This window comes from Microcaecilia unicolor, chromosome 7 (genome assembly GCF_901765095.1).
Source record: "Microcaecilia unicolor chromosome 7, aMicUni1.1, whole genome shotgun sequence".
Taxonomy (NCBI): domain Eukaryota; kingdom Metazoa; phylum Chordata; class Amphibia; order Gymnophiona; family Siphonopidae; genus Microcaecilia; species Microcaecilia unicolor.
In genome coordinates this window covers 13,527,331-13,597,103 of record NC_044037.1, presented here as the reverse complement: position 1 = coordinate 13,597,103, position 69,773 = coordinate 13,527,331, and the positions used below count along the sequence as shown (strand labels likewise).

At 43.6% G+C, this 69,773-nt stretch overlaps 1 protein-coding gene across 1 annotated transcript; it reads left to right on the top strand.

Moving 5' to 3' along the window:
- The first annotated feature begins 10,936 nt into the window (after positions 1 to 10,936).
- LOC115474516 (wiskott-Aldrich syndrome protein family member 3-like) lies at positions 10,937 to 47,118 on the top strand. The gene is made up of 8 exons (XM_030210006.1): positions 10,937 to 11,073; positions 15,532 to 15,662; positions 32,109 to 32,262; positions 37,258 to 37,375; positions 37,705 to 37,880; positions 38,879 to 39,136; positions 43,476 to 43,864; positions 46,961 to 47,118. Exons 1-8 carry the CDS (start codon positions 10,937 to 10,939, stop codon positions 47,116 to 47,118), a joined length of 1,521 nt encoding a protein of 506 aa, XP_030065866.1.
- Positions 47,119 to 69,773: the final 22,655 nt, after the last annotated feature.

The following is a 69,773-nucleotide window of genomic DNA, read 5'->3' as shown; positions in this document are numbered from 1 at the left end:
TGGTTTAGGTATCGGTGGAAAGTCCCATCTGAGGAGGTTCAAGATTACTTCTTTCATTTCTGTTTGAAAGTGATAAGATTCAGTTATAACATATAGTAAATGGCGGCAGATAAAGACCTGTACGGTCCATCCAGTCTTCCTAACGAGATACTTTATATGTATACCGAAGTTTGATTTGGCCTTGCCTTTCTTGGGGCACAGACCGTAGAAGTCTGCCCAGTACTGTTCTTGTACTAAGTTCTGAAGCTAACATCGAAGCCCCTTAAAGTGTACACTCCAGCCCATCCCTATCTATTCAGTCACGATCAGGGCGTAGACCGTAGAACTCTGCCCAGCTTCCGTTTTGTTTCCAATTACCAGTGTTGCCACCCAAACTCCGCTAAGATTCCACGGAACCATTCCTTGTAAACAGGATTCCTGTGTGTTTATCCCACGCATGTTTGAATTCCATTATCGTTTTCATCTCCACCACCTCCCGCAGGAGGGCATTCCACATATCCACCATCCTCTCCGTGAAAAAATACTTCCTGACATTACTCTTGAGTCTGCCCCCCCTTCAACCTCATTCAGTCCTCTAGTTCTACCTCCTTCCCGTCTCTGGAAAAGGTTCGTTTGCGGATTAATACCTTTCAAATATTTGAACGTCTGTATCATATCACCCCTGTTTCTTCTTATACATGTTCAGGTCAGCAAGTCTCTCCTCGTACGGTTTGCAACGCAAATCCCATACCATTTTTGTAGCTTTTCTTTGCACCGCTTCCAGTCTTTTTACATCTTTAGCAAGATATGGCCTCCAAAACTGAACACAATACTCCGATGGTTACCTGTTCATGTTAGGGTGCACTTTAAAAATTCCCTGCTTGGCTTATAAAGCCTACTGTCAAGACACTCCATCTTATCTTTCTGCTCACATGATATCTTATACCCCTACTCGTTCTCTTTGATTTCCGGATTCACATCATAAAGTTATACTTCCCCCCCCCCCCCCCCCACCCCCCCCCCACCCCCACCCCCACCCCCTGTTTGGCCTGTTACAAATCTACCAGACGCTCAGCATTTTTTGTTGACCCTGAACTTTGTAATGGTTTGCCATCTGATGTAAGATGGAAACAATCTCATTCCAACTTTCAAAAGCATTTTAAAACTTACTATTTTAAGAACTTTTGGGCATTTGCTGTGAGTCTTCTGTGTTCCGGCTTATCTCTGGGAAGCATCTTTGTTTCCCTCCTTGTACGTTTATATTTTTAACTATCCTATTGTAAGTGGTGTTTCTTTTCGCTCTTATTGGGGTTTTTTTTAAATATTTTGTTTTGTAAACCGTATTGGTCTGCTGGACAATTAATTGTGGTATATGAAGTTTGCGTAATAAATATATTCAACCAATGAATGTTCCAAGCCTCAGTCTGTTTGGCTGCCTCATTGGGCATTCCAAGCCTCATTCTGGCACTCCAGTTGCCTCTCTGTGCATTCCAAGCCTCACTTTGGAGTCACCAGAAATCTTTTAACTACATCCTCACAGGAATCCTGCAGCAACTGCTTCCATCCCTATGGGAATTCCGCAGGATTCCTGTGATACCCATTCCTACAGCTCTGTACTGTTTAACTTTGGGATTGGTAGCATGAAATCTAGCCGCATTTTCAGATCCTGCCAGGTACTTGTGACCTAGATTGGCTACTGTTGGAAACAGGATTCTGGGCTAAATGGATCTTTGGTCTGACCCAGTATGACCGTTCTTAAGACTGGGGTACACTGTAGGGGGTGAGGTTCTGCAAGCAGTAGCAGAATTGGACCTGGCAGTGATCGTATCTGATTATCTTGGCACAGCCAAGCATGTAAGTAAGATGAAGGCAAAAGCCAGAAGGATGCTTGGATGCATAGGGAGAGGAATAACCAGCAGGAAAAGGGAAGTAATATTCTTTTGTATGAATCGTTGAGATTTTGCTGTACAGTTCTGGAGACCACATTTTCAAATGGATATAAACTGGATGGATTTGATCCAGGCAGTGACTATAAAAATGGTCAGCCATCTTCATTACAAAGCATATGTGGGCAAACTTAAAGTACATAAGTATTGCCACACTGGGACAGACCAAAGGTCCATCAAGCCCAGCATCCTGTTTCCAACAGTGGCCGATCCAGGTCACAAATACCTGTCAAGATCCTGAAAAAGTTCAATACATTTTATGCTGCTTTCCCAGAAATAAGCAGTAGATTTTCCTCAAATCATTTTAATTATGGTCTATGGACTTTTCCTTTAGAAAGCCATCCAAACCTTTTAAAACACTGCTACCCTAACAGCCTTTACCACATTCTCTGGCAACGAATTCCAGAGTTTAATTACACGTTGAGTGAAGAAGGACTTTCTCCGTTTTGTTTTAAATTTACTACTTTGTAGCTTCATCGCATGCCCCCTAGTCCTAGTATTTTTGGAAAGAGTAAACAAACGATTCACATCTACTCGTTCCATTCCACTCATTATTTTATAGACCTCTATCATATCTCCCCTCAGCCATCTTTTCTACAAGCCGAAGAGCCCTAACTGCTTCAGCCTTTCCTCATAGGGAAGTCGTCCCATCCCCTTTATCATTTTTGTCGCTGTTCTCTGTACCTTTTCTGATTCCACTATATCTTTTTGAGGTATAAATGTGTATCTCTCGGAGGAGAAGCAGGATAGGGAGGTTAAAGCTGTCCAAGTGATAGTCACATGACTGAGGCCGTGTACATCTAGTAGCGCTATAGAAATTATTAGTAGAGAGATTTTTCGGTTGAAAGGAAACTGGGGAAAAAAGGATCATAGGCTGGGATTGAAAAGGGTTTGACTCGGGAGTAGTATTGGGAAATTGTTTCTGTAAAGAAGTATGGTGAATATGTGGAACAGCCTCCCAAGTGAAGGTGGTGGAGGCGAGAAGAGTATCGGAATTCAAGAAATCATGGGAAATTGTAGAGACTAAGCTGTTGGTTTGGATAGGCAGACTAGATAAGTCATGCCATGGTCATTTTCTGCTATCCTGTTCTCTGTGTTTTATGTAAATGGATTATAATCTTCAGCATAAATTGCCCTCCTTGTTACAGAATATGTTTGGAGTAGTTTTCAAATGATTTTCAGATTTTCATCAAGCTTGCTTGTCCTACCAGACTCTTCCCTATTTCAAAGAGCCTAAGACTTCTAGGTGTTGAGCTGGACCCTTACCTGCAACTGGATTTGCAAGTGCGAGCGGTCACCAAGCGGATGTTCTACGCAATGTGGAGACTGCGGCGCATTAGGTTTTGTCTCACCAGAGAGCTCTTCCGCACACACGTTCACTGGTTAGTTCTTTCTCACCTTGACTACTGCAGCGGGAGTTACGTGGGCTGCCAGGAGCAACTACTGCGAAAGTTCCAGACTGCCCAGAACACTGCTGCAAGACTCATTCCGGCAAATCGCGCATGGTTCCCGCGCAACCTCTACGTCTCAATCTACACTGGCTCCCAGTAAGAGAGCGAATCGCTTTCAAGCTCTGCACCTTAACGCATAAAATTATCTACGGTCTAGCTCCGGAATACATGATTCCTCTAATATACCTCCCACCTAGAAATGCCATCAACACAGCCCGCACCTATCTCCAACTTCATTATCCGTCTTGCCGGGGTGTCAAATACAAGCTTCTTTTTGCCTCTACTTTTTCACTACTCCAGCCCGAAGACTTGGAATGCTTTACCTCTGAACCTAAAATCTCAATCTGATCATCACCTTTTCAAGACGATGTTGAAAACGTTCCTTTTTGAAAAAACTTACTCCATTAGTAATTCTGCTTATTAGTCACCCTAATTGTTGTTAGTGTTCTCTCCTTATTCTGCTGTAAAATTCATGTGTTGTACTTCTCTACTTTTGTAATTCATGTAAGCCACATTGTGCCTGCATTTGTGGGAAACTGTGGGGTATAAATGAACCATTAATAAATACATTACGAAAAAGCTGAACCAAAGAAAGGGTAGGAGTGTAGCACTCGGTGTTTCAAGAGAGATGGAGGCATGCACGGACTACTTGCTGTCCTCCTCCGGATACTAGCTTTCCAGTAACCATGGCTAATATCCGTCTAGCCGGCTGTTGAAAATCCTTGCCTGTGCTCTACACAAGGATTGGCAATGCATAAGTCGTCCCCTTTGCTCATAGTATCTCTTCTCACTTCAGTGTGATATATTGTGTTAGGGATGGTCAGCCATTGCTGATGAAACAGTTTTTATCACTGAATCCTTGGGCAGAGGCTGCAACAGCAAAAATAAGCCAGCCTGAGGTTCCGGGTCCCTGGATTTTGGAGGCTATGGAGGGGGGTGGGGAGAGGGAAATATTAACATTTTACGAATGTGAGACTCCCGTAGAGCTTAATTACCGTGACAGGGCATCTTGAAATGAGCTCTAACTGGATTTCAGGGCAGTGCTTTCCTCGTTTCTTGTCCCTCTGCAGCGGGAGCCCAGTTAAAGTTCACTCACAGCTCATGCATTAACTGGGAGTTCCCTGTATGCACAGCTGAGCTTTATCATCCTCAATTAAAGGCAGCAGACTGACATGACTGACGATAAGCTCAAGAGAAGGCAGCATGGTATTTGCAGAAGAATTGAACGGTTCTGATTAGCTCTTGTTGGCGAGGTTAATCCACTGACATTTTCTCCCTTCCTCTAGTTAGAGATCAGAAGGGAGACCTGGTCTCTCTGAATGTAATCTTTATGGCAGTCTTGAATTTGCGGAAATAGCTGTTAGATAAGGACCCTCGGTCCCTAAACAACAGTATTAAGAGAAAATTGCCGAGTAGTGTGCGAGAAGCAAACATGATATATAGTACCACTTTCATTTACATATCTCGTATGTGTCTGTTTAATATGTGTGCCTATTAACTTGGTCAATACTAATACTGCAAGGCCAGTGCAGGCAGCCACTGCAGTTCCGGATGCCTACTGTTAGAAAGCATGAGTGACAAAATGCCTGACGGGCGATGACAGATTTGCAGATGATGCAAAAATATTAAGAGCAGCGAGAACACAAGACTTGTTACTTTTTGGGATTCCGGAATCTTGGTATTCTTTGGGATTCTGCATGGAATCTTGCTACTCTTTGTCCTTATCCCTTATTTGTCCTGTTTGTCCTAATTAGATTGTAAGCTGTGTGGCGCAGGGACTGTCTCTTCATGTCCAGTGTACAGCGCTATAGAAATGATAATTACTAGTCTTTGGGATTCCGGAATTTTGCTACTCTTTGGGATTCCACACGGAATCTTGCTACTCTTTGGGATTCCGGAATCTTGCTATTCTTTAGGATTCCACACAGCATCTTGCTACTCTTTGTCCTTATTGCTTATTTGTCCTGTTTTTCTGTCCTAATTATATTGTAAGCTCTGTCGAGCAGGGACTGTAACATAGTAACATAGTAGATGACGACAGAAAAAGACCTGCATGGTCCATCCAGTCTGCCCAACAAGATAAACTCTTATGTGTATACCTTACCTTGATTTGTACCTGCCTTTTTCAGGGCACAGACCGTACAAGTCTGCCCAGCAGTATTTCCCCGCCTCCCATCACTGGCTCTGGCACAGACCGTATAAGTCTGCCCTCCACTATCCTCGCCTCCCAACCACCAACCTCTCTTCCCCCACCTGCTCCGCCACCCAATTTCGGCTAAGCTTCTGAGGATCCATTCCTACGCACAGGATTCCTTTATGCATATCCCACGCATGTTTGAATTCTGTTACCGTTTTCATCTCCACTGCCTCCACCATTTCTCTTCAGTATACAGCGCTGCATACTCATAGTAGCGCTATAGAAATAAGTAGTAGTAGTAACAGTTTATTGTATAGATTAAATTTTACTTGAATTTATGTGTGCTGATGCTATATATATATATTTTTTACAAATTGTATAATCTGAACATTGTGTATTTTTGTATCCTGCGGTGAACTGTGTTGGTATTTGCAGGCTATAAGTCCTGTATAAAATAAAATAAACATTTCCATGCTAACAATCCCATGGCAAGCAGTAGCTTCCCCAATGGACTTCCGTTTTAATGCAGTATTATCCTTTTGTAATTCCATTTAGTGTGTGATTCCCTGCAGTACATATTCATAAAAACACAATTTCATTCAGCACATTATCCCCCCCCCCCCAAGGGTCCAGAACACTGTACCTGGTTTCTCCCAATTTTTCTGAGCTGCTCTGATTCAAAACGCTTCAATCCTAGCTGTGATGCTTGTCTTCGGCAGATAGCCAGGAGGAGTGGGTCTCATGCCACTGCTTCTCTTAAGTTTTACTTTGGTGGGGTTAATGTCAGAAACATAAGGGGGAGGCCTTGAAATTGGCAAGAAACCAAAAACCGGTGAGGGGCCATATGCACCCTGACTAGGTTGAGGTTGCAGCAGAGTTGGCATGGGTTTTGACAGAGCCAACTGGGAGCTGGACTAAAGAGCCCTTAAAGCGTAACCCTTGTTTTTGGTTTATTTTTTAATCGAGCTGTATCTGTGGGACAGCCTCTAGGGGAACCACTTGCAGCTGACTTCCCAAGACCTCAGAGAGGGAGAAAACTCCACCAGTTGCTCTTCTCACCTTGCGGGGGCGTGACAATCAATGGACAGAGCAGTCCAAATGCCCCCCCCCCCCCCGGAGCTTTCTGATGGAGACAAATACTGGACGGCTTCCCTGCTTCACCATCCATTGTAGGCCACCAAGTACTTATGGCTTTCTTTGCCTGCTAGACTTTTCTGGACTGGTCAAACAAGGACGAAGAGGAAGCAATAAATAACAGGGCAACCACTCTCTTTTGTTTCTGATGATGCAGAGCCACTCCATTATCTCTTTCCTTCTCTACCTCGGAATCTACCCCAGTTTTTCTTTCATCTTCTCTAATAGCTCTCTTGCTTTTTCCCCCTTGCCTCGTCGCTCCCTCTTTCTTGACCTATGTTTAATTTAGTGTTATTAAAATGTGATAAACCAGTTTTTGATGTAGCATCAGAGCGGTTAACAATAAAACAAATAACGCACATTACACACAACATAAGCAACAGTCATGTGATACATGTGTAATCACAAATTGCAATGCATAGTCCTATAACACAGACATACAGTATGAAACACAGAAATTGTGATCCACAAATCCACAGCCCAATAAAGGGACAGGGAATGGCATCTGGTATACCTGCTTTCTGTGGTTACAATCAGTGGATTAAGTATTATATATTAGGTGCTTATTTTGTACCAGCTGCCGTGGGAACTAAACCCAATTCCCTTGATTCTCAAGCCACCGTACTATTAGGTTACTCCTCTACTCCAGACACAAATACCAGCACAACAACACATAAACAACATAGAGCTTATACCCCAATGCTGCCCCCGCCCTACTCCAAATCATCACCCATCACTAAAACAACGCAACCCTAGTAACTCAATAATATAACTGGCTTCAAATAAGTCTGGAAAGGCCTATTTTTGCTACTGGATTTGGACTTTGAGATGTAATTGCTTGTATTTCCAAATCTGAGTCTTAGGTGAAGTATACGAGTTATTTTGTGTCCATGTAGGCTTACAATCTAAACTGTACTTGAGACAGTGGAGGGTGAGGTGACTTACCCAAGGTCACAAGGAGCATCAGTGGGAGAAGTACGTCTAGCCCGTCTTTGGCTGCTTTCAAGTCCAAACTTAAAGCCCACCTCTTTACCACTGCTTTTGACTCCTAACCACTGCTCACTTGCCCTGTCCTTTTATCCTCACCTCTTTATTCCCTTACCCTTAATTGTTCTGTTTGTTTACCTGTCTTATCTAGATTGTAAGCTCTTTGAGCAGGGACTGTCTTCTGTGTATGGTGTACAGCGCTGCGTATGCCTTGTAGCGCTATAGAAATGATAAATAGTAGTAGTAGAAGCCTGCCCTTGCAGATCAGCAACGCGGCCGCGCAGGCTTCTGTTTCTGTGAGTCTGACATCCTGCACGTACGTGCAGGACATCAGACTCACAGAAACAGAAGCCTGCGCGGCCGCGTTGCTGATCTGCAAGGGCAGGCTTCTACATGGAATGTTGCTAGTGGAATAGCAACATTAACATTCCATGTAGAATCTCTAGTAGCAACATTCCATGTAGAATCTCAAATAGGCAATAGTCGTCTGGAATAGACTTCCCGAGCCTGTACGTCTAGCCCCGTCTTTGGCCGCTTTCAAGTCCAAACTTAAAGCCCACCTCTTTACCACTGCTTTTGACTCCTAACCACTGCTCACTTGCCCTGTCCTTTTATCCTCACCTCTTTATTCCCTTACCCTTAATTGTTCTGTTTGTTTACCTGTCTTATCTAGATTGTAAGCTCTTTGAGCAGGGACTGTCTTCTGTGTATGGTGTACAGCGCTGCATATGCCTTGTAGCGCTATAGAAATGATAAATAGTAGTAGTAGAAGCCTGCCCTTGCAGATCAGCAACGCGGCCGCGCAGGCTTCTGTTTCTGTGAGTCTGACATCCTGCACGTACGTGCAGGACATCAGACTCGCAGAAACAGAAGCCTGCGCGGCCGCGTTGCTGATCTGCAAGGGCAGGCTTCTACATGGAATGTTGCTAGTGGAATAGCAACATTAACATTCCATGTAGAATCTCAAATAGTAGCAACATTCCATGTAGAATCTCAAATAGGCAATAGTCGTCTGGAATAGACTTCCCGAGCCTGTACGTCTAGCCCCGTCTTTGGCCGCTTTCAAGTCCAAACTTAAAGCCCACCTCTTTACCACTGCTTTTGACTCCTAACCACTGCTCACTTGCCCTGTCCTTTTATCCACACCTCTTTATTCCCTTACCCTTAATTGTTCTGTCTGTCTGCCTGTCTTATCTAGATTGTAAGCTCTTTGAGCAGGGACTGTCTTTTTTTGTGTATGGTGTACAGCGCTGCGTATGCCTTGTAGCGCTATAGAAATGATAAATAGTAGTAGTAGAAGCCTGCCCTTGCAGATCAGCAACGCGGCCGCGCAGGCTTCTGTTTCTGTGAGTCTGACGTCCTGCACGTACGTGCAGGATGTCAGACTCACAGAAACAGAAGCCTGCGCGACTGCGTTGCTGATCTGCAAGGGCAGGCTTCTAGATGGAATGTGGTTAGTGCAGTGGAACATGGGAAGTTGTTACTATTTGAGATTCTGGAATGTTGCTATTACTTGAGATTCTACATGGAATGTTGCTACTATTGGAGATTCTGTTGCTACTATTTGAGGTTCTACATGGAATGTTGCTATTCCACTAGCAACATTCCATTTTTAGATTCTGAACTCTTTGAGCAGGACTGTCTTTTCATGTATGGTGTACAGCGCAGTGTATGCCTTGTAGCGCTATAGAAGTGATAAGTATTAGTAGTAGTAATGTAGAAGCCTGCCCTTGCAGGTCAGCAATGCGTGCAGGACGTCAGACTCACAGAAACAGAAGCCTGCGCAGCCGCGTTGCTGATCTGCAAGGGCAGGCTTCTACATGGAATGTTACTAGTTGAATAGCAACATTTTATTTTTATTTTATTTTGTTGCATTTGTATCCCACATTTTCCCACCTATTTGCGGGCTCAGTGTGGCTTACAATACATTGTAAATGATGGAAATACGATTTGTTACAACTCAGTTATGGATTACATTATGAGAAGTTATGCGGAGACAAAGTCAAAGTATCATTAAGGGAATAGGACCGAGGAAAAGAACAATGGAACAGTGGAAAGAGACAGCGGGAAACTGATAGGGTAAATAGAACATTAGCAAAAGAACATTTGGTATAACATTTCCTGTGAGTAACAGTATAAATGTGATAAAATTATGGGGAATGAGAATTCAGAAGAGAATGTATTGGTGTATTTCTGAAACATTGAGTGTGGACTTCATGTGTTTTAATCCTTACAATAAATTTTGTCAAAGAGATGGGTCTTCAATAGTTTGCGGAAATTGGTTAGTTCGTGGATCGTTTTCAAGTTGCGTGGTAGTATATTCCAGAATTGCGTGCTCATGTAGGAAAAGGTTGATGCGTGCAGCGCCATGTACTTTATGCCTTTGCAATTAGGGAAGTGGAGGTTGAGGAAAGTTCGAGATGATCTTTTAGCGTTTCTGGGTGGTAGGTCTATTAAGTCAGACATGTAGGCTGGGGCTTCACCGTGAATAATTTTGTGGACTAGTGTGCATACTTTAAAAGTGATGCGTTCCTTAAGTGGGAGCCAGTGTAGCTTCTCTCGTAAGGGTTTTGCACTTTCGTATTTTGGTTTTCCATGTAGAATCTCAAATAGTAGCAACAGAATCTCAATAGTAGCAACATTCCATGTAGAATCTCAAATAGGCAATAGTCGCCTGGAATAGACTTCCCGAGCCTGTATGTCTAGCCCCCTCTTTGGCCGTTTTCAAGTCCAAACTTAAAGCCCACCTCTTTACCACTGCTTTTGACTCCTAACCACTGCTCACTTGCCCTGTCCTTTTATCCTCACCTCTTTATTCCCTTACCCTTATTGTTCTGTCTGTTTACCTGTCTTATCTAGATTGTAAGCTGTTTGAGCAGGGACTGTCTTTTTTGTGTATGGTGTACAGCGCTGCGTATGCCTTGTAGCGCTATAGAAATAAGTAGTAGTAGTAGAAGTAAGGTTTGAACCCAGGCTTCCTTGCTTTGCAGCTTTTTTGCTGAAATTACTAGGCTACCCTTTTTACCTGTATTTCTGTGGCTTTCTTGACTTCTACATGCCTCTTTGCTACTCTTGTTTTCTTTTTACCCTCTCTGTAGCTTTGACTTTTTTGTTTTTGTTTCTTTGCCCTTCTGCTAGTCTCTTCTATTTTTCCAACTCAGATTTCCCTTGTTGAGTTTTTTTTCTTTCCGTCTCCCTTAATATCTCTTTCCCTGTTTTTGCCTTTTGTCTTATGTCTTTTCGGTCTTGAACTTCATTTTTCTTGCTGTCTTCTTTTGCAGATGTGAAGTGTTGCCAATAAGATGCCGCTGGTAAAGAGGAGCATTGAGCCACGCCACCTGTGCCGTGGGACGGTCCCTGATGTGGTCACTAGTGAGTTGGAGTGTGTCACTAACAGTACCCTGGCCGCCATCATCAAACAGCTTGGGAGTCTCAGTAAGTTGCACCTTATTAATGGGGGGGGGGGGGGGGGGGGGGGGAGCAGACTCCATTTGAAGACTCATATGTAGACTTGCTGAATCCCGTTGAGAAGGGACAGAATGGCCCGAGTAGTCAGCACCCTATACAGGGTTTGTGGCTTAAGCATGATCTTATCTTCTGGATTCTTGAATGATTACAATTAATCACATTGGGAAAATTCCAGAATATTTAAATTAGTTGTAAATGATTAATATGCATGACAGCGGTTAGGGTGATTAAGGGGCCCTTTTATAAAGCCATGGTAGGGCTATCATGGCAATGGTACTTGAACGCGGCGCCGTTCACAGCCGCTGCCTTGATTTTCTCTCCTCTCATGCCATCCTCGATCCGCTTCAATCCGGCTTTCGCCCCCTACACTCTACAGAAACGGCACTATCTAAAGTCTGCAATGACCTGTTCCTCGCCAAATCCAAAGGTCACTACTCCATCCTCATCCTCCTAGACCTATCCGCCGCTTTTGACACTGTCAATCACAACTTACTTCTTGACACACTGTCCTCTTTTGGGTTCCAGGGCTCTGTCCTCTCCTGGTTCTTCTCTTATCTCTCCCATCGTACCTTCAGAGTACACTCTCATGGTTCGTCCTCCACCCCTATCCCGCTCTCTGTTGGAGTTCCTCAGGGATCTGTCCTTGGACCCCTTCGTTTTTCAATCTACACCTCTTCCCTGGGCTCCCTGATCTCATCTCATGGCTTCCACTATCATCTTTATGCTGACGACACCCAGCTCTATCTCGCCACACCAGACATCACTGCGGAAACCCAGGCCAAAATATCGGCCTGCTTATCCGACATTGCTGCCTGGATGTCCAACTGCCACCTGAAACTGAGCATGGCCAAGACCGAACTTATTGTCTTCCCACCCAAGCCCACTTCTCCTCTCCCTTCACTCTCTATCTCAGTCGATAACACCCTCATTGTCCCCATCTCATCTGCCCGCAACCTCGGTGTCATCTTCGACTCCTCCCTCTCCTTCTCTGCGCATATCCAGCAGATAGCCAAGACCTGTCGCTTCTTCCTCTATAACATTAGCATAATTTGCCCCTTCCTCTCTGAGCACACCACCCAAACTCTCATCCACTCTCTCATTACCTCTCGCCTTGACTACTGCAACCTACTCCTCACTGGCCTACCACTTAGCCATCTATCCCCCCCTTCAGTCAGTTCAGAACTCTGCTGCACGTCTTACCTTCTGCCTTGACCGATATACTCATATCACCCCTCTCCTCAAGTCACTTCACTGGCTTCCGATCAGATACTGCATAGAGTTCAAGCTTCTCCTACTAACCTACAAATGCAGCCCCTCCTTACCTCTCTACCCTCATCTCCCCTTACGTTCCTACCCGTAACCTCCGCTTTCAAGACAAATCCCTCCTTTCAGTACCCTTCTCCACCACCGCCAACTCCAGGCTCTGCTCTTTCTGCCTCGCCTCACCCCATGCTTGGAACAAAACCTCCCTGAGCCCATTCGCCAGGCCCCCTCCCTGCCCATCTTCAAATCATTGCTCAAAGCCCACCTCTTCAATGTCGCCTTCGGCACCTAACCACTACACCTCTACTCAGGAAATCTAGACTGCCCCAACTTGACATTTCGTTCTTTCGATTGTAAGCTCCTTTCAGCAGGGACCGTCCTTCTTTGTTAATTTGTACAGCGCTGCGTAACCCTAGTAGCGCTCTAGAAATGTTAAGTAGTAGTAGTGGTGCGTGGCAAATTGACCTTACCACCGGGCTACCGCGGTAGTGCTGTTGTGTGCCGCACGCCATTTCTGGCACTCAAAAAAAATAGTATTTTTAGCGCCGTGGGCTTACCAGGAAATGGCCGTTCTGTGGTAAAAGGGGGCCTCGGCGCATGGCAAAACCTGTAAGTCAACTCAAAAGGACCCCTAAGAAAGGAAGTTTTCCCAATCTCTGCGTATTGAAAAAGTGACTTAAATTTATTTTAAACTTATTTATGATTTTTAGCTCACATTTTTTTTCAGTAGTTTTATGGCATATTTCATTGGAGTACAGCAGATATTTCCATGACCCTAGAAGACTTAAAATATAAGTTTATGCTTAAGGCAGTGGAGGATTAAGTGACTTGCCTTCAGTCATAATGTATATCAGGGTTCAAGTTGAATACTGACGTCCCTGGTTCTCAAGAAAAGAATCACATTTGACAGAGTTTTATTGTCAAAATAGTAAACCATCCACTTTAAGAATGAAATATTGTGTATTTATGGTTGGGTTTTCTGCATATGTATTTAGTTATTTGAGTATTTTATTAGTAGTTTAATTGTTTGTAGTTTTATTTCTATGTGTGTGTTCATCTTGTTTTAATTTTTTGTAGCGTTTTAGTGACCCCCCCCCCCCTCCTTCTCTTCCCCGATTAAGGCACGTGCTGGGTTATTTAACTCCTTCAAGTGGACAGTTTACTACTTAGCTAATAAGGGGGCCTTTTACTAAAGATTAATGTATGTTATTTGCAGTAAGGCCTGTAGGAATAAAATGGATCCTGTGTCAGATAACGTGCTAAACTTCAGTAAGAGACCCCCCCCCCCCCCCCAATCTTCCATGTAGTAGATGCACTGTTCTTTTCTTGACTGTATTTGTGTACTTCTTGGCCTCTCTATCCTTTTGCCTTTTTCCTGGTTCTCGGCCTGCAGTTCTAAGCACTAGGGGCCCTGTTTACTAAGCTGTGCTGTAGGCGCGCTAGTGTTCTTAGCGAGCGCTAAAAATAGAGACACCCATATATTCCAATGGGTGTCTCTAGCTTTAGTGCACGCTAATTTTTAGTGCATGCTAAAAAAGCTAGTGCACTTTAGTAAACAGGGTCCTTGCTTCTTCTCATTGTATTGAACGAGGCCGTTATTGTGTGTGAGAGGGAAATTTCTTACCTTGCTATGAGAAGGCTGAGGGAGAGATATGATAGAGGTCTATAAAATGAGTGGAATGAAATGGGAGGATGTGAATCTCTTGTTTACTCTTTCCAAAAATACTTGGACTAGAGGTCATGCAGTGCAGTTATTAAATAGTAAATTTAAAAAAAAAATTGGAGAAAATATTTCACTCGGCAAGTAATTAAATTCTGAAATTCGTTGCCCGAGAGAGAGAGGTAAAAGCAGTTAGCTTAGCAGGGTTTAAAAAAGATTTAGATAGCTTCCCAAAAGAAAAGTCCATAAGCCATTATTAAGATGGACTTGGGGAAAATCCACAGCTTATTTCTAGGATAAGTAGTATAAAATGTATTGTACTGTTTTGGGATTTTGCCAGGTACTTGTAACCTGGATTGGCCACTATTGGAAACAGGATACAGGGCTTGATGGACCTTCAGTCTGTTCCAGTATGGCAACACTTATGTTCTTATGCTCTTGAGTAAACTTTAAGATGGAGTGGAAGGAGATGCAATGCCTATGATTCTCTTTTATGGCAAAAAAACTTTAATGAGGGATTTTTCTTCTAGTTGATGCGGATTTTCCGGTTTGGACTTCTGGTATGCAGTAGGTTCCTGTAAATGCAGGTTTATTCCATTGTGGATTAGACATTTTATATTGATCATATGTACCCCTTACAGTTTAATTTAACACAGTATTTGATATTTTCGAGCAGATAAAATTGTGTTTTGTGGAATGAAGGCTGCCCAGCCGAAACACAGCCTGTGTTGAGTTTCTCTGTCTGGGACTTGTATCTACCTACTCTTTACCCATTAAAGGAACTGTTTTGCAACATTTGGTCATCTTGACATTTGTCATCTTCCACTCTGGTTTGCTTTTCATTTTTGTGTGGAAGTTTGTTGGTTTTCTCTTATCTTTGGACTTCAAGGATTTAGTTACAGGCATTCAGTTTAGTGCGCCTTAAATTTAGTGCTTGTTGGATTGATTTAATGTGCATTAACCTACAAATTAAGATATGTGCGATTGATTTGCATGCATTAAAAAATCTAATGTGTGTTACTTTTTTTGTTTGTTTTTTGTTAAATTGTATATCTAAAATGAACAGGAAACAAATGCGCCAGAATCGGGGAGAAAAATCTAAAAACAAACTGCAATTTTTTTTCACCTGTGTGCGTGACTAAATTTTAGGAAGGACTTGAATATGACCAGAGGGGGGAGTATATTGCACCAAGTCAGAAGTCTGTTCCAAATACAGCAAAGTGGAATGTGAGGGGTTAGGAGTTGGTTATAGGGGAGAAGGACAAGCATAAGGACAGCTTACCTAAAAAATGGGGTGTAGGATGAGATAAAAGCAGAGGCAGCAAGGATCTGCAGAGTGAAGGCACGGCTGACCAGTGGCTTTCACAAAATTTCACAAAGGCCAACGTGTTTTCATCATGGGATGCTATGTAAGTCTCTAATCTTCAGAGGGGATTTTTAGCTTTTGCATGTGATGAATGTTAAGAGAGAGCCCTTTGTGACTTGTGTTTCTGGCTGTTTAGGCAGACATGCTGAGGACATATTTGGAGAATTGTTCAATGAAGCCAACAGTTTCTACCTAAGGATGAACTCCCTACAGGAGAGAGTTGACCTCCTGGTAATCAAAGTCACACAATTGGACTCCACTGTTGAGGAAGGTAACGCAAGCAATCACTTGTTTGTTCAAAGTTAGAAATACACTCTGTGAGTTCAGGTTGGTGATAGAACAAGCAGAATCTTCCTGTTTTAAGGCCTTGTTGAGTTTTTACAGTGAATGCTTTGTACCCAGTGATTTTCGAAGGGAAACTACATGGGTGGCTTCCTTTAGAAAATTGATGCAAGACGTACATTAAGTCAAATTGTTTGCGATGTAAGTGTTCAGACTTGCAGCCTGTAAGGCTAATGAGCATTTCAAAATGAAGGGTTTCTTTCTCAGGCTAGTTCTTTGTATGGTGAGGAGTTGTGAAGCAGAATGAGTACGGGATAGAAGACGACAAAGGATCTATATCCCACTGTGCAGATACCAATTTATTTTAATTCCTGTTCATGAGCAATTTATATCTCTCTTTCTTATTGTTTGCTATGCATAGTACTGTACAACTACCCAGCTTAGGGCCCGATGCACAAAGGCAGCAGTAAAATACACTTCCTGGGTAAAGCTTACCGTGTCAAACAGCAACCATGCAAATGTCATGCACGGATCTCCTTTTGTGCATCGGTCGCTTTTTGTGACTGGCTGTCAAATGTATTTTGACAGCTTGCACACAAATCCTTGTTGTTCCAGTGGGGGGATGGGATTTGATATACCGCCTTTATGTGGGTTACTATCAAAGCAGTTTACATATTACAGAAATAGGTGCCTGTATATATCTGGGGCAATGGAGGGTTAAGTGACTTGGCCCAGAGTCGCAAGGAGCTGCAGTGGGAATTGAACCCACTCCTTGTCATCTATACCAGACCAGTCCAGACTAATGGTTATGTCCATCTACCAGCGGAAGGAGACAGAGAAAATAGTTCCAAGTAAACCGCCCCTTAAGGGTATCGTGCAGCCTGGAATGTTCAGTATTTCGAATAGCCAAGCATTGGTGCTCTGAAGTCTAGAAGAAAACACACGTAATACCAAACAGGCAAACTCTTGGCGCCAGTATGCAGAACCTCACTGTTCCTGCTTGGCCAAAGGCAACTGCAACCTCCCCTCATAGTAAAGTAAGCGGGAGGGAATGGTCCATACTGAGCTTGCCCAAGCACACAGAGATCTGCCCCTGAATCCGGGGAAAGAACTCCGTGATGCCAAGTGACAGGAGTCATACAGAGCTGGCACAGCAACAAGTGGCAGGAGATTGAATAGAGAAGATGAAGTAGACAGTGCTCTAGGACATCCCAGTGTATTGAAGCGTCGTGGAACAGCCAGGGATACCTAAAGGAAACAACACTCTGACTGACAGACTTTAGCCAGGGAGGGCATCTGGACTGGTCTGGTATGACTAAAGGAAAGAAAATTATCAGGTAAGAACATAATTTTTCCGTTCGCCAGGATCAAAGCCCACTGCACAAACCTCTAGGCTACCCCTCCCAGTGGGCTGCCTCCCAACCTTCCCCCGGACACAATTCCTTGGTGGTCCCGTGGACTCAGGCTGCCCCTCTGCACCCCTACCTCCCAAGCAAAGATTTAACCTGGTGGTCTAGTGACCCCCCTGCCTTGTCCTTTCCTTCCCATACCTTAGAAAAGGTGGAGGCAGAAGCAACATCTCTTCCCTAGTACCTTGGGCGCAACCTTTTCCAAAATGGCGGCATCCAGCCCCTGCCTGGTGTATTCTGGTCTCCTCCTTCCATTCTCCCCATTATGCTTTATTATTGAATTCTTTATATATTTATGATTCTTTCCTTAATGATATGTGTGGGTTTATGCATTTTGTTTCATATTTTGTAATGAGTTCTTTTTAGATTGTTTAACCACATTGAACTCGAAATTGTACTGGAAAATGTGGGATTTATTTGTAACATTTGTATCCCACATTTTTCCACCCATTAGCAGGCTCAATGTGGCTTTCATAATACTGTAAAGGCGATCGCCAGGTCCGGTAGATGTTAAATACAGTATAAAATAAGGGTCAGGTAAGGTTAGGGTATACAAGTACAATAAGATTCAAGGAAATAAGGAATATATAATGTCCAATACGATGTAATGTTTTGATGCATTGCAGAGTTGAGGCATTTAAGTTGGGTCAGTAGGGTAGACATTGCAAAAAACAGATAGGTCTTTAATGATCGCTTGATGTTTAGATGGTCATGGATCGTTTTCACACTCTTTGGTAGTGCATTCCACATTTGTGTACCTAAGTAGGAGAAATTGGATGCATAGGTTGATTTGTATCTGAGTCCAATGCAGCTTGGATAGTGGAGGTTCAAATAGGTACGTGACACTCTGGTTCTGTTTGTGGTCGGAAGATCTGTCAAGTCAACCATGTATCCTGGAGTTTCACCGTAGATAATCTTGTGGACTAAAGAGCAAATTTGAAAGGTAATGCGTTCCTTGATTGGGAGCCAGTGCAGTTTTAATCAGAGAGGTTTAGCGCTATCGAATCGTGTTTTGCCAAATATCAGTCTGGCAGCTGTGTTTTGGGCTGTCTGGAGTTGCTTCATAAGCTGTACTTTACATCCCGCATATATTCCATTGCAGTAATCTGCGTGGCTCAGAGCCATTGATTGTATCAAGTTACGGAATATTTCCCTCGGGGAAATAAGATCTAAGACGTTTAAGTTTCTACATAGAATGAAACATCTTTATAATGGAGTTAACTTGGCTCTCAAGTGTAAGATGTCTATCAATAGTAACACCTAAGATTTTGAGGCTATCAGAAATAGGAAGAGAATAAACAGGAGTGTTTAGGGTTGTGGGTTTATAATTATTGTATGGGGATGAGAGGATAAGTCAATGTGTTTTTTCGGTGTTTAGCTTCAGTTGAAATGAGTTAGCCCATGAATCCATGATGTTCAGACAGCATGTGATTTCATTGGAGATTTCAGAAAGGTCATGTCTGAAAGGGATATAAATTGTGACATCGTCTGTGTAAATGAACGGGTGAAGGCTTTGATTGGATAAGAAGTTGGCCAAAGGGGACATCATTATATTGAAGAGTATCGGTGATAATGGGGAACCTTGAGGTACTCCGCAATGTGCATTCCATGGTGATGAAATGTTTGTTTTTGATTTAACTTGGTATGTTCTGGTGATTAAGAAACCCTTGATCCAATTAAGTATATTTCCTCCAATCCCGAGGTGATCAAGTAAACGCAAAAGTATGTTGTGGTTTATCATGTCGAATGTGCTCGACATGTCGATTTGGAGGAGGAATATACTTTTAACTATGGCAATTTCATGTTTGAATTTAGCTAGAAGAGTGACTAGTACAGTTTCAGTGGTTTCTAGGGACACTGGGAACCAGAATCCTGGGTCCCACAGTTCCCAGAAAAAACACTCACGGACTGAAAACACAAACTGCCAAAATTCTTAGGCAGTCCAGGACAACAGAGCTAATAAACCAATAGGTTTATCATAAAAAAGTAGAACAGTGAACGGTAAAAGTGGTAAACAGCAAACAGAAAGAGGTAAAATAACAAGGACTCAATATTAAAGTTAACTAAACACCTTTTTACTACCTAAGTTGTACCTGGGAAAATCAGGAAAAGAAACTTCTCACAGGAGTTGAATAGGGTCTCGACTCAGAGGCCTATTCCCTCCACACTCCCAACTCTGAGACTGAGGAGTTTTAGCACTTTCTGGGCTAGGTCTTTGGCTTCAGGGCCAATCAGGGCATAGAGCATTAGCACTAAGGGTGTTTGGTCAGTGGCATTGCAGGTTACTTTTCTCCTCACAGGTTTCCTCTGTTCCTTTGGGGAAGGTAAGCTAAAAAAGAAAACAGATTTCTGCTACAGCTAAATCGAAGAGGTCAAACGCCACCTATTGGACAATCAAAGGAAATGCACTGAGGGGAAGAAAAGTGTCATGGGGCAGCATTACAAATCACAAAGCATGGAAGTTCCCAGTTTCACCACGGTAGGTCAGTTTCGCTGGTACCCTTTAGCCTAACCCAGGGGTTCTCAACCCATAAGAACATAAGAATAGCTATAGTGGATCAGACCACTCATCTAGCCAAGTATCCTGCTTCCACCAGTGGCCAATCCAGGTCACAAAAATCTGGCAGAAACTGAAATAGTGTACTAAGGAAAAAGGGAAACACATATATGTGCACCCTCCCTTATCTAGAAATCATAAAAAAAATAGGGAGAAATGTGAGCATTGTAGCAGTCTCTCAAATGTATTACAAATAGCTTGAGACTAAATGTTTAGAGAGAGCGCAATATGGCATTAGACATAAGTGAGGGCAGGCTATAAGCCTTATCTCTTGTTTGTCTGTCCTAATTAGATTGTAAGCTCTGTTGAGCAGGGACTGTCTCTTCATGTTCAAGTGTACAGCGCTGCGTACGTCTAGTAGCGCTTTAGAAATAAGTAGTAGTAGTAGTAGTAGTCTTTGGGATTCCAGAATCTTGCTACTCCCTGGGATTCTGCACAGAATGTTGCTACTCTTTGGGATTCCGGAACCTTGCTACTCTTTGGGATTCCGGAATCTTGAAACTCTTTGTCCTTATTCCTTATTTGTCCTGTTTGTCTGTCCTAATTAGATTGTAAGCTCTGTTGAGCAGGGACGGTCTCTTCATGTTCAAGTGTACAGCGCTGCGTATGTCTAGTAGCGCTTTAGAAATGATAAGTAGTAGTAGTAGTAGTAGTCTTTGGGATTCCGGAATCTTGCTACTCTTTGTCATCCTTTATTTGTCCTGTTTGTCTAATTAGATTGTAAGCTCTGTTGAGCATGGACTGTCTCTTCATGTTCAAGTGTACTGCGCTGCGTACGTCTAGTAGCGCTATAGAAATGATAAGTAGTAATAGGAGTCTTTGGGATTCCGGAATCTTGCTACTCCTTGGGATTCTGCACAGAATGTTGCTACTCTTTGGGATTCCGGAACCTTGTTATTCTTTGGGATTCCGGAATCTTGAAACTCTTTGTCCATATCCCTTATTTGTCCTGTTTGTCTGTCCTAATTAGATTGTAAGCTCTGTCGAGCAGGGACTGTCTCTTCACGTTCAAGTGTACAGCGCTGCGTACGTCTAGTAGCGCTTTAAAAATGCTAAGTAATAGTAAGCCCTCTTATAGCACTCAGCTATTTCAGGATATATAACAGCGTCAATCATTTGCCAGCATGCCTCTCCCATTCATTTTATTATTTTTTCATTTAAGGCAAAAGTCGAGAGAGAATCTCAAAATATAAGTAATTCAAAACAGCAGCCACTTATCTTTCATTGTGTCTGACGCACATTGTGTCAGCAACTGAGTATAGATCACCTGACGCCCTCATAAAATACTGGCTTTTCGGTCACGCAAAGACCTGCATCCGGGGTTAACTGCAAGCAGCCGCAGTAATTTTCAAACTCGCTGAAAAGCGAAAACCGTTCTGGCTTTCACTTTCAAGATGAAATAGTAGCAACATTCCATGCTTTTAACCCTAGGGTTAAATGGTTTCTTGCTTGTCTAGCTCAATAACAGACTTATGAACTTTTCTTCCAGGAATTTGTCCAAACCTTTTTTTAAACCCAGATACTCTAACCGCTGTTACCACATCCTCCAGCAACAAGTTTCAGAGCTTAACTATTCGTTGAGTGAAAAAATATTTCACGACAAATGTAAGCCACATTCAGCCTGCAAATTGGTGGGAAAATGTGGGATACAAATGCTACAAATAAATAATCAAATAAATAAAATTTCCAGTTCTCGGGACACACCTAACAGGTTTTCAGGATACCTATAATAAATAAGCATGAGAGAAATTTGCATGTGCCACCTCCATCCTAGAAACAGAAAAAAAGCAACACCGGGCCTTCAGGGTAGAGATAATGGTCGTCCTTTAATCTGAAAATGACCCGTAACGGGCCGTGTTTCGGCGTACAAATGCCTGCCTCAGGGGTCAGAATGGTTCTTATGTGTATGATATGGAATAATGGAAATGAACCACAAAGTTAGGGCATATTGCCCACTACGTCGTGATTGTCTGTTTAATAAACCAGAACGCAGTCTGTGGAAAAAACCCACCAATGGATATTTATTGTGGGTGTCCTGAAAACCTGACTGGTTAGATGTGTCCGAGGACCGGGTTGAGAATTTCTGCTTTAACTCTAGATCTGGCCTAGTCTGTGGCATGGAAAGACTTAATCAGAATTTGATCTCACACCTCAAAATTGGGTAAACACCAAACATTCAGAGGAAGGAGTTATCAACGTGGGCTACTGTTAAGATGTATTAAACCCAGGTCTCTCTGTATAAAATGGGACCTGTGCTAAAATAACATGTCTTAACCCATGTTGATAAATCCACCCCTTAATCTGTTGCAGCAGGAATACAAACTGTACAGTGTTTGTTTTTGGATTTTTTCATAACCCTCATGGTCTTTTTTTTTTTTTGGAAGAGAGGCATCCCAATATCTGACATTTGAGCTAACTATAAAGCTTTTTCTGTGCATGAAGCCTGTGTTTCTTGTAGAAAAGAGTTTTACCAGATTGTGTGATCACATACGTACATAGTTGGAATGGTGTCTGCACAATACGCATTTATACCTTTGTTTTGTGTGCTGTTGGGGCTGGATCTGAGGACCCTATTTTATAACCCCTAAGAGAAAAACTACATTGGCTCCCACTGAAGGAACGAATTGCGTTCAAAATCTGTACCTTGGCTCATAAAATCATTCATGGCGAAGCTCCGACATATATGTCAGACCTCATAGACTTAACCAACCAGGAACACAAAAAGATCGGCACGCACATTCTTGTACCTCCACTACCCCAGTGCAAAGGACTTAAATATAAATCAATATATGCATCTGGCTTCTCCTACGTCAGCTCGCAATTGTGGAATGCACTACCAAAGGCCTTAAAAACAATTCACGACTTGATGGTTTAAAGGATTCCTAACCACACGCTCATATCAAGTGACATCAAATTCGGTTACATCAGCCGCATGGACACCTGAATGTGGAGTTCCACAGGGATCTCCCCTTTCACTGACTATATTCAACCTAATGATGACACCCCTGGCCAAACTACTATCTAACCAAAACCTCAACCCATACATTTACGCCGATGATGTAACGATCTACATCCCATTCAGTCAAGACCTAAAAGAAATTTCCAATGACATCAACCAAAGTCTACATATCATGCACTCCTGGGCAGATGCCTTTCAGTTAAAATTCAACGCAGAAAAAACCCAATGCCTAGTACTTACCTCTCAACATAACATGAGCAAATTTACCACCATCAACACACCAAAATTAAACCTACCAATTTCGGATACCTTGAAAATCCTTGGAGTTACCATCGATCGGCACCTAACACTTGAGAATCACGTGAAAAACACAATCAAAAAGATGTTCCACTCAATATGGAAATTAAAAAGAGTAAGACCATTCTTCCCGAGGACTGTCTTCCGTAATCTAGTACAATCATTAGTACTCAGTCATCTAGATTACTGCAACTCACTCTACGCTGGCTGCAAAGAGCAAATACTCAAAAAAAACTCCAAACAGCCCAGAACACGGCAGCCAGACTCATATTTGGGAAATCAAAATACGAAAGTGCAAACCCCTACGAGAGAAGCTACACTGGCTCCCACTCAAAGAACGCATCATGTTCAAAGTATGTACCCTAGTTCACAAAATCATCCATGGCGATGCCCCAGCCTACATGTCAGACCTGATAGACCTACCACCCAGGAATGCTAAAAAGCATCTCGCACATTCCTAAATCTTCATTTCCCCAACTGTAAAGGTCTAAAGTACAAATTAATGCACGCATCAACCTTTTCTTATAAGAGCGCGCAGTTCTGGAACACATGGCCACGTAACCTGAAAGCGACCTATGAACTGACCAACTTCCGTAAAGTACTAAAGACACATCTCTTTGACAAGATATACCACAAAGACCAAAGCATGTGAAACTCTCACATATATCCAGAAATGTAAATTAATGCCTTTTGTTTTTATACTATCATGTATTCCATTACCATGCAACCCCAAATCCTTCTGTAACACCAAATGTCTACTCTCTTCTCATTTCCACTATCCATGATGTAAGCCACATTGAGCCTGCAAAGAGGTGGGAAAATGTGGGATACAAATGCAATAAATAAATAAATAAAATAAATAAATAAATAGCCTTCCCGGAAGTTACTAAAGACCATCCTGTTCAAGAAGACATATCATATTGAGCCATCACAAATGACCGAACATCAAAAGCCTATCTCTTCACTTGACTGCATCAATCAATTCGCCACCAATGATCATTAACGCGTTACCTTCCTTATCTCTTACACCTGCAATTATATGATTATTTAATCTACTTTATAATTTTACTTTTTACATTTATGAATTTTTATTGTAACACTAGTAAAAAAGGCCCGTTTCCGTAACAAATGAAACGGGCGCTAGCATATGGTTTAGGTTATTATTTTTTTGTTTTTCCTGTTTGATATTAAGGGATATAAGTGTTTGTTCAGATTTTTTTTTGGGTGGGGGTTTGAGGGACGTGGTGTGCTTTTGTGTATCGGGGGGGGGGGGGGGGGGTTGTGGAGGTTTTTTTTTTCCAGAGATGTAAATGTGTGTCTTGGGGTTATCCTTTCCTGATTGTTGGATAAGTTTTTTTTTTTTCCTTTGTTTGCTGAAGAGCATTGTTGTTTTATATTTTTTGAAGGAAGAGGAGCATGTTATTTTGTGTCGGGTAAGGCAGGAAGAGAGAAGTGCTTTGCTTCTGGAAGGTTTTTTGGCATCCTGGATTAGTGAAATGATTTTCCCGAGGTGGAAGGGAGAGGAGCACGTTGTTGGGGCTTTTGGGGGGGGGGGGGTGTGAACCGGAACGTCTTCTGTAGGGTTTGTGGCTATCCTGCATTTTTTTCTCGATTTCCCTGGGGCGGAATGGAGAGGAGCACGTTGTTGGGGCGTCGGGGGGGGGGGGGGGGGGAGTGAACTGGAACGTCTTCTGGAAGGTTTGTGGGCATCCTGGATTTTTTTGACGATTTCCCTGGGTGAGAAGGGAGAGGAGCACGTTGTTGGGGAGGGGGGGAGGGGGGGAGTGAACGGGAACGTCTTGTGGAAGGTTTGTTAGCATCGTGGATTTGTGAAACGACTTGCCAGAGTCGGAAGGGAGAGGAGCACGTTGTTGGGGCGTCGGGGGGGTGAACCGGAACATTTTGTCCTTTGCAGTCTGCTGGAGGGAAACGCTTGAAGGGGGGTGCGTCGGTGTGGGAATTGGGGGGGGGGGTGCGTCAGTGTGGGGTTGGTTTTGCAGGTTTGCAGCCAGTCTCCAGTGATTCCGAGGCAGGGGAGGAGTAGGGAAACACGCTCCGCGTGTTTTCCTACTCCTCCCCCTGTGTCGGTCGCTGTTTGCTACTGGCTGGCTCATGGCTAATCATTCCAGCTGGGCGACAGGTTTCTGTTAGCGGCAGCTTTTTGTGGGCGGTGATGTCCCTGATGGTGAGGGGCATGCTTTTGTTTTTCGGCTCCACCTAGTCCACGTGAATGGAACGCAAGTATTTTGCACATACCCACAGGTAGCGGTGGTCCTCTACTCTCCGTTCTGATCCGCTCTTCAGTACCCACAGTAGGAATATTGTGCTATCGTTCTAGCGTTCCTCCTCTGTTCTCTGTGCTGCACAATAATGTGGCGTTCTGCTGTTGAATGCTCCTCCCTTCTTGCCTTGTACTTTCCTGTGATTGGTCCGCCTAACGTCGCATTGCGTTGCCTGGTAACGGTTCACATTGTGTGTGGTATTTTCTGATTGGTCCTTCATGCCTCCTACGTGATTACCGTTGCCTGGCAACGTGAATGTTTTCTTCCATCGACGTTTGACGCGAGGGCGGGGCATAGGCTGGCTGGCTTCACCACCATGAATCCACGAACCCTTCAGGGAGTGATTGAGTGACTTCAGAACGTTGTCTTCAGAACGTTGAGGGTGAGTTTTATTATAGTAGATTACTTTGTATTTCTCACTCTGGAAATGGTGATCACCATTACAGAATAATGTAAGCCACATTGAGCCTGCAAAAAGGTGAGATAATGTGGGATACAAATGTAACAAATAGATAAAATCATATAGGTGTCTTTTTAAACTTCGCATACAAGTGTCCTGTTACAAAATCAAGCCCTATAGAATCGCCTGCACGTTGGCAGTGAGTATCCAATGAGTGCTATCTCATCTTTTCAACAGTATGCACAGCTGGAAAAAGTGGCAGGGGGTCAATGTAGTGAGTGTGCTGTGGATTTCCTCACAGCTAGAACTGCATAGAAAGTGTCCTTTGAAGGAGGCTGGGTGAGGAAGGCATGTTGGTTTGGCTACTTGCTTGTTCATGAGTGGCTGAGCCATAGAAACAATGTTAATGCAGCTCTGGACAGAAAGCCACTGTCGGCAGGGTTGCGGTTAAGCCGCAGAATTGGGCGGCTTTTCGGGAACGGTTGCGGGGAATTTTCGAATTGCGTGGGTTGCGGGGATTTGGGCGGGTTTTCGAGCGGCCGCGGTGCGGGATTGGGTGGGTTTTCGCGGCTGCTGATTGGCCGGTTTTCCCGCTGCCGGGGCTTCTATTGGTCCAATTTGGTCCAATAGAAGCTTTTCCGGGGCTTCTATTGGTCCAATTTGGTCCAATAGAAGCCTTTCAGGGGTGGGGTTGACATTGGGGGCGGGGCTAGTGACACGGGGGCGGGGTTCGGTGACGTGGGGGGCGGGGGTTGGCTGCGGGCGGATTTTGGGCGGGTTTACGGCTGGTTTTGGGCTGGGAAAATTTTTCCCAGCTGGCATCCCTGCAGAAAGCACAGATTCCTTCAGCCACTCCTGGGTTCTGATCTCTGTATGGGTGGTGGCACCCCACTGGTAGACAATAGATCCTGTTACTGCGAGTATGGAGTGAAACTGGTGATGTCATTTAAGTATATTAAAGAAGGTGGCAGGAGACGGGAATAGCACTTTGATGTGGCCATTCTCAGCTTCCTTGCCATGATTATGCATTCAGATACAGGCCACCAGAGACCCAGCAAATGAAAATAAATCAGCGCAGCAAGAAACTATACTGTATAAACAGACATTAAAAAGAAATTACATTCTCAAACTAGGTCATGCGAAGCTTGGGCTCTAAGGGGCAGGAAATTATTGGACAATCAAAATGTCATTTATTTGGAGTACTTTTGAGTTTCTAGATGTTGCATGAGCACGTAATCTGGTGACAGTGTGTTTTCAGCAGCAGTATGTGTATGCTGTAGGCTCCCAATTTAAGGGTTAACAAATGGATTGGCAGCTGAATTACACTGAATGTTGGGCGTGAGATGAGTTTTATTAATGTGGAATGCATTATGAGGTAGGGTGGTTTGGAATGTAGTTCATATTTTCAGACATTAGAAGATGTCTGTGTTCCTTGGCAGGGACGTCTATAGGATCAGCAAAAATTTAAATCCATAAATGAAAGCAAAATCTTGATTCAGCCCGTTCAGTTTGTAGACCACATGTATGATTAAGTATTGGGGTTTTTTTTGTTTTTTAAGGAAATCATTTTTATCAACTATAATCAAGCAGATCACAATTGAACGTAAATTTAGAAAAATATACAACTAAAGTAAATATATAATCAATGTTAAAAAAAACCAACAGTTACAACAAACAAACCCACATACTCTACAAAAAAAAAAAGGAAGTAAATGGGAAGAAGGGGAGACCAAAAATAGTAAGTCTATGAAGCAGGCAAAAGAAATTTAAATATAGGCAATGCCAGCAGTCTCTTAAGAGTGGATCAAAACAGTTTTACACTAATAATCCATCTCCTATCTCTGGACTCCAGGTTTATACAAATTGTAAAAAGAATGATGCTATAAAGGATCAAAGAAGACCTGTTTTCATATTTTGATATTTAATCATTCAATTGCAAGGAATTTCAAGCAAAAAAAACCACATCAATGGCCAAAGCCTTGGAAATAATTTCTTCCTCCTCCTGTGAGGCTTTGCAAAGTTCAGAAATTATTAAATATTTTGCCCATGAAATTTCATGTGTCTTCTGTGAAAGTATAATCTCAATACATGATCTTCGTCCACTTGGAAACTTACAGGGTGCCCCCATTGATCTCCTAAGGGAAGTTCAACATACGGAGATTTAAAACGGCTGCTGGTTTTCCATAATCTCCATTTTCCCCCGTGGATTTCTTGAACTAATCTTGCTTGCACAGATCACACCATGTTAACCTTGAGCTCCATGGATTTGATCGGCACTTTACACTCCCCAATAGACTGGATATGCGATGGAATCCAACCATAAAATGGAGGACTGGCCATAAAGGTTAGCACAGTAGGTTGAGAACCATAGAAGCCAAATTCAAATCCCACTGTGGTCCCTTGTGATCGTCAACAGGTTACTTAACCTTCCTTTGCCTCGGGTACATACTTACCCCCCCCCCCCCCGTTTAAAGTGAATGGACTAGTGCACGGCAGCCGCTAGTACGACTTTGTAAATGGGGGGAGGGGTAGATTGTAAGCCCTTTGGGGACAGAAAAATACCTATTGTACATGTAACTTGCCTTGGGCTATAACTGGAAAAAGGAGGGAGCGAAATTCAAACTCCCAGTATGTCACAATGTCCGGCTTGCATATTGCAGTAAGGCTGCCAACGTCAGTCTGAGTCCTTGGGCATGTTAGCAACTCTGAGATCAGGCAAGGAAAGTGATTGTACTTGACTCAAGCCATCTCGGTCCTCTGAACAGTGAGCAGCACAGGGTGGCCTAGAGATAAGGCTCCTAAGGCATTAAAAAGGGTTGGAGGACAAAGCATGGTTGGTTCTTGGGGTGTTGCCAAGAGTAATGATGATCTGAGCCTTCTGACTAAACGAAAGCAATGTCTTTTTTGGCAGGAAGCTTTGGTGGCAAAAGTATATAGCAAAAAGCATTTATTGGTTTGATTCGGTGCCATTGCCATGTTCATCTGCCAGATTACTTGTGTGTTTTGGAAGTTAGTGATGAGTTTATTTACTTTGTCATATATTGATTTTACAAGTATAAGTTGTACCTATAATTATGTTTAAGGTGTGATGTTCTCTCCAATGACGCTCCTTCACCCTTGATCCGAAGAGGGGGGGAGGGATATGTAGGCATACAGGCTGACTAGCCTTTTGAGACCCTGTGTGATAGAAGCATCCTGAGCCGGAAAGTGTGCTGTGTGACACACCCCCTGGCACTCCTGCTGTGCCCATTGTAGCCAAGCAGGGGAGGCAATGGAGGGGGCAAAATATTGGTGTCCCTGCCGTGTGCTCAATGCAGCTGTACCACCTGCATGTAGCTCATTATGGCCCTGCTGTGCGATGCCAGAATCAAACCATCAACGATTCTCAGCCGCAAAGAACTGTAGACTTTACATCATAGAACTTCCAAACTGCTTGTGTGTGGAGTGAAGCAGTGGCCTAATGGTTAATGCAGCGGGCTTTGATCCTGGCAACCTGGGTTCGATTCCCACTGCAGCTCCTTGTGACCTTAGGCAAGTCATTTAACCCTCCGTTGCCCCAGGTACAAAAAACTTAGTAAGTACCTGTATGTAATAGTGGCCTAGTGGTTAGAGCACCGGTCTTGCAATCCAGAGGTGGCCGGTTCAAATCCCGCTGCTGCTCCTTGTGGTCTTGGGCAAGTCACTTAACCCTCCGTTGCCTCAGGTACAAACTTAGATTGTGAGCCCTCCTGGGACAGAGAAATATCCAGAGTACCTGAATGTAACTCACCTTAAGCTACTACTGAAAAAGGTGCAAAATCTAAATAAATAAATGTTTACAGCACAGCGTACGTCTAGTAGCGCTATAGAAATGATTAGTAGTAGTAAGAATGAAAGAGACATTGTTCTTTGTTCTTCTCCTGCTGTGTATCTGTAGAGACACAGATACACCAAGCCGCCTCAGCTCGGATACCAGCATGGGAGACCTTAAGGTCGCTGTACTTCAAAGAACGAACTGCGTTACCATAAGAAGGCCCAAAGATGGGAGTCATTTTCCCAGCACCTACTTGTTATCACATGACTGTCTTGAATGTGATTGGTTCCTGAAGGAAGACTTGGGATTTGTTCAGAAGGTGCTGGTAAACTGTGATTTGACCAATCAGCAGGACCATTTCCAGAATCTTGAGTTCTATTTTGACATTGTAATGTGCCATACTTTGTACTGTTTTTTTGAATATTTTTACTGCTGTAATTGTCTCTTGCTGTACGCCACCTTGAGTGAATTCCTTCAAAAAGACGGTAAATAAATCCTAATGAATACATACATATGATAGCCACACAAGTTTTAGAATGGGCTGCAAAAAGAAAGCCACACAAAAACATTTCTTTAGTTTCTTTGCCTCGCAAGGCTTTTTCTGCCATTACTCTTAAGGGCAGAAGCTGCTTTGGACTCAACTAATACTTTTGAATGCCTTGGGAGCCTTATCTTTTGACTTCCTTGCACTGCTCACTTTTTCCAAAGGACTGAGGTGGCTTATGCCATATAGAGGAAATTTCTCTGCCTAAGCTGCTACCGTGCCCAAGGACTCACTGGAGTTGGCACCTTTCCTGGTCTGAAAGGTTGTAAGGCTGTGGTTGTAATTATTTATTGATATTCTAGGTTAGTGACTTGGAAGTCACTTCTGTTGTTAGCGCAAGACAAAACTTGGGACAGATTGGCATTTAGGTTTTGTTTAACTGTTATAAGGTGGTGCTTTGTTAGCTGTGTAACATAGGAGCTGTGCCTTTTACTGTAACCTTTGCTGCTAAGGATAACTAATTGTTAAGTACTGACATCCTTTTCTTTTGCAATAAATAATTACAAACTTGAGACCCATTCTTTGCCAGACAATTCTAGATACCTGGAAGGAATATAGATGCAGCTTATTGTGCCCAGGGGACAATTTGTATCTGCCCTACAGAAATTCCATGATGCATTCCTGGGACATGCGTAGGTTATGAGAGGAAAAATATTCTGCAAAGCCGAGTTCGGGTGGATCTAGGAGAAAGAGGTTTCTCTAGTTTAGATTTGCAACAAGTGCTTATTTTGATCGGGGCTTTAAACAGGGATGAAAGGTGTTCCATTGTCGTCTTCGGCACCTAACATTATACCTCTATTCTGGAAATCTAGACTGCCCCAATTTGTTTGACTGCACATTTTGTCCATTAGATTGTAAGCTCCTTTGAGCAGGGACTGTCCTTCTTTGTTAAACTGTACAGCGCTGTGTAACCCTAGTAGCGCTTTAGAAGTGTTAAGTAGTAGTAGTAGTAGTAGAGGTGGATGGAATTGTCCTTTAGCCCACCGTGTTTGACTTCTGTCTCTGATGTAACAAAACATCAGAATAACTTGTTAATTTGCCACCAGTTCTAGATGAAAGTTTTTGAAATTAGTCAACTTATACTTACGTTTCAACATTTATACGTATATGGAAGTTGCAAAATCACCACTTCCACGTAACGTGGAAGCTGCTACTCTTTTTTTCTACATGCAATTCTGTAAAATCACTGCTCCTGTTGGATGTGCCGACATATGCATTATACATGCTGGTGTTGTCCTTCGCATTTTATAAAAGGCTTCCCATTCAGCAGAGCCTTTTGTAAAATACCAGTGAAACTGTGAACGTCCTGACCTGGCTGTCCCAATTTCCCCCATGACATTCTATGCAAAATAAGGCTTTATGTATGGCACTATTCTTCTACCAGCCCGCATAAGTACATAATGCAAATAAGAGTTTGCGATAATTTTAATCTAAATGCATCTAAATATCTTCTTTTGTAGAACATACAGGTTGTGCTTGTCAACCAGCAGATGGAGACACAGACTTTAGAGCTGTGAGCTTTCCCTATATGAACCACTGTGTAGCCATGTCACCCCAATATTTTTTTTTGTTTCCCCGCGGATGGTGATGAAAATCCCATATTCTGGTCTAGTGAGGTTGCTTCCAGGCCTGGCTGGATAAGTTGATAGCCTGGTTGAGCTTAAGTGGATGGAGAGGAATTCTGGTCCCCTTGGCAGACCCCCACATCTGAGGAGACACCTGAAGGAATTCAGGTCCCTCCCTTCCTCTAGGTTCGGGAGACCAGGAGTTGAGTGGTCCCCTGGCCCACTCGTCTCTCTTTGGTGATGGTAAGGGACTCAAGGGGACTGCACTGAGCACGGCTACTGAAAAAAGTATTCAATACATGAATATTTTGGGGTGCTGTCCCTTTTTTTGGAATAACCCCCCAAGATACTTATGAGAAACCACTTCTTCATCCTTTTAGGTAATTTCTACATGGCTGAGCACATGGTGAATACCAGCATTTAGTATTGACTGGTCAGATGGGTCATCTATACCTTTATTAATATTAAATGCCTGTGATGAGATTTATTTTGTTTTATTTCATAATTCATCTTGAGCTGCTTGGTAGGCAAAGTATATAAATTCCAAATTAAATTAACATTTGGATGTGCTGTTAAGGTCAGCAGACTCTGATCCTTTGTTTATCCATTCTTCCCTTCTGTGCTCATAGTTTCTCTGCAGGACATCAACATGAGGAAAGCCTTCAAGAGTTCGACTATCCAGAACCAGCAGGTGGTTTCCCGAAATTCTATTCCAAATCCTGTGATGGAAATGTACCAGCGCTGTGATAAACCTCCTCCGCTTAACATCCTGACACCATACAGGTGAGTCACGCAGAAGCACCGGACACCAACCACGGAGTCTCCCATGCAGAGGCACTGGAAAAATAATCCAGAGAACAACCGACACTGGCCACGTTATCAGGGCCGGGAGGAAATTGGAGGCTGTGAGAAGGGTTACCATATGTCCGGATTTACCCGCAACCAGGCGGGTTTTGCCAATCTGCCCGTTTGTCTGGATTTCTGGACAAACGGGCAGGCTGGCGGGCGTCCGCTCGCCAGCCTGTCCGTTTGTCCAGAAATCCGGACAAATGGGCAGATTGCTAGTCTCCCCTCCCCTCCCCTTACTTACTACTGCCCTGGTGGTCTAGTGACTTCTTCCACCTTCGGGGCAGGAAAGAGCTCCCTCTTTCCTGCCCGGAGCGCTGCCCTGCATGCTTCCTTCCTGTTGCTGATCTTGGCGCCGATTCAAAATGGCCACAGAGAGTTGAAGTAAGGGGAGGGAGGGGGTGATGGGGTGTGTGACAGGGGGGAGGGGAAAATATGACGGGGCGGGGTGGGTGTGGTGGGGGCGAGGCATGTGTCCTTTTGGGGGGACAAAATATGGTAACACTAGCTGTGAGGATGCTGTATCCAAGGGGCACCTCTTTATTTAAGGATAGGATTGCTTTTTCTAGAGCGTACTTATATTAAGGGTGAAACATTTGTCTGCGTATTAGAGGAGGTGAAGGAGGATCCGTGTGGTTGGTATTTTTTTCTTCTGGGACATATTTTTAAAAGGGAAGCATTTCATGATTGATGAGTGACGCTTAGCTGCCAGCATGTTGTAGCACAAGATGTAGAGCAACTTTGAAAGTTACTGCCTCAGGGAGGCTTTGCAGTGGTTGGATTACATGTGATAGAAAACAGTAGATCTACCAAAATCTAAATGACCCATCTCTTGTATCTGATGATATAGATCAGCGGACCGGCTTAAGGCTGGAAGAGGACGGCATGTGATGATGACTTTTCACAGGCCCCAGTACTTGGCCACTGGGCTTTCTTAGCAGCAAGGTTCTGTAAGGGCCCCAGCAGCAGCTGATGTAGGGAAAGAGGTGGGGGGGCCACATGCGCACAGCCTGATATCAGTGGGTTTAAACGTTAGAACCACGGGATGTGGTAGATCTGCACTCTTTACATCCGAGAGAAGTGAGGTATAAAGAACAGCAGAGGAAAACAACAAAGGGATCAATATTCGGCTGGCGGCGGTCAGCATTTTTCCGACTACCGCCAGCTCTGTTCCCAGATATTCCATACTGGGCCATGCGGCCGGCTAAAACTTATACAATTAAGTGCAGTATTTGGCACTTAACCACTTAAGGTGACCCGCATAAAGATAGGACTGTGTTTAATGTGGTTCTGTTTGTGGTCACCAAGTGCTGAACAAGTGTTGACTCCGCCCTTGGACTGCCCACAGAAAAGCTAGTTCTGTATTTGGCGGTTAGCGCTGATATTCAGTGGCGCTTACCACCTAAGTGGTACAGAATATCAGTGGAAAGCCCACACACTGCGATTTAGGAGACCAGGAGCTGCCCCAAAGCTTCTGTATTCTTCCATACAACAGGGAGTGTACAGGAGTCCCAGCCCTTGCAGAAACGCTTGTAAAGTGAGCATGCGATATCCACATGTTTCTGTAGAAGGCAGCATTATCTCTTTTTCCATTTGTTCTTACCGCTACTGTAGCCACATCTGCCCAGATGTCGCACTACATCATACAAATCTTATCCCTTTCCAAAGAACAGAAACATCGCCCTTTAGCAAATACATCCAACTTAAGCCTAATCCTGTGTACTGAAATGAGCAACCCTGAAAAGATTTATAGACAGGGGACAGCAGTGGCGTAGCCACAGGTGGGCCTGGGTGGGCTGGGGCCCACCCATTTAGTGCTCAGGCCCACCCAACAGTAGCATACATTTAGCGGTAGCTGATGGGGATCTCAAGTTCGACCAGCTGAAGTCTTCCCCCTGATGGTAACAAAAACGCTACTCTCCACGATACTGGCACACGCTCAGTTTTCAGCGCATGCCAAGGTGGAAAGAAGCATTTTCCCGCCAGCTGAAATATTTTTTTGGGTGGTGATTGAGTGGGGGGAGAACACTCGGTGCCCACTCACTTCTTGCCTAGGCCCAAAATTTGTTGTCTGGCTACGCCCCTGGGGGACAGAAGTAGTCTTTCAAATGTTTCTTTCTGCACGCTTAGCATGATAATACTGTACTAGACGTGATTTCTGCATGGCACATTTTCTGCTGTGGTGAAGAGATGGTCTGCTCTGAAGTTAGATCTCAGTTGGTGACTGTGTTTAAAATCCAGGACAATCTCTCTAGAAGATCTGCTTATTTACTGTTAGCTTTTCCTTCAACAAAAAATGTGAGGTTTAAAGCTGCTTTTTCTCAATCATTTTTTTTCTTAGCTGTTCACTATTGAATAATCTTCCATTTGAATTATGCTCACTGGGGAGTTATTTTCTATTTTGCAAAGCTTTGAAAACGTACTTGTTTGTTAGTCCTGGGGGGGAAGGAGTTAATATTTGCTTTTATTATGTAATTTTCTTGAAATTGTGTAATTCTTGATGTTTGTTGTCTGTTTCTTTATGTTAAATTGAATGTAACTCGCCTTGAATCTTATGTTAGAGAGTTGGTGAGTGAGAAGTCCCTCATAACATGACAGACTATACCTGAGATTAACTAAGTACATAAGTAATGCCACACTGGGAAAAGACCAAGGGTCCATCGAGCCCAGCATCCTGTCCACGACAGCGGCCAATCCAGGCCAAGGGCACCTGACAAGCTTCCCAAACATACAAACATTCTATACGTTATTCCTGGAATTGTGGATTTTTCCCAAGTCCATTTAGTAGCGGTTTATGGACTTGTCCTTTAGGAAACCGTCCAACCCCTTTTTAAACTCTGCTAAGCTAACCGCCTTCACCACTTTCTCCAGCAACGAATTCCAGAGTTTAATTACGCGTTGGGTGAAGAAAACTTTTCTCCGATTTGTTTTAAATTTACTACACTGTAGTTTCATCGCATGCTCCCTAGTCCTAGTATTTTTGGAAAGCGTGAACTGTGTGATACTGGTTTAAACCACTGTTGCACTCATACTCTGAGTTTATCTCCCATTCAGAACCTGATTGAACACTAGAGACTCTAGTGACTAGTACAGCTTTTTTCATGATTATTCCCTCAAATATTCAGGTGCAGAGAAAGGAGGCAGAGTATAGTCACGCCAGAGGCGATGGCTTAGCCAGGTTGAACAAAAAACAGGAGAAACCAGTCTTCGCAAGAAAAACAGCAAGAAACAAAACAGCGAAGATGACTGACAGGAACAAAAATAAATATAAAAATAAAAAAACAAGAATATATAGAAAACCATCAAATTTAAAAATAATCATAAAATATGTATTTTAAAATATAAATACATAAAAAAGTAATAAAAAATTACATAAAAAAGACAACACTTTGGTAGTAAAAATTAAAAAATAAGCTTTATTAGCCAAAAGGAGTGGCCTAGTAGTTAGGGTGGTGGACTTTGGTCCTGGGGAACTGAGTTCGATTCCCACTTCAGGCACAGGCAGCTCCTTGTGACTCTGGGCAAGTCACTTAACCCTCCATTGCCCCATATAAGCCGCATTGAGCCTGCCATGAGTGGGAAAGCGCAGGGTACAAATGTAACAAAAAAAAGTAGATACTATTGGAGATTCTACATGGAATGTTGCTACTATTGGAGATTCTACATGGAATGTTGCTATTCCACTAGCAACATTCCATGTAGAAGGCTGCGCAGGCTTCTGCTTCTGTGAGTCTGACGTCCTGCACGTATGTGCAGGACGTCAGACTCACAGAAGCAGAAGCCTGCGCGGCCACATTGGTGATCTGCAAGGGCCGACTTCTACATGGAATGTTGCTAGTGGAATAGCAACATTCCATGTAGAAGCTCAAATAGTAGCAGCAGTGGAGGAGTGGCCTGGTGGTTAGGGTGGTGGACTTTGGTCCTGAGGAACTGAGTTCCATTCCCACTTCAGGCACAGGCAGCTCCTTGTGACTCTGGGCAAGTCACTTAACCCTCCATTGCCCCAGGTACAAATAAGTACCTGTATATGTAAGCCGCATTGAGCCTGCCATGAGTGGGAAAGCGCGGGGTACAAATGTAACAAAACAGAAAAAAAAGATAGGGAGAAAGGGACTCGATACAGCTGTGTTTCGGTCGTACAGGCCTGCGTCAGGAGTCTTCTCACCGTATGCTGATTTCTAATTCTATCCAATTGTAGAAGGGAATATATGTGTCTCTTTTCTGATACTGTAGCGTTAAATCATACTTGAAACAAAGTCAAGCGGAAAAGATCGGAGCAGCGTCTCGTCTCACAGCTGTGTCGAGTCCCTTTCTCCCTGCTATCTTTTGGCTAATAAAGCTTATTTTTTAAATTTTTACTACCAAAGTGTCATCTTTTTTTATGTAATTTTTTTTTTAACTTTTTTATGTATTTATATTTTTAAATACATATTTTATGATTATTTTTAAAATTTGATGGTTTTCTATATATTCTTGTTTTTTATTTTTATATTTATTTTTGTTCCTGTCAGTCATCTTCGCTGTTTTGTTTCTTCTTAGCCAGGTTGAAACCAGCAGGCTGCAACTCATCAGTGCTACTGGCAGAGGGTGTTCAAGCGACAACTTTGCTAGTTTTGGTAGCTGTTTTAACTTATTTACAAGCTTCGGAGATGAGGATGGTTGTTGGATTGAGTGTGGGAGCTTGTATACTCCTTTTATCAAGGAGAATAGAGAACCAATAAGAAAGACAAGAAAAATGGACTTGTAGAAGGAGTGGGTCAGGCTTCTCTAGGTGGCAGCTGGGATAGATGTTTTTTTTTAAATTTGTGTTCCATCAGCTACTGTGTTGCTCTGTCCTAGGTATCTATCTGAATGTGTGGTTGGTCTGTGCCTTCAGGTTAAGCCTTTGGACATTTCTTTGTAAAGTATGTTGTGTTGTTTCTATCTTTGTAGGGATGACAGGAAAGATGGCCTGAAATTCTACACAGATCCTTCGTATTTCTTCAGTCTATGGAAAGAGAAGATGCTGCAGGCAACCGAAGATAAGAGGAAGGAGAAACGGAGGCAAAAGGTAAAGAAGCATGAGGTGGAGCAGATCGACGAAAAGGGAAAGAAAGGGGTTAGTGTGATTAAATGGGAAGGTCTTCATATCTTCCTGAGAAGAAAGCTTCTCTCAACAAAGGTTTGGTTGTTGGGTGGTGGCATAAAAAACGAGAGTGCAAATATCTCCTAGTTGGGAGATCTAACCTCTTCCGTCTTCCTCTTCAGGCCTTGTGACGGAAACCCCCGTTATAAGAACATGTTGTGGTGAATGTAACTTTCTGGGAAGGCTTTAGTTTAAGTAAGCTGTGCTTGTATGTGGTGGTAAAGATGTGTACCCCTTGGGTGGTCTATCTGTAGGAGCAGAGATTGGTGGAAGATGCGACTCGCGAAGTGAAGAAAGTAAGGAAGGCACGAAACCGTCGGCTGGAGTGGAACATGATGGCCTATGATAAGGAATTCAGGCCAGATAACAGGTTCTCACCATCTCCATATCATGGGGCCTCATCCGAGGGATCACTGTCCCCAGACAATAGGCAGGTTTCTGTACAACTCTTCATCTTTTTGGCCTGTTTCACTGTTAGGTTTTATGAGTTGTAATTTGCCGAGCGTATTAGGATATTAAGTGCAAGGTGCGCTTTTTGAAGATACCATGAAATAGTTGTAATAGAGCATGGTGCTATTCTTTTGTAATCAGTTGAACGTCAGTGTAACTCTTTACTGTATATTCCTTATCTCTAAATTAACAGTAACCATGACTGTGCAGTGAGTTACCTCTGATTAAAACCTCCTGCTGCAGGGTACTCTCTACTGAAGCAGAGGAGCACATAAATTAGTCATATTAACTTTGAGGTCTTTCAAACTGCCATTCCTTGATTTATCTATCTGCCTGCCAACTGCTTCTGGAAGTGTGAAAAGGATCCCTCCTAACGAGGCAGGGTTCGTTTGTGCGTCTACCACTCCAGTCCTAGTTTCTGAGCATGAGCATAGCCAGGTCAAGATCATTTTTTTAACTGTTTCTGCAGGAGATATCTGGGACTTGGGAATCCATGCATCCTCCAGCGGGATTTGTGGGCTTCATGAATTTGGGAAGGGAGAGGTTCCATTTCTGTTTCACTTTGTAAATGATCAGGTCTGGTATTAGATTGAGGTACTCGAGCAAAGAGTGACATTCAGCAGGCAGGCTACGAACTGATATTCTCCCAGCAGAATTTATTTTTATACCTCAAGGAGGTTTATTCATTTAGACGCGCATCTTGAGCTGTGTATCCAACTCAAGACCAAATGCACTGATCGAGGGGGAAAATATCATGTTTGTAAATTTGCGCTTTAAAAGCGAAATATATTCAAAGTGCATGCAGGTAACATAGTTCTGGTTCTCACCTTTTTATAGGTTTGAAAAAGGAACCTGGGTTATTGGCGTGTGAATTAATTTCATTAAACATTTTTCACTGATCGTGTGATAACCCAATTTATCAGTCAGACCCTCAGCAAATTCTTTGTCATCTGCCAATATTTCTGTTCTTTGTGACAGGTCTTACGTGTCGGATATAGGAGATCATTCCTACCCTGGCAGCCCCAATCACTCTGCCCAGCAGATAGTTGCTCCAGTCCCACACTTGGCAGAAAACAAGGAATTAATAATGGCTACCCAGGTGCAGGAACATGGCTACCGACCCGCAGGTGCAGGAAGTCGTCAAAATAGTCTTAACAGAATGCAACAGCAGCACATACCACATCCTCCAGAGACCGTCATGAATGGACCAAGACCTCAGATTCTGAAGGACTATGGGTATGGATTTCAAACTGCTTTCATATGTCTTCATAATGAGAATTACCTAATAGCTAGAGCCTTAACCCCTACAGTTGCAGGTGCTTCGTTATCACAGTTTCACTGGTGCCGAGACTCGGTTGAAACATTTGTCTCCAGGAAATTAAGGGTTAAAAGTACAGAACTATCCAGGATGGGTAGGTTAAGGAGAGCAGAACGTATTGAGGTAATCCTGTGCTGTTGTATGGTGTGCATACACTTTTCTGTCCTGTCCCCTATTTTTATGTCTATTTTGAGTACTTAATATTCCACCACTTCTAGAAAAATGTTGCAGTGGTTTACAACGTAAAATAAAACAGTATAAAAATATAAATTAGGAAGAGAAATGCCAGTGGTGGACAGGACAGAAGCAGACATACAAGAGCATTTGGAGAGCAGTGGCCTTACACAGAGAATCCTGACGTTTGCAGGTACCGGGCCTGTGGTGAACAACCAAACGCGATGTGTCTTGGGAAGGGATTTGAAATGGGGGAATGAAAGTTCTGATAGGACTGAGGAGAGGTCGTTCCAGAGCTTTGGGGCCAGGAATAAAAAAAAAAGCAGAGTGCCATTTTGATTCGTAGTGAAAATTGCTTACAAGATTTGTGCATTCTCTGGATTCTATATATGGCACTTTGAGTTGTGGTCATAACTTAATTGATTAACGAGCAAATCGGCACCAATAATTGGGCAGTAAAGCAATTATCGACCCTATTTGGCAATAATTACAATTTATGCGCACATCTTTTTATGTGTATTCTGTAGAGGAGCACGTAAATTCTAGTGTGTGGATCCGAAAAGGGGGCATGGTCATGGCCATGGGAGGGGCATGGGTGGGTTGGGGGCATTCCTAAAATGTATGCGCGTTGTTATTCAATTATAGGATCTTCGCCTAATTTACGCATTGGGGGATTTACACCAGGTTTTCATTGTTGGAAATGGTCATGCTTAAAAGTTGCGGCCCCTGGTACTAGGCACCATTCTGTAAAGTGTACAGTAGCACTAAACGCTGGGGGGTTTTTCAGCGCCATTTGTAGAATCTAGTGCAGGACAATTCTATATGAGTACATCTAAATGTAAGCACCAACAGAGAACCCAATGATTGGAGTATATTTATGGAGGAAAGTAGGCATGTCTTAGCGTAACAGTTTAGATTTAAGATGGACAAGTGCATATTGGGAAGAATAACCCAAATTAGTGCTACTTGATGCTAGATTCCACTTTAGGAGTCACCACCCATGAAAAACATCTAGGTGTCATCATGGACAATACTTTGAACCCATTTGATAGTATTTCCTATGTGGGCAGGTGTCTGATTTTGTGCAGTTCAGCACACACACAGTTGAAAATGGTAATGCATGCACACTGTTAATTCCCCCACTACCTAAACACACCCATAGGAATGTTGCCCCTCTTAACTGAGCTAAAATTGCACGAGAATGGAAACCCTTGCATGCCTTTTCCCTGGTTATCACCTTCACCATGGCTAATCTACACAGGTAAATCACTCTTACTATTGGCCTCCCTGTGGACCGATAATTTCCTTCAGACAAAAGAGGTGTCTGTATAGTTCTACAACGTGATGTCCCATAGAAACTCCAACGAGCATCTGCCACTTTTTACAGGCTAGACATCTGAATGACCGTTTTCAAAATAGTTTAACTCTTCTAAATTGGCCTGTCTGAAAAAATGTGAGAGAAACATCCAAATGCAGATTTATGCCACTTTTTTTTGGACGTTTTTCTCTTTTGAAAATGAGCCCAGAGTAACCTGTGGAACTTTGTAAGTCTAAGTGCTTTGAAACTACACCTCTTATACTTCAATCGTGATTTCTTTGTAGTGATTAATTAGTAAGCCACAAATCTATAATATGCCATGTCAAGATGTTGCAAAGTGTAACAAAGAAAGGTAATGATATATATGATGTTAGTGACCTAAACGTTAACATTAGGTCCTGTTTCGGTGGGGGAGTCTAGCAGTTAAAATATTGCAAACGCATAAGGTCAGTTAAAAGGAATCGTTCAGCACCATGGATAGGTCCTATCACGTTCTGCAATTTGGATAACCTGCAGGTGCTGCTCTCTAATCCTGCTGTTCTGAGGGTTTGGCAAAGCTCCCAAGTTAACAATTTAACAAATAATCCAGCATTTTTCAACCTTCATTAACTGGCTATTGTCAACAGTCGGGGATTACATTGATCCTGATTTCTTATTCTGGTTTTATTGGTAATTATGAACAAATTACAGTTTATATTAATTGGTGCAGATGGTAGTGTTGCATTGAATGATGAAAGCAATTAGATAATTTCCTGGTTACGTTGTCCTTAGATGCTACAAATAAAAGCCTGTTGATGTTACCCATGCGCCCCCCCCCCCCCCCCCCGCCCCAAACTCTGGGCAAGTCATTTAACCCTCCATTGCCCAGAGTCACAAGCAGCTGCAGTGGGAATAAAAATAATTAACATGACTTTAATCATGTGATTAATGGTGTTAAATTTTAATTGAAATGCAGCCCTAAAAAAATTAAAGAATAAAATGTAATGAAAAGACAAGAAATGCAAACGACAAACTGAAAAATTACAAATTAAATAATGTAAAACAGCATGCAGAATAACAGTAAACAGTTTTACAGTTTTCACAGCCTACCTCAGAAAAGCATGCCTGTGTTTGAATATCGCCTTGGGTATGCACATTTCATTTACCAGCTTGAGAGGAGATTTTTTTTTTTGTTTTGTTTTTTTTGTTACATTTGTACCCTGCGCTTTCCCACTCATGGCAGGCTCAATGCGGCTTACATGGGGCAATAGAGAGTTAAGTGACTTGCCCAGAGTCACAAGGAGCTGCCTGTGCCTGAAGTGGGAATTGAACTCAGTTCCTCAGGACCAAAGTCCACCACCCTAACCACTAGGCCACTCCTCCACTGTTGCTACTATTTGAAATTCTACATGGAATGTTGCTAGTGGAAGTCGGCCCTTGCAGATCACCATGTGGCTGCGCAGGCTTCTGCTTCTGTGAGTCTGACGTCCTGCACGTACGTGCAGGACGTCAGACTCACAGAAACAGAAGCCTGCGCAGCCTTCTATATGGAATGTTGCTAGTGGAATAGCAACATTCCATGTAGAATCTCCAATAGTAGCAACATTCCACTTAGAATCTCCAATAGTATCTATTTTATTTTTGTTACATTTGTACCCTGCGCTTTCCCACTCATGGCAGGCTCAATGCGGCTTACATGGGGCAGCGGAGGGTTAAGTGACTTGCCCAGAGTCACAAGGAGCTGCCTGTGCCTGAGGTGGGAATCGAACTCAGTTCCTCAGTTTCCCAGGACCAAAGTCCACCACCCTAACCACTAGGCCACTCCTATTTCTTCTGTAAAAGACATTTTACCTCTGGAAACTGGCTTAAAGCCATTCTGAAATTTCTAGGAGCTGTGGTGGGAAGAAATACACTTCTAATTTCCATTTTACCAATCAGTGTTGATCAAATTCGTACATGCTTGGGCAGGTTGAGTGCATGTTCTTTACTTTCAGCAGTAACATTTCGAGCACTTCATGGAACTGGGCCCAGTAGGCCTTCTGTTCCCCATTTTCCAACTTGAAGTTCTTTGCACAAAGAACGTTTTGCTTTTTTATTTTCCTTCTGTGAAGACTATTCAGAATCGAAATTACTTCATTGCCTCCATTTCAGGCCATTAAATAATGGGATGTTTTACCGCCGAAAATACAGATGGGATTTTCCTATTTTCACTTTAGGAAACTGTTTAAAAACTTCCTTGTTTATGATTTAACGTTTTTTATTGATGACAATGCACGTATTATACAGCCATTAATACAAGCACACTGAAAACCATAACTGCTCCTAGGTATCATTATACATGCTGTGGTGTAATATGTCATCAAGCATTAAACGTTTTATCCCCCTACCCCACCCCCCAATGTGAAACCTCAAACGATCCATTTCTTTATTAGCCAGTGAATATGAACAACATTGTGCAATTAACAAACTGAACTGTATGACCAATAACTCTGGACTTCGTGTGTCTACAAATACTGGAATTCGCCTTCCTCCTCCCTCCAGCCCCTTCCCATCCACCCCTGAGACAACTTGAATCCTATAAACATAAGGCCGTAACAGCATAACTTTCAAACTTTCTTGTTTAAAACAAAATTAGGCTTTTAAAAAAATGTTGTTGTTTTTTTTATACTGTATCTCAAGGAGTATTTTCTCTCCTTGGATTTCTTTTGTAATCTGCATTAAACCTTTGGGTAAGTAAATAGGGGACTGAAGTTTTCACTAATTTTTTTGTTTCTTTTCACTTTTAGCACCCAGCAGATGCCCATGGTAGAGTATTTTGTGCCACCTGCACCTCCACCTCCGCCCCCAATGATACCATCTGCTCAGACTGCGTTTGATAGCCCAATCTCTGCGCCTCCACCTCTGGCACCAAGTGTAGTGGCTTCAATGGCCCACATGGCGTATCCGCCCGCCCCACCTCCTGCCCCTCCTTGTCCATATTCTGCTTCTCCTCAGACTGGTCCCTTGGGCCCTCCTGTTGCCCCTCCTCCACCTCCACCCGGCCCTCCAACTGTTAGTGCCTCCCCAGCTCATTCTGCCTCCCCTCCAGTTGTGACTGTGGAACCACGGAAACCTCAGATCCCTCTTATGCCCATGAGCGATGCCCGGAGTGATCTGCTCGCTGCTATTCGAAGGGGTGAGTTGAAGGCCTTTCTTAGAATATCATTAAAGCACGGTAGAGCTTATATTATTGGAGGTTGAATGACTTGTCATTGTTCAGATATATTGATGCAGCTGTTCCTGTCTTTATTATCGCCAGCCTTTAGGTAGAGGGTCATAGACTTGATGTTTATTATATGCCGGTACTTTCTCTGTCCCTAGAGGGCTCACAAGTTTTTTGTACCGGGGGCAGAGGAGGGTTAAGAGTCGCAAGGAGCTGCAGTGGGAATTGAACCCCTTTCCCCAGGTTCTCAGGTCATTGCATTAACCATTAGGCGGCTACTCCACTCCTCCTCCGTCACTTAATTGAGGTATTTGTTATTAACCACTGTAAAGCAAGCACAGAATCCAGCAAGCAATGATGGGAGGGGTGCGCATGTACTTCCAGCGAATTTGTAGTCCCGTAGCTAGTATTGCAAGCTGCAAGTGTTATGAGGGAAGGAATGTAATATATTATCTGGGTGTTAAATATGATGCTGCATGGCCATGAGGCATATTTTCAAAGCACTTAAGCCTTCCAAAGTTCCATAGGTTTCTATGGACCTTTTGGAAGGCTAAGTGCTTTGAAAATGAGCCCCCATGTCAGCCTAATAACCAATCAGATCACCCCACGCTGAAATGATTTTGGATTTACTGGGCCTTACAGTTGGCAAGAAACCACCATGTTGTGAGGCTGAGAGGGCAAAACTGTCTAAAAGAGCCCCAAAATATTGTGAAACGAAATTCCTTAAATACTTACGTATAAGTTCATCCTGTTTTTCACACCCATCTGACGACTTTGTTGTGTGGCCATCATCTTCTCCTACCTATCCCCCCCTCCCTTTTACCGGTCCAGCATTTCATCTCCCATGGTCTCTCCCCAGTCCTCTGGACAGCAACTGGTAGATATTCTTCTCCTTCCCCCCCCCCCCCAATGTGGTTGCTTTCTTTCCTCCATACCTTTTCCAATGTGGGGCCTTCCTGTACAGGCCTGCAATCAAGCGTGCTGCAAAGTCCCACCCTCTGCCTGACAGCAAATGCATCACTAGAGCTCCTGTGATGCATTTTCTATGGACAAGAGGGCAGGACGTGGCAACATTCACGAACATGGGCCTGTACGGGAAGGCACAGAAAGGAGTGGAAAAAAGAACAACTCCAAGAGATCAAACAGAATTCCAGGATAAGATGCTCCAAAACACAAACTTTATTCTGACCCTACACGGTCCGTGTTTCGGCTTTTAAAAAAGCCTTCCTCAGGGGTCAATCAGTGAGTGCACAGCTGTATATTGGTAGAAAGAGGAACACATAAATTAATGTCTCGGGTCATGATCTTTTGTTAATAGGGTTAGGTAGTGGTGCACATGGTCAGTTCTGGTCATTTTTACTGACCTGAAATGCCGTTCTCCCTCCAGCACCGGTGATTCCCATAAGCCAGCCTTCTGCCAGCGTGCGTCATCGGAGCCTCTTCTCAGGCGCGTCCCGCCTACTCTGCAACTTCCTGTTTTCCGCAAAGGTGGGACGCAGGAAGTTGCAGATTAGGCGGGACGTGCCTGAGAAGAGGCCCCGACGACGCGCGCTGGCAGAAGGCTGGCTATGTGAATCGCTGGTGCTGGAGGGAGAACGGCGCTTAAGGGCAGTAAAAGTAAGCAGACCACGCGGACGGGGAGAGTGGACAGAAGAGGCTGGGCGGGCCTGGCGCAAAAGTGGCAGGCCCACCCAAGGCTACGCCCCTGCTGCAACTAAGTGGGAAAATGTGGGATATAAATGTGTTAAATACATAAATAAAAGGTGTGGTAGGCTCACTGCAGACGTGTGCAGGATAAAGGGGGACTTTGTAGGGAAGGGTGGAAGGCATTGTTTGGAGTGAAAGATCACCCGAAAGTGGTAAGTTAAGTCAGGCACAAGAAATTTTACATTGGTTTCCTCTTAAAGAATGTATAACTTTCAAAATATGCACTCTGGTGCATAAAATAATTCACAGTGATGCCCCGACCTACCTGTTAGACCTTATTGACCCACCACCCAGGAATGCTAAAAGATCAGCACACACATTGCTAAATCTTCACTTCCCCAGCTGTAAAGGTCTAAAATATAGACTAATACATGCATCCAACTTTTCATACTTGAGTTCGCAATTGTGGAATTCTCTACCACTTGACCTGAAAATAATTCACAACCTAATCAACTTCTGCAAAGCACTGAAGATACATCTCTTTAACGTGACGTACCATAATGACTCATAATTAGAACCGTAATTCTCCATCATTTACTTAACAATCGGATTGTTTTCGCCCTATATCTTATCGTCTAATTTTATTAAATAATCCATCTTCTATATGTGATACCAATTGTTTGTTTTCCCCTTTTTTTACCTGATTGTTCATTATATCATCCATGTTCTATATATATTACCAATTGTATCTGTACTCTGAAATGGCATAAGTCATGACGGGAAAGTGTAAGCCACATTGAGCCTGCAAATAGGTGGGAAAATGTGGGATACAAATGCAATAAATAAATAAAATGTCTCATTTAGTAAAGTGCATCTTAAGCTCTCCTGAGTAGAGAGATGTGGTAGCCGTGTTTGTCCACTTCCAAAGGTAATCAATAGAAATAGAAGAAAAGAAAATAAGATGATACCGTTTTTATTGGACTAACTTAATACATTTTTTGATTAGGTTTTGAAGGTAGCCCCGATCAGATGAAGGGGCTACCTTCAAAAGATAATTTTAAAAAATGTATTAAGTTAGTCCCATAAAAATGGTATAGTTTTATTTCAACCTCTCCTGAAGGCATGGCTAGCCAGCCAGGTTTTCACGGTTACCACAATGAATACGCATAAGGGGTATTTGCATGCAGTGGGTCTTCCTTATACACCGATACCTTATATGCACCAGTTGTGGTAATCCTGAAAACCTGACTAGCTAAGTGTGCCTTTAGGAAAGGGTTGAGAAGCGCTACTTTTAGTATACCACAGAAGTTTGTACTTGTAACCTGATCAGGACTAAAAATTCTGAGCAGATCACATTGTGAGACGTACACTGTCAATGTAGCTGACCTTAAAGGTATATTTTGTGTGTTTGTTCTAATTTAGGCATCCAGCTCCGAAAAGTCCAGGAGCAGCGGGAACAGGAAGCCAAGAAGGAACCAGTTGGCAACGATGTGGCCACTATTCTGTCCCGCAGGATTGCGGTAGAGTACAGCGAATCAGATGATGACTCAGAACTCGATGAAAACGAGTGGTCTGATTAATAAACACCAGAAATAGTGTAACTCCCCACCCCCACCCCATGCCATATCTCTGCACCAGTTGTGCATGGCCGGATCTTCTCCCTCTGAGATCCAATTATCTATTCTTACCCTGCTGTTCTGACACGTGAAAATTTGCACAGTTATATATTGCATCCTTGGAACTAACTGTATGTAATATTGGAACATATTGGTGTTTAAAAAGTGATTTTATTTATCTTGCTCGCAATATTCCAGTCTATGAACGTGACATTTCACCTTTGGTATGGTGGTTGCTAGGTTCAAAAGGCTGAATGCAACTTGATATGAGCACTTTTCAGTGGTTGGACGTTGGCTTGGGTTTTAATTAACACAAGGTTACACCTTGACCATAATTGGAAGGCCTGTACTTGTGAGCAGCTTAGGGGGCAGGTCGGTACATTGGCTTCTTAGCTTTTGCATTGAGACAGTCCCTAGTACCATCATGCCAAGAACAGAATCCCCCCCCCCCCCCCCCCACCTTCACAAACCCTTTTTTCAAACAAATCTAACTTCGCAGAACTTTCCTAGCTACAATGGAAAGCAAGATGATCATACAATGAAGTCATACAGGACTGAAAGAAGATAAGTGATTTTATTTATAACTTTGCTGTGTTTTAACAGGTCATATGTATCAATTTGAGGTAATTCTGCAGAAAAATATTTTGAACATATATAAGATTTTATTGAAATGCTGTGGAATTTATAGTATTTGAGTAAGCTGGAGCATATCTGATCATGACGCGTGAACGCAATGCATGTTGCACAAAGAAATCCACATTTGGCAGAGCCATAGAATGTGCTAACTTCAACCTAGATATTGGCACCTAGTTTTAAAATTGCCACATGTTTAGAACTGATAAAATCTTATCAGCTGCTGCTCAAATTTAATGATGACAGGGCATGTTACCCTTGTGTTTTGCAGACAACATAAATGTGAGAAAAATGCTGACCGAAAGGTGGTTGGTAGATTCAATTACCACCTCTTTCTATTTATTATACATGTATATTAGAATGCTATAATTTATATGGTATCGGCCATAACAAAAAAATATTTATATATTTTCATATGTATGTATTAATTTATTTATTGGTTTCAAGAAGATTTGGATGGCTAAGCTCAGTTTATTATCTCTGAACAGTATTTCCACTTTTTAACAGTCTCCTTGCTTCTCTCATTTGCTGGGTATCCTGGCTCTGTGTGTTTTAGCACTGTTATATTAACTGGGTTCATCTTAGCAGCTCTGGTATTTCCCTCCCTAAAGCCTGGTCCTCAAGAAAATCCACCCCGACCCCATCCCCAGATAAGTGAGGTGTTCAGGAGAGCCACAGTATATAATCAAGTGAGAGAGATGGCATTCAGCTGTGCCAAAAACCTGGTTTTGTTTGCATACCAGACCTATTTGGAGTCTTGAGGAATGGCTCCGAGAACCGCTGGTTAGACCCTGCATTCTTTTGAACCCTGCGGCTGTCTCACGTTGCTGTATTCATGTGTCACCAGTATGACAAGACATTATCCCAGCAGCAGTGTACAAGGAGGTCACCACCAGAGAAGGCCAAAGCAGGCAAATATTATTTGTATCTTCTCTTGTTGTCATTTTGAAAGCCCAGAAAATGATCCCAGAGCTGTATCCTCAAGTTCTAGAAATGTTGGTAGAGAACTTGTACCTTTAGTGCTGCGGGTTTGGGGATTTTTGAATTTTTGCACTTTTCTCAAGATTCTTTTACTGTTTTGCCTCCACCTTTTACTCTTGAGGCCATTCCATGAAGAAATATTTTCTCATGTTTAATTCCTGACTCTACACCCTTTACGCCTCTTATGACCTCCTTGTTCTAGAACTTCCTTTCCATTGAAATAGAGTACGTCCTGTGCATTATTTACAGTATTTTAAAATCTCTTTTCTAGGATAGGTCCTTAAACCTTCTTTGTGGCTGCTGTACTTAGCATGCCTGTCGCCGAGTTCAATTTTTGTCTTTCACACTTTTTGAAGGATTAATTTATTTATTTGTTACTTTTGTATCCCACATTTCCCCACCTTTTTGCAGGCTCAATGTGGCTTGCATAGTACTGTTAACGGCGTTAGCCGATTCCGGTCTGAACAAATACAAGGTATGGACGAATACTGGTGAGATTGTAGTAGAATGAGGTACATGTATGTTAGGTACATTTGGGGGGAGAGGAAGAGTTAGGATATGTCATTACGATCTTTGGTTATGTTGTGTCGCAGGTAGCCAGGTATTTTTTACGTTGGGTTGGTGGGGTACGCTTTCCTGAACAGGTCTGTTTTTAGTACTTTCTGGAACTTTAGGTGGTAGAGCGTAGTTTTTACTGCTTTTGGCAGTGCGTTGCATAGTTGTGCACTTGAGTAGGAAAAGCTGGATGCATAGGTAGATTTGTATTTGAGTCCTTTACTGCTTGGGTAGTGGAGGTTTAGGTATGATCGCGCTGATTTTGTGGTGTTTCTGGTTGGCAGGTCGATGAGATCTGTCATGCGTCCCAGTGCCTCGCCGTAAATAATTCTATGAACTGTCGTGCAGATTTTGAAGGTGATACGTTCTTTGGTAGCCAATGCAGTTTTTTCTCGGAGATGGGTCAGTTCTATAAATGTTATTCTATGATATGCTATCTATGTCTTATACACTGCACGTATTATCCATAGTGGACTTCTAGGCAGTTTAAATGACACCTAAAACCTTATATATTAGGAGACTTATCCATGTAAATGTATTACTTTCTGGTGCCACAGTTCAATTTCTGGGAACAATAGATATCCTTAATTTCTCATGTGCCAAAATCCTCAACTCTTGAAATGTGTCCTGCATGTGATTTTAGTTTTTTCACTCAACAGATATCAGTTAGCTACTTATAATCTGATCTTCATTTGATTATTTGTGAATTAAAGTGTGGAGGATGGTTGTCGTCTTGTCGGTCATTAGAGTGTGGTATCCCTCAGTGTCCACATTCCTCAAGGTCTACTTGATATCCGCTGACGTTCTTTAGCTAAGATACTGAATTCCAAATTCTTGGACTATCACTGTTGAATAGATCACACTTGGCGGTTTGTTACTTTAAGATCATAGAATGCTGAGACAATAACCAGATAAAATTTGTGCTTTAGATGTGATCATTGACTTGTTTTGGGGGGGGGGGGGGTGGAAGGGGACTAATAGATTAACACTGAAAAGGTATAGAAGCCTAGAAGAGGCTGTCTCCAGTTTTGGCACCCTAAGGAACTGAGCTAGGTGTTTACTGTACAGTAACATTAAAGTGCGGTTAGGTATTTAATGCAGCAATTAGCATGCACTAACATGGACTTGCCAGGAGGGGGTGTAGGATGAGTGGGGACTGCACCTTGCAGTTAAATGTGGTAACGATCAGCGTGTTATGGGCTAATGTGGCAGATAACGCAGTGCAGATAACTGCTTTCTTCGTTATCTGCAATCATTTCTCTGCAATAACTACGTGGGTATGTTACCCAAAGTATTAGGAATGCCCTCAACAGTAAAGGTTTTACACCTGAACCAGGAGGTAACTGAACACAAAACATCCCACGGAGAATTCAACACCAAGTCAAGAAGTAGGAAGTGAGAGAAGGCTGGACAGACCACTGGTTCAACATGTAAAATTTATTCCTTAAACGCAAATATCAAGACCCGACACGGCACTGTGTTTCGGCATACAAGATTCCTGCCTCAGGGGTCTGGTGGTTCAGAAATGAAAATGAGAAAAGGCGGCTGAGGGGTGATATGATAGAAGTCTACAAGATAATGAGCGGAGTAGAACGGACAGATGTGAAGCGTTTGTTTACACTTTCAAACAATAATAGAACCAGGGGGACACAAGATGAAGCTAGAATATGGTAGATTTAAAACAAACAGGAGAAAGATTTTCTTAGCGTGTAGTTAGACTCTGGAACTCATTGCCGGAGAATGTAGTGACAGCAGCTGGCCTTACGGTGTTTAAGGGGGGTTTGGACAGATTTCCTGAGGGAAAAGTCCATTGAACATTATTAAAAAAATTTTTTTTTTTTTTTTGGGGGGGGGGGGAGGGGGGATGTTGCCAGGTTCTTGAAGCCAGGATTGGGCGCTGTCGGAGACAGGATGCTGGGCTTGATGGACCCTTGGTCTTTTCCCAGTATGGCGGTGCTTATGTACTTATGATATGATGCTAATCAAACTGGAAATAATGGGTTGGTCAAGACAGTGCATGTGTAGACGATGCACTTTCCAAAAAGTTGGCAAGTTCGCAGTAAATGCGTCAGTAGTGTTGAAGGGCAAGTGCTAGCATCATCTCATTTTCATTTCTGCACCGCCAGACTCCTGAGGCAGCAATCTTGTATGCCGAAACACAGTGCCGTGTCGGGTCTTGATATTTGTGTTTAAGGAATAAATTTATCAGGGAAGGCTTTCCACAGAGTGGATGAACGCAAAATCCCACGGGGTGCAAATACAGCAAAACAAAGTGGGAAATGGACCAATGACTTCAAGACGTCGAGACTACGGTGGTATAAAAAGAATAAACTTTTATTGTAGACTCGACACAGTGCTGTGTTTCGGCCACAGGCCTGACTCAGGAGTCTTGAGTGATGTAGATAAATTTTTGAATTACTGGTTCGTCTTCAGCAGTACCCAAAAATATATATATCAAATACTGGATGGTCTAATCAAAGACTTACACGATCGTCAAAAAGGTGTGTAGCAGGACGAAACTGCCTGTAACTTCAAAAGGAATAAATTTTACTTGTTGAACCAGTGGTCTCTCCAGCCTTCTCTCATTTCCTACCCAATTAGTAGCACCATTCCATGCTACAAATCCCTGGCCAAGCAGTGACTTCCCCCATGTTCATCTCAATAGCAGACTGTGCACTTTTAAACCAGGAACTTGTCCAAACCTTTTTTTTAAACCCAGATACTGCTGTTACCACATCCTCCAGCAACGAGTTCCAAAGCTTAACTATTCTTTGAGTGAAAAAAATTTTTCCATGCAATTTCATTGAGTGTCCCCTGGTCTTTTTACTTTTTGAATGAGTGAAAAATCGATTCACCTCCACCCACTCCACACCACTCAGGATTTTGAAGACTTCAATCATATCCGTCTCTTTTCAAATCGCAACACTAGCACCTGTCACCCTGAGCAGTTCACTTCTCCCTGCATCAGCACAGCGAGATAATTAGCATGCACACATTGGTTTCCAGTGCGAGGGGACTGATTGCTCAGCCTTTTAACCTGCTTCCATGTTGCACTTACCTCCCTAGGGAAGGAGGCTTCCCCATTCTAAGATGCATTGCTATTTATTTAAAATATTTATAGATCACACGATCCAAAAGTGTTGAGCAGTTCACAGTGACGCCAGTGTGTTATGACACACCTTGATTCTGTGTGAACGAGAGAACTCAGCCTGTCTCGGTTTGCTGATTTATATGGTTTTTTGTGTATTTTAGATAGACAAACTCTATCGACCCCCCTGATGCAAGAGTTTGACGCCAAAATATGGTTCCTGTTGGGTTCGGTAAAAGAGCGCTCGACTATCCCACACTTGGAACGGCCCTCTGTGCTTTTTTTTTTTTTTTTTTTGTATTTCTACTGTTTTGTTTACTTCGACACACTCTTCTGCTGCCCTGCACACATGATGTCATGTCATTACACGCTGATGTGAAATCGGCACTGAAAGATCCACATCAATATTCTAGTGATTCTATAAACAGCGTGAAAGTTGTTTTTGTGGATTCTATAAATGGGATGGAAACTGGGCTAGGCGGATTCTGTAAACGGCACAGAAGTTTAGTTGGATTCTATGAACGGTACGGAAATTTACCCAGGTTCTATAAATGGCGTGGAAAGTTCTGCTACATGTAATTCTATAATCGGTGTGCAGCCTTTATAGAATTACGCTTAGTGGCTATTTTTTTTTTTCCATTCTGATTTTTTGGGCAACTTTTATGGAATCTAGTTCAAAGTGTGGCAGATAAATGAGCTGTTTGAAAATGGTCTACCCTTCCCGAAGGTAAAAATAGGCATCGAGTTTGGCTGTCAGGATCTATTGGCTCGCTTTAATTGCAGCTGCTCTTTACGGTCAACCCCCACCCCCACCCCCACCCCCCAACAAAGCTGTTGCCCAGATGACTGTCTAGTCCTGATAATGCAGCCCACCTTATGAATGGCTCTTGTATTAGAGATATATACATTACTCCTATTATAAAGGTGTTAAAGTGGCTTCCAGTTGTATAATGTGTGCCGTTTTAAGCTAATCTTGGTGTTTTTGAAAGGCTTTTCCTGGGCTAGATTTGAGGCATCTCAAAGTTAGGCTGACCACAAAATCATTGAGATCAATGTACCTTTTAAAGAAGTGAGAAATGAAGACTCGGGATCAAGCCTTTTTGTCTGTCGTACTTTTATGGATTCTTTTTCTCAAAATAAACTTTTATCTCCAGATTCTAAGGTTGTGTCTTATCAGGTTGCGCTTTTTAGAAGAGGCTTTTGTAGATTAGTGCCTTATTTGTTCTGTGGCTGCTGCATAATGGCTTTATCTATATAAATAAAATCCCCCCTCAAACGTTCTGAAGCTCACTCCGTGGCAGTGAAGCACTGAATGCCTGTACTCTTTGTAGGCTAGGCTATCAGGACCACTCACCCTCACTCATAGACCCGCCCTCAGCCACGCCCCATCTGCACATAAAAAGCAACCTCAACGTTCTATGCTTTGTGGCTTCAGGGTTCGTAAGTTCGAAGCTCTGTAACCACTTTTACAAACCATCTAACTCTGCCCCGCCCTCACGTCAAAACGTTATGACGTCGAAGGCGGGTCATAATGACCACAACTACACTAAGCTAGGAAGCCCATTGCTTGATCTCTCTTTTCACTCCCCAACGCAGCCGTCATTCCCATACACTGTAAACCAAGCACGCATCGCCCCCCCCCAAATCCAACCCCCCCTCTCTCACAGATGCCCGTGCATGTCACCCCCCTCCAAAAACGCCAAACCACTCCCATCTCTCTCTCACACATGCCTCCACCCGCGCAACGCCCCTCCGCTCCCTGACATATGCCCCGCCCATCCCCAGTGCGTGCACGTCGGCCCTCCCTCCAAAATCGTCAATCCTCCTCTACTACCCTCCCCTCCTCTTACTGGAGTCCCAGCCGCAGAAGTGAAGGGCAAGGTAGGTCAGAGATTTTGCTGCCTTCCATTCTGTTCGCTATGAGCTCTGTGCCCTGATTGTCTGGTCCCGCCCTCATTTCCTGTTTCTGCAAGGGTGGGACCAGACAATCAGGGCACAGAGTTCATAGCGAACAGAACGGATTAAGGCACCAGAATCTCCGAACTACCTTGCCCTTCACTTCTACGGCTGGGACTCCGGTAAGAGGAGGGGAGGGTAGTAAAGGGGGGGTTGCCGATTTTGGAGGGGGGCTGACGTGCACGTACCGGGGATGGGCGGGGCCTATGTCGGGGAGCGGAGGACCTTGCTAGCACCCGTTTCATTTGTGCCAAAAACGGGCCTTCATTACTAGTATATCAATATAATTGTGTATTCTTTTATGCTATTTCTTTGTTTTTATGATTTTTTTCAGAATGTGTTGCTATTGTAATTTTATTTCTTGTATTTTGCCTTGAGCTATATTGGAAATATGAAAAATAAATTTAAGTAAATATTTTTTTAGATAGTAAAATGAGTATAAATTACTTTTTTTTCAGATGGGAATTGATACAGTCTGTTCTTGCTGTTCGCTGGGGTTAGGTTCCTAGAAAATCCCATGAATACTGAAAACGCGAATATGGAACCATTGATCCTATGGGAAGATGGGGGTTGGGTTCCTGTGTGACCTGTTAGTAGCAAAAGTGTACAGTGAACACCATAAACTCATCATCTCGTATATCCTTCTTGAAAAGAGCAATTTATTTATTGTGCATTTTATAAATGTTTTTATACACTTTTTTTTTTAGAAGTACAGTATATGTAGATTTTTGGTGTAACACTCATGCACAGTTCTACAACTATCTTCTTCCTCATGGGAGCACACTTTCATTTGCACTTGCACTATACCGTGCAGGCCGCAAATAAACGAAAATGCCTGTGAATAGCGAAAATGGGTCACGCTTTATCTTCCGTGAATAAGGGAATCTGTGAATATGGAACACATGAATAGCAAGAACAGACTGTATTTGTGGGAGAGAGGATGAATTTATCTTTTCAGAGTAAAATATATCTAGCGTGCAGAAAAGTGAACTCCACATGAATTTTGGGTGGCTAGAGGTTCACAGTGAGCATTGTATGGATGAGAGGGGGAGGAGAGGTTGGAAGTAGCTCACGCTTTTTTTCGTCATAGTTCACAGCAAGTTTGTATCCAGGTCCAATCAATATTTCGCTGTCTCCAGAGGGCTTACAAATCTGTACCTGGTGCAATGGAGAATAAAGTGACTTACTCAAGGTCACAAGGAAAAGCAGCAGGATTTGAACCCTGATTTACCTGGTTCTCAGCCTATAGCTGTAACCACCAGACTGCTCTTCTGCATAGTTGGAAGCAGGGGCGTAGCCAGACTTTGGCGGGAGGGGGTTCCAGAGCCCGAAGTGAGGGGGCACATTTTAGCTCCCCGCCAGTGCCACCGACCCTCCCCCCCCCCCACCACTGCCAGCACCACCACCACCAACTTTGACCCCCCCCCCCCCCCGCCGACAAGCCTCTCAACCCCAACCCCCGCCAGCCGAGGTCCTCTTCTTCCTTTGTTCTGTTTCACGTAAAGGAGCATGCACAGAATGTCAGCAAGAAGAAAGATCAGGGCAGCGAACGCGGCAGCGCCAGAGACCGGCACTGAAGAAGGCTTCAGCTGGCAGTGGTTGGGGACTCCCGCCAGCAAAGGTATTTGCTTTTTCAGGGGGAGCAACGAAGCGGGGGGGCTAGGGGGCGAGGTGCTAAAATGTGCTCCCTCCATCTCAGGCTCTGGCCCTCTCCCACCACGAGGTCTGGCTACTCCCCTGGTCTCACTATAGAGTTAGGGGTCGTCCATAAATGTCAGTGTCTGAGAGGGGTTGAAAAGGGTTAAGATTTCTGTGGTGATGTATGATGGGGGGTGGGGTCTGAACTATCATGATGTCACAAGAATCTTAACATAACCACCACTATATGATTTTGTACTATTCCACCTAGATAGACGTCAAACACTAAACTCATTGTAAGCCCGGACCGAGCATAACCTGTAGCATTACTGGGCTGTTATTGATGACATGACACTGTGATCTAGTGTTGGCTGCTTCTGCTCAGGCCAGGCTTGTAATAAGGTGACACACAGTCTGACCTCTGTCCAGGTGGGTTTTAGCTGTGCCATGTGTATGCTAGTTTCAGTCTTGTGCTGATGTATTTGTACTCTGGGCTGACCTGTTCTGACAAAGTTTAGGGACGCTGTGGCTGACTGCTGATATGGGTGAGCTTGATTTACCACCTTTCTGTAGATAGTCAAAGCAGTTTAAATATACTACTTTTGCAGGTACTTTTCTGTCCTTTAATGAGCTCACAGTCGTGTCCTTCATCCCTGGTACCTTCTGGCCTGTGATTTCATTTCTTTGGCCAGTGCTCTTTCCTTGCTAGGTATAGTGGAAACCTTTGACTACTGGAGCCTGAGTTCTGTATAAAAAGAAGTTGTGGGAATGATGCTCAAAAAAAGCTTTGTTTTCACTTAAAATCAAGCAAGGGGCAGGGCCGCTGAGGGGGGGGGGGGGGGACAGGGGGGACAAAAGTCTCGGGGCCCGGGCCTCCAGGGGGGCCCGGCGCTGCCTGGCCCACCCTCCGTCACTCCCAGAACTAACCTTAAGCCTCCTTTCACTTCGCAGCAAGCAGCAGCAGGTCAGGCCACTCCTTCCTTCCATGTCCCGCCCTCGCCTGACGTAATGTCCGTGAGGGCGGGGCACAGAAGGAAGGAGGAGAGGTCTGCCCTGCCGCTGCTTGCTGCGAAGTGAAAGGAGGCTTAAGGTTAGTTCCGAGGACCCGGCCCGATAGCGGGTGGAGGGGGGCCCGGCAACCTCAGGTGGGCGGGTCCCGGCGATCTCGGGTGGGCGGTGACCTCGGGTGGGGTGGGAGGGGGGGCCCGGGGGCGGCCTTGTCCCGGGCTCGGCTCCGGCTCTCGGCGGCCCTGGCAAGGGGGGGAAATGGCTGCTAACCGTGGCTGGGTTTTATCGTATTTTTTCTTATGGTTTTGATGTCTCAGGTTCAAAAAGCTAAGGGAGCCTTTTACTAAAGGATGTCAAGCCATTAATACATCATTTTGTGTTTAGGTCGAGGAAACCTGTTACCTAATGCCATTGCTGTGATACAATATAGGAGTGTTGTTTGGAAGTCTGTCGTAATAATGAAATTATGATTTTACCAGAAATCCTTCAGTTATTAGAAAATGTATAAATTTGATATTTTCCAAAGATTGCTACACTGTGGATGTCTTTGCTTCAGGCTCCTAGATCATGGATTCAAACGGTCATATAGCCAGTAAAAAGCTGTTCGCTGTCCGTTGGGGTTTCTTAACCGCGTGCACTTTGTCAATATATTATACATTGCTACCTGTATTTATATCCCTCTGTGCCTAGTTGCTAAATGTAAGCAGGTGTGTTTTTCCAGTATTGTGGGTTATTCCCATATAAAAAATGCTAAACAAAGAAATAAGAATTATATGGACTCGGACTTTTTCTGTTACAGCTGTAAAGACATGAGATGAACTTGTAATTAACACGTATCGGGAAAAAAATGTATATGTACTGTCACACTGAACACTATTGAATCTCAATGCATGTGATAGCAAAAGACAATAAAGATTTTAAGAGTAAAATGGCAGTTGTGTTTTCTCACCAGATATATCCTGGAGAGCCAAGGGCAGGAGCCTTGCAGCATTATTGAATAAAATGGTGTGGTAGCCATGTTAATCCACTTCCAAGGTAATAAATAGAAATAAAACAGAAAAAAAATACCTTTTTTATTAGACTAACAAACTTAATATATTTTTGACTACCACACTATGCAAATCTTTTCATGGTATAACTGGAAGAGACGTGTTTGAAAACATAGACTGAGGGCCCTGTTTACTAAGGAACGTTAGCATTTTTAATGCGGCGCCTATAGGGATATTGTAGACGTGTACACAGTTAACACGGTTTAGTAAACTGAGGGAAAAGAGACTCAGTTTTGCAGTTCTTTCTGTGTATATAATCCTTCAAGCAATTCAAAATTCACTACACCACAGAAAAAGTCAATGTTCTAGACACTACAGTTTCCATTGACATATACATAAACATCTCGATATAGGAATGAACAGTGGCGATACATAAACTCCTACGTATAGGAAACCAACTGATAAATGCAGCTACCTCCACAACACCAGCTTCCACCCTTCAAATACAAAAAAAAACCTCATTATATACAGCCAAGCCAAACGTTACCATCATTCTCCGTTCTCTGCTCTGACCTGAGACCAGTGGGGGCGGACCGCCCCGGGTGCAACCCAATGGGGGGGGTGTTCTAACCTCTGCTCCGTCGTCAGTTCAGCCTGCCTTCACACTGGCGCGTGCCTAACATCTCTGCCGCCTGCCGCTCGGCTCGCTGTGTGCGTCTCCTCCTCTCTTCCACGGAGTCCCGGCCATCTCAGCCGACGACTGCTCAGCCTTCCTTCCTCTGCGGCACCGGCACCCCTTGCGCCAGTGCGCCTTGCGGACTGACATCTCTTCCGATGGCTGGCTCCTCTCTTAGCTTGTGGTTGCCCGCTGACTTCAGTGCAGCCGGAATCCTGCGCCTTTCCCTTTCTGCTGTGCTTGCACTCCATCCCCGCATTCAGCAGAAGAATCTTGGAGGCCACTTCCATCCCAGGTTCGGAGCAGAGCCAGGTAATTAGGCCCTGCAGTACGAGCTTAATATTTATGTATTTAAATTGTGCTGCCTTGACTTTTTTAAAAACATTTTATTGCGTTTTCTGCAGCAGGGGGGCATAAAATGTGAAAAGGAAGGACGGGGGGGGGGGGGGCAAGAACACTAGTCTGGATGGGAGAGAAAGAGGGCATGCTGGCTGGATGGATAGAGGGGACAGACAGAGGGGCGGATGGTGCTGGAAATGAAAGAAGAAAGGGCAGACCAGCGCTGAGTGGAAAGGGGCAGAGAAAGGAGGCAGATGCTGGTTGGAAAGGGGCAAGATAGGGCATAGGCTGGATGGAAGGCAAAGAGGGAGAGAAAGGGCAGCAGGTGCACGTGCGGCTAGATGGAAAGGGACAGAGGGGGCAGACTCTAGATGGAAAGGGACAGAGGCAGGGAGAGTGTCAGACACTGGATGGAAAGGGGCAGAGAAAGGAGGCAGATGCTGGTTGGAAAGGGGCAAGATAGGGCATAGGCTGGATGGAAGGCAAAGAGGGAGAGAAAGGGCAGCAGGTGCACGTGCGGCTAGATGGAAAGGGACAGAGGGGGCAGACTCTAGATGGAAAGGGACAGAGGCAGGGAGAGTGTCAGACACTGGATGGAAAGGGGCAGAGAAAGGAGGCAGATGCTGGTTGGAAAGGGGCAAGATAGAGAGGGCATAGGCTGGATGGAAGGCAAAGAGGGAGAGAAAGGGCAGCAGGTGCACGTGCGGCTAGATGGAAAGGGACAGAGGGGGCAGACTCTAGATGGAAAGGGACAGAGGCAGGGAGAGTGTCAGACACTGGATGGAAAGGGGCAGAGAAAGGAGGCAGATGCTGGTTGGAAAGGGGCAAGATAGAGAGGGCATAGGCTGGATGGAAGGCAAAGAGGGAGAGAAAGGGCAGCAGGTGCACGTGCGGCTAGATGGAAAGGGACAGAGGGGGCAGACTCTAGATGGAAAGGGACAGAGGCAGGGAGAGTGTCAGACACTGGATGGAAAGGGGCAGAGAAAGGAGGCAGATGCTGGTTGGAAAGGGGCAAGATAGAGAGGGCATAGGCTGGATGGAAGGCAAAGAGGGAGAGAAAGGGCAGCAGGTGCACGTGCGGCTAGATGGAAAGGGACAGAGGGGGCAGACTCTAGATGGAAAGGGGCAGATGCTAGATGAAAAGGGACAGAGGCAGGGAGAGTGTCAGACACTGGATGGAAAGGGGCAGATAAAGGAGGCAGATGCTGGTTGGAAAGGGGCAAGATAGAGAGGGCATAGGCTGGATGGAAGGCAAAGAGGGAGAGAAAGGGCAGCAGGTGCACGTGCGGCTAGATGGAAAGGGACAGAGGGGGCAGACTCTAGATGGAAAGGGACAGAGGCAGGGAGAGTGTCAGACACTGGATGGAAAGGGGCAGATAAAGGAGGCAGATGCTGGTTGGAAAGGGGCAAGATAGAGAGGGCATAGGCTGGATGGAAGGCAAAGAGGGAGAGAAAGGGCAGCAGGTGCACGTGCGGCTAGATGGAAAGGGACAGAGGGGGCAGACTCTAGATGGAAAGGGACAGAGGCAGGGAGAGTGTCAGACACTGGATGGAAAGGGGCAGAGAAAGGAGGCAGATGCTGGTTGGAAAGGGGCAAAATAGAGAGGGCATAGGCTGGATGGAAGGCAAAGAGGGAGAGAAAGGGCAGCAGGTGCACGTGCGGCTAGATGGAAAGGGACAGAGGGGGCAGACTCTAGATGGAAAGGGGCAGATGCTAGATGAAAAGGGACAGAGGCAGGGAGAGTGTCAGACACTGGATGGAAAGGGGCAGAAAGGGGGCATGCGCTTGATGGAAGGGAGAGAAAGGGCAGACGCACATGCGGGTGTATGGAAAGGGCCAGAGAGGGGGCAGACAAGGATAAAATGGTACAGGGGCATGCGCTGGATGGAACGGGGCAGAGAGAGGGGCTATATGCTGGATGGAAGGGAGAGAAAGGGCAGGTGCACACGCGCAGCTGAATAGAAAGGCATAGAGAGAGGGGGGGGGGGGGGGTGTTAAAAAGAGGTTGGCCCCGGGTGTCAAGTATGCTAGGTATGCCACTGCCTGAGACACAAACGCCTCAAAATTCTTCAAACAGAAAGGCTACAACCCCAAAATAATCTCCAGGAAGATTGCCTCTTCCCTTAAAACACATAGGGAGAATGTATCGCAGAGCAAAGAAAAGAAAACCACAGAGGGAGGCCTATTGTAGTGACTAACAATCCAGAGCTGGAAAAACTGAGAAGAATTAAAAAAAGATCTACAGCCACTATTCCAGAAGGGTGAATTACTGAAAGGGGGGATCCATTTACTCTCTAGATAACATCAACCGCATAAATTTGTTCCCCAGAAGCCATAGAACACACTAGTATTACACTCATTTATAGAAGTCATTGAATTGTATTTGGTTTTTAACTCTACCTTGTTTTGGAATACTTGTGGGAGAAATGGATAAGAAAAAGAATTAAGTAAACTGCCCACCTTTGCCAGCTGCCCAAACCAACCTCATTTGGGCATGTAGGTGTTGTCCATACACACCGTGACTGGCCTACCAAAGCTGAACTGCCTGTGACGTAGCTCAGTGTTTGAGCCTCTGTCCTTCCCACCGGCAGCAGTGTACGTGGAAATGAAGCTTCTGGATTTAGTGACCGTATAAAATCAAGACTTGCGTCCGTAAAGCAGAGTCAAGAGGACAGCTGCACAATAGACTGCCAGCTTTGTCACAAGCAAGCTTCTTTTTTGTTTTAATCTCGCAGGCGTTGCTTTTCGTCCAACTCCAAAACCATCCTTGTTGTCCAGTCTGTCACTAATGTCAATATAGATGATAACGGAACTAGGCAAGAAGTTGCTGAGGTAACAATTTGTCAATAGCTGTAAACCCGGCGTCCTCTAGGCTGCGCTTCTGACACAGTGGAGGAACAGGTTGGAAAGGAATGACGCATGAACTCAGTTCTAAGGCTCAAAGCCAATCTGTAATGTAGAGAGGATGACATAAAATAAATAACTGCTGAGCTTACACAGTGAGTGAGTCACTAGCACATGCTCGTCTGCCAGAAAGATAATGAATTTTGGGATTTTTGTCTGTACCTTTGTTTTGGCTTGCAGCTGCCAAAGTCAAACGTTGTATCATCGGTACAATAGCATTTGATTCTGGAGCTCTGCTCCCTTTTGCCCCAATTCCCCCACACCCCTTCACTATCCATACCACCCTCTAACCCCCCTCTCCCTACCCCCACCTCATCCACACAATTCTTAACTTAATGACCGTAATAAATCAGTCATAACACAGATTGGAGTAACTAGGTTGCAGCTTTGTTTATCAAAGATAACAATACTGTAACAAATCCACCTCCCGATCAACCTACATAGTGCAGGATTCATTCACTGCCCCACTATGACAGCTAAGGCATAAGGATGTGGCATGAACTTCCATGCCCCTTTTATCTGGGTCACCTGACCCTCCTGCCATCCAGCTCTTTGAGCCGTAATCCATCACCCATCTTCTGATGAGCTAAGTCCCTTAGGCCCAGTGTTTGCCCACAGCGATACAAGCCAGTGAGTCCTAGAATCCCATTCCTTCTGTCCCCACTCCCACCCAGGCCTTATTAAGGGGAGGGAGGGTGTGTACGCTGCCTCTGAGGAGTAGGACAAAAATCCTGCTTCTTGGAAATGTCTGACTTTACCTCTAACCCTATCCACCAATTTCTTTTTCCCTACCTGGCATGAAACTTAAGTTAAATTATGCTGCCAATTGGTGCCTCAAATCTACTCCCCTTCAACTCCCCCCCCCCCCCTCTACTACATCCCTCAAGCTTGCTGTTCTGTCCTCCCCATATTACCCACGATACCCTGAGACCAGGGTCACATAAGCCTCATCCAGCCTAAAGATTAACTCATCCATCGAGACAAGCTTCTTGGACTTGAACATTCCTATCCAAGTTTTTTTTTTAAGTTGCAATTTTTGAAGGCAATCAACAATACTATTGAAAAAAAAATAGTTACCAAGCAGGAGTGGACCCAGGGCACAATCTTGTGGACCTTATCCATCCAGTGGACTTGGTCTACAGCAAATGCTCAGGACATCATATCTGTCACCAGTCCTCTGCGGGACTCTGGTGGACAAATCAATCCAGTGAGGCAGACGGAATCCCCTTCCAAATTCCTCTGATAGAGGATACACTAATGACAGCTGCATCCTGACTGGGTTGGGAAGCTCACCTGGATGGGCTTTACACCCAGAGTGTATGATCTGCTCAAGGAAAGCTTCATCAGATAAACTTTGTGGAGCTAAAAGCTATTTGGAATGTTCTAAAGCAGAGATGTCCAACCTCGGCCCTCGCCTGGTCAGGTTTTCCCCAATGAATATGCATGAGATCTATTTGTATACAATGGAGGCATTGTATGCAAACTGCATATTCATTGGGGAAATCTTGGAGACAAGGAGGTCTCTAATCTCATACCTGTACTTAACACACAAGCCCACATGTCTTCATCCTCACAAAAGGGATGAAGTAACCTGTACTACAGTGGGACCTGTTCAATGTTTTTATTTATTTATTTGTTACATTTGTATCCCCCATTTCCCCACCTGTTTGCAGGCTCAATGTGTCATACATAGTACCTACCGTAGAGGAGATCGCCAATACTGGTATGAACAAATACAGAGTGAGGTTGTGGTAAAGTAAAGGTCACGTGTGACAGACACATTGGGGAATCATAAGGAGGGAGAGTTAAGCTATGTCCAATACGAGTTTTGGTTTTGTTGTGTTGCAGGGTTAAGGCATTTAAGTTGGGTACGCCTTTTTGAACAGGTTGGTTTTTAGTAGGTTTTACTAACTGCCAGAAAGGATTCCACCAAGAGGGCATATGGTTTTAAAGGGAAGAGGTTCGGTGTGAGGGTGAGGATATAGAACCCTTCAGTTGCCCAACACAAAAAACTGCTTAAATACCTTCTCCAATTCTGAAGTGGGTCTCAATACCGGCTCAGTAAGGGCTCACCTTAGAGTAATTGCAGCTTATCATTGGGTGGAAGGTAAACCCATCTCTGTATCATCTTTAGTTGTTTGCTTCATGTAGGGCTTGTTGCTTTGAAATCGATGAAGCCCTCCCCCCCCCCCCCCCCCTCCACAGCATCAAGGGTCCTCAGTGTTGTTCTCACCCAGCTGATGAAAGCTCCTTTTGAGCCACTAGCTACCTGCTACTTGAAGTACCTGACCTGGAAAATCTTACTTTGGTGGTTACGTCAGTATGCAGAGTTTGATCCACCTTATGCTAAGTTTTTAAATAATACAGCGGTTCTGCACTCGGCTGAAGTTCCTCCCTATGTTTGCGTCTGAGTTGCAGCTTAACCAGTCACTAGTCCTTCCCACCTTTTTTTTTTTTCTTAAACTGCATACACAAAGGTGAAAGTTGAACTGCAAGAGAGCCTTGGCCTGTTACCTGGAGCAGACAAAAGCCCATAGAAAGTCTATCCAGCTTTTTAAAATCATTTCACCCAAATGAAGGGAGGCAAACACACACTTTCCAATTGGCTAGCTGACTGCATTGGCTTCCTTTATGCCCAGGCTGGGCTGGCTCTAGTGGGCCATGTCACGTCTCATAATGTCTGAGCAATGGCTGTGTCAGTAGCCCCACTCAAGATCATTCTCTATTGAAGAGATTTGCAGAGTTGCATCATGGATTTCTGTCCATGTCTTCACATCCCACTATTGCCTAGATCAGTTTGGCCAGATGTCTCCAGAATCGGAGTTTAGACTCCAAATCCATCCCCTCAGGCTCTTCTTTTTCATGTCCGGATTGCCTTCCAAAAAATGAAATGAAAGGGGGGTTTGCCTATTGCAACACCTCTTGTTCTTTAATTTCTCCTTTTTTGTTGATGGCAGCCTAGAGCTAGGGTGTCCCATTCATAAGGACGCTCAGTTCTCATGTCCTCAAAGAAAACAAAGTTACTTACCTGTAGCAGGTATTCCACAAGGATAGCAGGACTTGAATTCTCGGAATCCTCCCACCTTCCCAAGGAGTTGTATTCCTCTAGTTAGTGACAGACTGGGGAGATCCCGCATGACAGCAACAGGCGGGAGCGGGTGCTCATGTGCGATGAGCAGCCCAAACACCTCTAGAAAAAGTTGTTGAGGTACAGTTCCCATGCCAGGCTCCATTAGTGACATCATCCCTTATATCCATTGCATTTCTGAGGTTCAAATCTTTACCCCACTCTGTAGCTTGATTTATTATGAGATGAAGGTTCATGATAAAGAAATACACCTTTCATGGTAGCCATAAATAGCACATTTTTCTTAGTTAAAATCATTTTAAAAATTCATAAGCTGCTAGATAACAGGTTCAGGAGTAGAATTTCATTCATTTTCAGCTGAGAGTGCTCTTGAGCAGGACGGAATAGATAATTAAGAGACTATTAGTTTAACCTTTCAAACAGTACTAAAACAAGAAGACACTCCATGAAACTAACAACCAGCCAATTGAAAACAAATCATAGAAAGCACAATAAGCACGTTTCATCCACTGGAAACCTTTGTAGACATTACAGGGTTCCTGTACCAAAAAAAGCATTAGGATCATGATTTTAAGAAAATTACGTAGAGGAGTGTGGTAGCCGTGTTAGTCCACTCTTAAGGTTATCAATAGAAATCAAACAAAATAAAACATGGAAAAGAAAATAAGATGATACCTTTTTTATTGGACATAACTTAATACATTTCTTGATTAGCTTTTGAAGGTTGCCCTTCTTCGTCAGATCGGAAATTACGGAAACCGAAGAGGCTGTGATTACCTGGGACATTCCAAATCCAATGATAAAACGTTTGATGCAAGAAAACTGGACAATAGAGGTTTCAGTGCCAAGTGATTATTCTGTGCATTGAAAGTGGAGAAAAAGCAGATCTTCAAAAACCAAGCAATGCCGTCAGAGCCCAAGAACATGTGAGGAAAGATACAGAAATATTCCCCATTGTATTGAGTACCACAGGTTTCATTAAAAGGAGTTTTCAAGCACATCTTGATTGATAAGTTGCCTTTACATGTTATATATTATGACTTTCAGGAGGAGTGGCCTAGTGGTTAGGGTGGTGGACTTTGGTCCTGAGGAACTGAGTTCAGTTCCGGGCACAGGCAGCTCCTTGTGACTCTGGGCAAGTCACTTAACCCTCCATTGCCTGCCGCATTGAGCCTGCCATGAGTGGGAAAGCGCGGGGTACAAATGTAACAAAAATAAAATAAAGCTCTCTTTCTCCCAATGCAGCTACTATGGTGAGCATTGCTAGTAAATGTGAGAGACTACAATCATTTCCCACATACCCTGGCTTAGGAATGATGTTTATTATTGTCTTGACTTACATAAAACTAATGTATTGGAGACATTGCCCCAGAAAACCTGGAGATCATAGTCTACCATTCAAATCGTACATTGAGATCAGAGGGCATGAAATGTTTTTCTATTCCAGCTTTGAGGAAAATACATTTTGAAGTAACTAGACAGGGAGTGTTTTCAATTGCAACCAGCTTCCCTTACAGATTAGATTGATGGTGGATACTGTTACATTCAAGAGGATGTTGAGAGAACAACTAATAGTTAAGGCATATGAATGATTGATGTGATAGCAGATATATGTATCCAGGTAGAGTAGATATTGGGATGTTTTATGTGAATTTAAGATGTATTGTTTTTATTTTTTTATTTTAGTATTGGATTTTTTAGTTGATATGTAATTTTATGATGATTATGTGATCCATTTAGATATAAGCAGAATATAAATGAACTAGTAAAAAAGGCCCGTTTCTGACACAAATGAAACTGGCGCTAGCAAGGTTTTCCTCGGATTGTGTATGTTTGAGAGAGTGTATGTGACAGTGACTGTGTGTGAGAGAGAGTGAATATGTGAGTGTGTCTGTGAGAGAGACAGTGTGTGTGTGAGAATGAGAGTGTGTGCGTGAGAATGAGAGTGTGTGCAAGTGCGTATGTGAGACACAGTGTGAGAAAGAGTGTGTTTCACACAGATACAGTGTGTGCGAGAGAGAGAGAGTGTGTGTGAGACACAGACTCTGTGAGACTGAGTGTATATGAGACCAAGAGAGTGTGTGAGTGACTGTGTGACACATAGAGAGTGAATGTGATACATTGTGAGACATAGAGTGTGTGAGAGTGAGAGAGAGAAAGACATTGACTGTGAGAGAGAGAGAGTGTGTGTGTGTGACAGAGATAACTCGCCCCCCTCCCTCCCTCCCTCTCTCTTGTTTCAGGCCCCCCTTCTCTCTCTCTGGTGTCTGAGTGTTACTGTGCAGGACACTGAGCTCTGGCTGTGCTTCAATGAACTGACCAATCCTATGTAACAGAATGCACCTCCAACATTCTGAAGCCGAGAAACCTCGTGTGGTTGGTCACGTCTGCTTGTGACAAACCCGGAAGTACGTGATGTCAATTCAGGAGACGTGGGTTTCACCACCATGCATTTAGAACGTTGGGAGTTGTGGAGGCTTCATAGAATGTTGGAGGTGCGTTTTATATAGAGAGATAATGTTAGTGCAGTGGCCTGAGAACTAAGAGAACCAAGTTCGATTCCCACTGCAGCTCCTTGTGACCTTGGGCAAGTCACTTAACCCTCCATTGCCCCAGGTACAAAACTTAGATTGTGAACCCTCTAGGGACAGAGAAAGTACCTGCATATAATGTGTACAGTAGTGCTATAGAAATGATTAGTAATAGTAGTAGTATCTCTGCTTACAAAATGGTGAACACTGTTAGATCTTTGTACAGGTTATCCTGTAACTGAAAAAGAAGTGCAAATTTAAATAAAAAAAAAACAATTTATTTCAGATATTTAATTTTCCTTGCATACAGATTTAAACTGTTAAAGCTGCATTTTTCTGAAAGATACAAAATGAGCTGCCCAGAGAGACAGTTCTCTGCCCCTCCCCCATCCCTGTATAAAAACATAAACTCTCTATTGATTTTTCACATCTGTGGCCTGGAAGGTTTATGCAGAAATTCAGTGGAGCACTAGACAAATAAATTAATCTTAAATAAAATTATAAAAAAATAGACTCAAATTTGTACATGTCGTAAACTGTTTGCAGCAACAACCAGACGTGAAACAATGAACATCTTGGACATTATAAATGTAAGCAATAGGTCAACATGCACATTTCCGATTCGTTTTTCCATCCTATGAGCTCATCTGTTGCTTGTCCGTCATCACAATCCTGTACCTGTAGTCAGAGGTGACCTTCAGACAAGAAAGGCATCTCATAAGCCATATGCATGCTCTGTCCTTCCTCTTTCTTAATCCGGTATGGAATTTAGGAGGTCTTTTTCATCATATGCGATACCCGAGACACTTTGGCAAAGTGAAGTTTAGGAATATTGGCGATCACAGTTTCTTTCCGATAGAAAAATCAATACAGCTGGCGTATTTGTGCTATAAATGTAAGGGAAGCGTTAAGGAATTTTAGTTCCAAACAAGTATTGGGTTGCTGGTTACATCTCCCAGGTGAAAGTGGCAGTGAGATTTCTCATCTTTTGATACTCAGTTTGAAGACCAAATAACATATCAGTTTTAAGACAGTTTCCATTTTGAAAATTGTGATCCCACTAACAGTACAAAACATTTTAATGCCTCTCCAGCATCAATGAAAAGTCTTTCCCGACTGGAGATTTTAAGTATGCTTTGTACAGTATTTGACAAAAATTGCTCAGCACCTTTCTCCTGAAATGGGTGGTGATATTGTATTTAATATAATGGCTGAGGTAAGCAGCGACTGATCTTGGTTTGCCATAGGGTTTTCTCCTGTCTATTGGCTCTCAGAAAAACCTTTAATAAACTAAATATCACCTCAAGAGATAGATGCTTATTTTATTTATAAATTAATAAAGGGGGCTTATGGTGTCTAACAAGTAATAAGTACATAAGTATTGCCACACTGGGACAGACCAAGCATCCTGTTTCCAGCAGTGGCCAATCCAGGTCACAAATACCTGGCAAGATCCCAAAAAAGTTCAATGCATTTTATGCTGCTTATCCCAGAAATAAGCAGTGGATTTCCCCCAAGTTAGTTTTAATAACGGTCTATGGATTTTCCTTTAGGAAGCTGTCCAAACCTTTTTTAAACCCCGCTAAGTTAACCGCCTTTACCACATTCTCTGGCAATGAATTCCAGAGTTTAATTACATGTTGAGTGAAGAAAACTTTTCTCCAATTTCTTTTAAATTTACTACATTGTAGCTTCATCGCATGCCCCCTAGTCCTAGTATTTTTGGAAAGAGTAAACAAACGATTCACATCTACCCATTCCATGCCACTCATTATTTATAGACTTCTATAATATCTCCCCTCAGCTGTCTTTTCTCCAAGCTGAACAGCCATAGCCACTTCAGCCTTTCCTCATAGGGAAGTCGTCCCAGTGTTAGAATAAGATACTGCCATGTGTACTATAGACCAGTAGTTCTGAATATGGGGTCTGTGGACACCTGGGGGCCCATGAGACCATCAAAAGTGTGTGTGGGGGGGACTTCTAGATAGCCAAAATGCAGCTGCTGAGAAAAACAGCAGGTGGAGATCACATCTGAGAAGTTCTGCTCTGCCCAATCTCATGCTGTCCATACCAAGTGGGAAGATTGTACCTTTAAGAAGCCCAAACCTGTGCAGATAGGATAAAGGGAAGAGAGCAGCTACTTGCTGCTACAGGGACCAGAGACCTCCTGAGAGGAAGCAAGGAAGGGTGCTGTCATGGAGTAGAGGCAGGAGTGGTAACCACCATCATGAG

Coding starts and splice junctions, on each gene's coding strand:
- LOC115474516 (XM_030210006.1), top strand. CDS start 10,937: ATGCCGCTGGTAAAGAGGAGCATTGAGCCACGCCACCTGTGCCGTGGG. Junction 11,074..15,531: donor CAGCTTGGGAGTCTCAGTAA/GTTGCACCTTAT, acceptor CTGTTTAGGCAG/ACATGCTGAGGACATATTTG. Junction 43,865..46,960: donor GCTCGCTGCTATTCGAAGGG/GTGAGTTGAAGG, acceptor GTTCTAATTTAG/GCATCCAGCTCCGAAAAGTC.